This window comes from Canis lupus, chromosome 26, assembly GCF_011100685.1.
Source record: "Canis lupus familiaris isolate Mischka breed German Shepherd chromosome 26, alternate assembly UU_Cfam_GSD_1.0, whole genome shotgun sequence".
NCBI lineage: Eukaryota > Metazoa > Chordata > Mammalia > Carnivora > Canidae > Canis > Canis lupus.
This window is the reverse complement of record NC_049247.1, coordinates 29,542,052-29,593,414: the sequence shown is the minus strand read 5'-3', so window position 1 is coordinate 29,593,414 and position 51,363 is coordinate 29,542,052. Positions and strand designations below refer to the sequence as shown.

At 56.1% G+C, this 51,363-nt stretch overlaps 1 protein-coding gene across 1 annotated transcript; it reads right to left on the bottom strand.

Annotated features, from left to right (window-relative positions):
- Window positions 1–1,323: 1,323 nt before the first annotated feature.
- On the bottom strand, window positions 1,324–51,021 carry TXNRD2 (thioredoxin reductase 2). The gene is given in 19 exon segments (XM_038575886.1): window positions 1,324–1,580; window positions 2,684–2,900; window positions 4,537–4,634; window positions 4,808–4,879; window positions 6,412–6,504; window positions 6,787–6,882; window positions 10,036–10,172; window positions 20,319–20,493; window positions 22,599–22,690; window positions 23,494–23,513; window positions 31,920–31,990; window positions 36,680–36,742; window positions 37,246–37,324; window positions 39,019–39,093; window positions 39,660–39,804; window positions 40,155–40,211; window positions 47,740–47,805; window positions 50,932–50,946; window positions 50,949–51,021. Coding segments are annotated over 18 exon segments (1,551 nt in total). The 3' UTR covers window positions 1,324–1,580; window positions 2,684–2,776.
- Window positions 51,022–51,363: the final 342 nt, after the last annotated feature.

Here is a 51,363-nt window from a genome sequence, read left to right as displayed (position 1 = left end):
AGCCCACGGTTTACCAGGAAGGTGGGGGGGGGGGGCCTGGGCCTCCTGCACGGGGCTGTCCCTTGCCCTCCCCCAGGAGCTGTCCTGTCCCTGCCTGATGGACAGTGAGGCTGGCGGGGCCCAGGACCATGGACGCCTCTCCGCTAGGGGGGCACAGGCTGGGTGAACGGGCCAGACCCAGCGTGGGGGGCGCAGTGGTTACGGACTCCGCAGGTGCGCGGAGCAAGGCCCCTTCTGGGGAAAGGGTGTGGGAGAAAACCACGGGGGGGGGTGTTGTGGGGTCATAGAGACGGGGTTGGCGCTCGGCTGACCCGTGGGGTGGGCAGGCAGGTGGGGAGTCCCCGCCCCAGAGACCGCCTGGTGTGTGCTCAGGGCTCCCACTCGGGCTGTGTCCTTTCCACCGTCACACAAAGCCCCAGAGCCACTCCAAGGGTTCCGTTTGCCCCGCGGCAGGGGCCCGGCCCCCCCAGCGGCTCAGCTGCCTCGCCGCCCTCTGCAGACCTCACCCTTTGCCTCCAAGGCAGGGGAACACCTCACCCCCAGCACGGAGGGGGGCCCTCCCCGCACCTTCCGAGGCAGGGGCGCGCCGCCAACCGTGCGTTAAATGGGACACGGCTGACGTCTCGCTGCACTTGTCAGGAGGGCGCTGGCCCAGCCCTGCACTCGGCAGCTTAATTGGGCGTCTGAGAGCTCCTGCACGCGCTGCACGCCGGGCGAGCGGCGGAGGCTCCCGCAGGCCCATTAGGTGCAAAGACATTCCTTTGTTCGCTGACAAGCAGGGTCCCATCCAGGGCTCCCGGGCGGGCAGACTAAGTGCTGTTTTCTTAAGGAAGACACGAGATTAGCCGCCGCTAAAGCCCCAGCACAATGCGGGCCCTGCCCGTCACTGTCAGCCCGCTCTCCGCACTGAGTGACAGGCCGGCGGGCCCAGCGCCGCTCCCTCGGCCCATCAAGCCTCAATGCGCAGGATTAGCCCGAGCGCAGCAGACAACCGGCTGGGAGGGCGCAGTGGGAGCGGAACGAGGTGCCCGACGTCCAGGGGCAGAGCCCCCGCCACCCCTGCCAGCTCCCGTCACTGGGCCACAGCGCTGGCAGGTCCCAGCCCTCCGGAGCGCCGCCTGGCTCGGACCCGAGCCCCGCAGAGGGCCCTGGGGGAGAAGGGCTCGGGGGTCCCGAGGTGTGGCCGCCGGGGTGCCACCCTGCCCCCTGTGCAGCACAGCTTCAAGGCGGTTCCCGGACAAGGGTGAGGAGGCGGAGCGTGGGTGACAGGCTGGCGGCTGGGCCCCCCACCGGGCCCTCCCGGGGTGCTGGAGGCCGCACACGTCAGGAAAACACCCTCTTTATTTACATTCCAGAAACGCCAGGGGGCTCGGACGTGGGCAGCCCACAGGGGGGTTTCTGCACACGTCGTCATCTTCTGGCATCGGGGCCTGGCGGGGCTGGTCCAGGTGGGAGGGTGCGTGAGGGGCTGGGGCTCAGCACCCCAGAGCCATCCCTGCAGGGCACGCGGCAGTCCGTCCGGGGGCCACCCATGCCAACTACCTCGGGGCTCTCCAGGCAGGGGTGAGGCCTCCAGTGTCCTACAACAATGGGGGGGGCAGGGGGTCAGCATGGGGTAGTCACAGAGGCCCCGCATTTGCCTGGCCACATCTCCCGTGCCAAACACAAGGACCATCTGGGGACAGAAGAGGAACGGGCCCCAGGGAGAGCCCCCGCCCTCGCCACACTGACGCACCACAGCGAACCTCGTGCTAGGAAAAAAGATTTTGAAATGATAAAAATTTACGGCGGGCTCTGAACAAAACGGCTCTGTCAGGTATGATGTTCCGGGAAGAGCTTCCTCAGGCATCCTGAGGATGCCCCTCGCTTGTCTGCGTCGAGGGCAGCCCTGGCTGGGGCAGAGCAGGGGCCCGGGCTGCACCCAGAGAGGCCGCGGGCCTGGGCAGATCCATGGGACCCTCGACTGCTACTCAGCCCCTTAGGCCTGCTTGAGGGCATCTTGAGGCCCCCCCGTCCCTAGTCTACCTCAGCCCTCAGGACCCCCACCCCAGAGGGCAGACGGGGGGCCCCGCAGGCTGGGCTGCCAAGCCCGGGGAATGCTGCCACAGGGGCAGCCGAGTAGGCCTTGACCCCACGCAGCCTTCTGGCCGTGGTCAGGGAGGGACTCCCGATTTCCTCCTCCTCAGAAGAGGGCTGGGATGAACAGACCCCGGGGCTCCCGCCGGCCGCCCTCAGCCTCTGACAGAACCAGATGTGCGCGGCCGCCGTGCACAGGGCAGCGTCTCCACCTTCTGGGCGACACAGAAAGGAGCCGACGTGGCTATGCACGAAGCAAAGCTGGAGAGGGAGGGTGTTCCGGCCACCCAGCGGCCCAGGAGCTCAGCCAGGGGACGCCCTCCACACCCAGTGTCCCCCCACCCCCGACGATAGGCCGCTGTGTCGTGACCCAGCCCCAAGACACTTCCTGCATCTGGGAGCAGCCAGGCCAGGCCAGTGTCTGGGGGACTCTGGCGGGGCACACACGGCCTCCTTCCCCGCCCAGCTTCTTCAGCCCCCACAGCCTGAGCACAGGGCTGCCCTGTCTGAAGCAGCACGGCAGGTGTGGCCTCCCACGCACCCGGAGACAGCAGATCACAGTGGCACCCTGCCCCCCTTCCATTCCATCCTTCAACACAGAGCCTACCTCGTGTACCTGGATCTGAGCCTCCGAAGAACCTGGCGGTGGGGCTACCGGTGTGCCACGGGCCCTTGGCCTGGCAGGGATGGCTGCTTACCCTCAGCAGCCCGTCACAGTGGGGTCCAGGCCCGAGCGCTTGGTGATACGCAGCTTGGCCACCTCCTCAGCACAGGTGGGGTGGATGCCCACGGTCCGCATCACCTGCGCATAGGAGGCTCCACACCTGCACACGGGGATGGGGGATTCAGGTCACGAGTCAGTGCAGGGTGGCGTGCCCACATCCTCCCATCCCTTGGGAGATGACACACGGGGAAGGCCTTGGAAGGGCCCTTGGGAGGGCCATGGCCTCCTCACTGCTCCCTAGCCCTGGCCCCAACCCTCTCTTCCACCAACACCTATGCTGGACCTGCCCCACACTGTGCCCCAGCAAATGCCAAGCAGCCCCACCTCTGGCCCACCTCCCACCTACCCTCCCCCGCACCCCCAATCACTTGCTCCATCCTGGCTTCCTGCTGCTCCCACCCCACGAGGCACTGCCCCACCTTGGCCTGTGGCTGGTCCTTCTGTGAGCCCACTCCCTCTCCCCACCTGTCCCAGCAAGACCGAGCCCACGGCTTACTGCTGCAGCCTACACCTGCTCAGCCCCTGCCTGGTCCTGCTCACATGATTTTCTCACACGCGTGCCCCCCACCCCCGCAGCAGCGACCATCCCCGGGGCACCTCCTCGGAGACACAGTGAGCGTGGACTCCCCACAGGGTGCTCCCACCATCCACAGACCAGGCTGCAACAAACAGCCCTTCTTGCGTCTCCGTACACATGTCAGGGTATCTGGTGGGTGAGCTCCCAGCACGAACAAGTGTGTGCCTTGTGGACAGGAGGCCCCCAGTGGGAGGGGCCAGTTCACACCCTCCTCCTGCGTCTGAACACGGGTCTCCTCACTCCACTGATTTGCTCCAACCTTCTGCGTCTCCACCAGGCAGACGCTGGAAACCATCACCACTGGACTGGACAGTTTCAAACCTTTTAACCCTCCCTGGCCAAAATGGTTTCTCAGTGTTTTAATTACGTTAAACATTTCTACTATTAATTTTAATTTTCTTTTTCTGTGAATTGCTCACTCGTGTTTTCTATTGGCTCTGTCCTGTAATTATTATGGTTACCTGCCAGGAAGCCTGGGGTGCCCCTGGGGTATCTGGACTAGCCCCTCACGGCCCCCGTCAGTCTTCCCGGGTCCCTCCCTGTCCTCACACTTCCCACCTCCACCAACCTCTGAGGCTGGACCTTGGCCACAGCCACAGGCCCCCAGCGCCTATGGGGCTCCAGGTGGCCCTTGCAGCCCCTCTCTGCTCCTTTACTTCCACTTCACCTTCCACCCTCCTGCCTCTGACAACCACCCCCACACAGAGCCTCCATCAAGGCCCCACTAAGCACAGCCCGGGCCCAAGACCCAGCTGTGGAAAACACTTGCCAGCCGTGGGGCAGCTTTCCCAGACCTGCCGGGGTGCCTGGCCATGTGAAGGAGGGCCCCCACCCTGCTCATTCTAAGGAGAGAATACCCAAACTGTGACCCCCCCCACCCTGGCCACCATGGCCAGGGACAGAACCCCTCCCCTTGCCCTCCAGGTGGCCCAGCCACAGACCCATGTGGTATGGCTGGCTTAATAGCAACTGGCTGGAGAAGCAAGCTGCCTCTCCTGTGATGAGACCTGCCACGTCTGAGGAGATGCTCTGCTGAAAACACACAAGGCTACGTAAGGGCGACATCGATGCAGCAGACTCCCAATTACCATGCCCCGCTCCGCTTTCAGAGGGACGCCAGTCTGAGCATCGTTCAACGCTGATATTCCTCTGCACTTACTTGATCCCCAGAGCAAATCCTTGAGTGACTTCGCCTGCATTGGGACCGAGGAAGTGCAGGCCCAGGACCAGCTGCGGGGGCTTCCGCAGGCACACCATCTGCAAGCCACACTGTCAATGGTCAGCCCGGCTGGAGACGGGACCCCGGGCTGCATGGGTGGCCCTGGCCTGGGGTGCGGGTGGTTGCACGGGGCTTCCCCACCCTGGGTGCCAGCTCTTCCCCTGTCTCTCGCCGCCGGGCATGCCCAGCCCTGGACCACAAGGACACTCACCTTTACGTAACACTGGGACGCATCCCGTTCAGCCACTGTGAACTCCAGTGGTTTATAATACGCGTGATAAACCTAAGTGACAAGATACCGATGCTTGGACTCAGCAGCCTCTTGGTTTGCAGGGATGTGGTGGGGACCCAGAGCCACCCACGTGGCCTACAGGTTGTGGTCTGGGGTAAGGACCGCCTGAGCTGGCCATGAATAGCGCCCCTCTGTCTCCCACACAAAGACAGACTATGGCTGGAGCCACATCGTCTGCGGGACAGAACTTCTCCCACCCAGGCCCAATGCCCCCATGGACCATAGCCGCAGGGTGGGCACCAGACTGGCTGCATGCAGCCCTTGGGGTCTTGTTACAGAGCCCGAGGCTCAGCGCAGGGCACGGTGCCCCCAGGAGCACACGTCAGGTAGATGCTGCAGCGTGGACAGGGTGACTGCAGGCCGTGGAAGGGGGTGCCCGGCCCACCCGGCGGCTGTCTGGCCTCCCAGGGGTGCCCTGGTGCTGGCTGGGCCCTCACTTGAGCAAGGAGGGGGAGGTCGGCATGGGGAGGCCCCCGGCCCACACTGGAGCTGTCGGCCAAAGGCTTTCAGCACCCGAGAAGAGCTCGACAGCGTGTTCGGGGCTGCGGCCAAGTAAAAAATGAGCAGGGCCCTCACATGTGCTGCACAGCCATTATTAATTAATGGAACTTCAGAGAATATTGTTCTAACTAAGACAGAATTGAAAAGAAAACAAACAAAGGGTATTTGGCCATTCAACATCGTGAAACATAAAACAACATTATAGAATGCCACGAACATATGTCCCCATGTACTTGTGATGAATCAAACAAAAATAGCAAATAAAGTGCTGGGTGGAAGGCTGGCCTGTCAGGCCCAGCCCGTTGATGGAGGGGACCGGGGCACTGGGGCAAGAGGCAGGCCCTGCAACCCAGTGACTCATTCCCAAAGGGCACTAGGCCCGCGGTGGTGGCCACATGGGGTCTGGTTTCTCCTGGTCCGTCTGCAGGCTGCTGCAGTAGCAAGATGAGGCCAGCAAAGGCTCCCAGCACCCACAGCCTGGCAGGTTTCAAAGCCTCCCCCATCATGCCAGGCCACCTCGGGCACCCTCTGGGGCCACCCCAGGGCCACGGCCGGCTGGCTGAGCAGATTCCAGAAGCAGCCTTCCTCTGGGTGAGTAGCTAGTCAGGGCTGTTGGGGGCCTGTGAGGCCTAGCTGGCTCTCGGATAAGGAACAGAGGTGGGGGTGGCGGGGAGGCGGAGGTACCCGCGGGCAGGAGCAGGGCTGGAGCAGGGCTGGGGGCGGGGAGCAGAAGCCGACAGCAGACGGCTGGAGGGTAGGAGAAGCCTTCCCAGGTGGAGGGAGACACGTGGTCCTGTGAGGGGCCACACCCCAAGAGGACCCTCATCTTCCGGGCTGTCCTCCAGCGCTCCTGTCCCACACGTCCCTTCACGCCGTGTCTCTAGGGTCCCTGCCTGACCCTGCCAAACCACAGGTCCTGGGACGCAGGGGCGCCAGCACTCCTGCTTGCCCTCCAGGCCCCTGCTGGGGAGGGGCTGTCATTGGGGTGTGGGTGCCACACAGGCCTCGGGGTCCTGACTTACCTCCACGTGCTCCTCTCCGTGGCGAGTCACGGCCTCCTCCTCCGACAGCCCCACACAGCCGTACTCCAGTGGGGTGAAGACTGTGGTGGGGACCTGAAAAGCAGGTCCCAAGTGAGCTATGCCCCCTGGGACGCAGAGCTGAAGATCCCCACTCTGGGGCACAAAGAAAAACAAGCACAGGCCAGGTCCCCAGACGTGCTGGCTACAGCCTGCGGGGGATGGGGGGGGGCACCCACAAAGCGAACCTCACATGCGTGCACATGCACATGCGGCGGCACACGTGCAAGTGTTGGCACATATGTACGTGCGTGCACAGCCCACACCCTCTGGAAGAGCCGCGGCCGTCCCCAGGCCGGAGGGCAGGGGGGTACTCACGTTGTCATAATCCATCACGTCCGAGGCCTGACCACACAGCCGCTGGGCCAGGAGCCTTCCTGCCATTATAGCCGTGGGTGTCAGCTCGGGCCGCCCCTGAGGCAAGGAAGGAACCCGGGTCACTCTGGCACATCCGAGACTGTGCGGCACCCCTGCCACCCCTCGCGCCTTCCTGGTGAAGCTTCTCCCTTTCAGTTTGCCTCTGGGTGCCAGGGCCCTCAGCAGGTTTGCTCCTTCTCCTGCTTGCTTGCCTCCGTCCGGCTCTGGGGAGACCCCTGTGCTTACGACTCCCTTAGCCGGAAGAGCAGGTGAGCTGCCAATGAGCCCGGCCACGCCACCCACGCTCGCCGGTGGCTTCTCTCTGAACCCCTTCTTCATGTGGGTGATCTTGGAGAGCTGAAACCTCAACAAAGCTCGAAGGAGATCCTGCTACTATTCCCCTGTCCGCATTAACCGGGATTCACGCTAAAGCGGGCCCTGAAAGCATTTCTTGTGCTCCTGACAAGAAGCTTGGCTTGCACGTCACAGTCCATCACAAACCCCAAGTCAGAATGGCGTGCCGCTGGAGGGCCTTCTGTCCCTGGGTGTGTCCTGCTGGGGGACCGGGGCGGGGGGGCGGGGCACGGCCCCCAGTGTTCCTACACGCGTCAGCCTGGGACCGGCTGTCAATCACCTCTGCAGCAGCAGGAAATGCAGATGTTGTTTGACATTCCAGAAATGAATAGAGATCCACAGAGATAAACTCGTGAAAGCAGCCCGTGCATTCCACCGGGCCTGACTGCGGAAACGTCCATGCGCACAGCACACAATATGTCACTAGACAATGGCTGTCCCGCCAGCCTGCTGGACCCGTCCCCATCTCACCGGACCACTGGGGTGTGAACTCTTTTGACGGCCCAGAATGACCTTTCCCACTGAGTGGATTTAATATTTCAATAAATATAGCCTTTGCGTGTGCTATTTCCAGTCCTACAGTCTGGGACACTATGGTTTCCACTACGCTGGCAGCACCCTCAGCTCCTGGGCTGTGCAGAAAGCCCGGTATCATACGTGTGGCACTCTCTCCCAGGACTACCGGTGCTGCAGCACACAGGATGAACACAGAAGGTGCCCTCAGAGGATGACGTGTCCCCACTGGCAGAGATCACACAAGCAACAGCGATGCCCAGTCATGCCCAGTCAAGCAGGCACGTGAAGCCACTCACTTCCATCCACAGGAGCAGGCCAACTAGACGGTCAAAGATGACTTGGTGGGAGGAGTGGCTGCAGCTCTGACACCTGCTCCAGCAAGCTGTCCCTATGGTCCTGCCTCCATTTGGCGGTCTGCTCCCCACGTACCATTTCCTGAACCTGGGTTCACAGGCAACCTGAGAACTCAAGTGGCAGCCACTTGGCTCAATGTCAGCACTGACCACAGCCAGTGGGTGACCTCTCTGGTACACTGGGCATAGCAGGGGCCATGTTGTCCTGGCAGGAGGGGTCTGAATGGGGTCAAGTGTCTGCAGGACAGACCTGTGCGAGATGGGGAGGCTGCCCTCTCAGGAACAAAAGGGAGGCCCAGGCTTGCATGGCCTCCTGCCCTGGTCTGTCTCTACGAGTGTGCCGAGCTCTCTGGAAGACCCACCCATCACAAGCTGCAGCAGAGGCTGAGGGAGGGATGGTCCCACAGCACTGGGGAAAACTGCCACCTGTACTCCTCGGCTCTGGGATGCCCCACCCAGGGACTCATTCGCCACAGATACTGGCTCCCCCTACCCCCAGGCATTTCCCAAAGTGGGTTCTGGGGTATGGGTAGGTGAGGCAGTGCTTGCAGTCTCGGGTAGGCACAAGCATCCTTGCTGAGCTTGCCCGGGCCCTCTAGCTCACTCTGCTCCTCCCTCAGGTCTCCCTTGACTGCGTACTATGCATCCTCTGACATCCACCTGAAACAGTTCACTTACTTACTTGTCCTCTGTGACCCCGACCAGAATGCCACTATAAGGCCTAGGACTTTTATCTGTTCCTGCAGTAGCCACAGAAATCAGAAAAGTGGCTGGTGCCAGAGCACATCATGGTGGGTTTAACAGCATCCCCCCAAATTCATGTCTGCCTGGAACCTCAGAATGGGGCCTTGTTTGGAAATGAGGCTCTTTGCAAATGTAATGAAGGAAAGAATTGAATCATTTAGGGTTGGTCACTTAGGGTGGCCCTAAATGCAATGGGCTTCTCTCCTGAGAAAAAAAGAAACAAGGACGGTTGCACACATGCACACACGCGATCACGGGCAGAGAGCGCTGCAGCTCTGAGTCTGGACCACCTGCCGAATGAGGACACATCCTCCCCTAGAGGCTTAGAGGGAGCACAGCCCTGCCCATACCTTGACTGCAGACTTCTGGCCTCCAGCATGTGAGGGAATACATTTGTCTATCTAAGCTACCCTGTGGTGATTTGTAACGGCGGCCCCAGGAAGCTAACGTGTCAGGAACGCTGGCAGGACAATGGCAGGTCTGGCCACCAAGAGGTCCGCAGGGGTCTAGGGGGCCCGGTGTATCTCTCAGGCTCCTTTGCCAGGGTCCCTCCCGAGCCACCTTCCTTAGGCCATGCTGTGCATGTACAGGATTGGCCGATGGCTCCTGAGGCTTTGGGAATGTGAGGGTCCCACGGCTTGCCGGCCATAAAGAGGCCACAAAGAGGGGTGCGGTGCTGACCAGATGCCTCCCAGGCCAGGGTAAGGCTTCCACCAGGGACCCGCAGGGGAGGACCAGGCAGGCCTGGTGAGTGGGGCTGTGTCCACATGCCCTGTCCCCATCTGACAGCCCGGGCAGGGAGAGTACTGACCCGCCCACAAGTTAGAAGGTAAACCGAGGCCAGGAGGTCAGCTGGTGGTGCAGGGCCAGGATAGCCACAAGGCTGTGCCCAGCAGCAGCATTTCTAGGGCTCTGCACCTCCAGCCCGCCGTCGGGAAGTCGAGGCCCACGTCGTGTGCAAACAGATGTCCTTCCCTCAGAGCCACACGTGGGGAGATTTCGGAATAGCAATTTGCTGATGGCGCTTTGGGTTTTTAAGCCTGCCCCACTGCTCCAGACAGAAAGGAGGAACATTCGAGCAAGCAGAGGCTGGTGACCAATCCTTCCCAGAAGTTGAGTCCAACAGCACTTGGGGTTTGGCCCAGAGGCTCCGTGAGCCTTGTTAGGTGCACAAGGTTGGGGGGCAGGTGCAGGCTGGGATTGGGGGATGGGGTGCGAGACCATGGGCAGGTGCAGGCTGTACCTCTGCTACGTCTCCGATGGCATAAATGTGGGGGACGGAGGTGGCCTCCTGAGCATTGACCAGGATCTTCTGACTGTTGGGGTTGGTGTTTACTCCAGCCTTCTCCAAATTCAGACTTTTGGTTTCTGGAATTCGACCTGAAGAAATAAAGAGAAAGCTGAAAGACTTGTAGCAGGTCTGACAGAGATTCCTTGGTTTATTCAAAACACTTGCCAGCATGTGCACTTGGAATTGGGAAGACGTCAAGCACAACAGCGTCGAGGGGCTCCCAGCCTCTGTGGGCCTCACACGCATGCACATCCACCCCTACACCTTTATCTGCACAAAGGAGCAGGACCCGGAGGAACAGAAAGGAAGGAAAAGGGGTGGAGGATGCAGAGATGGGGATAGGCCTTCTCTGAATACATCCTGCAACACAATTTTGGTTTTTAAATCATATACATAGTTTCTATATCCAAACAACAACAACAAAAAATAAATCAAAAATGGGGGGGGGGGGGTATTTCCTGTACCTTGTAAAGAACCTGAAACAAATGGGCCTCATTGGATATGCAGCTGATAACTGAGTATATACAGAGATAATTTGCTCAGGAGACTATGGGAACCCATATTCCCACCATGTGTCCTAAGAGAATTATGTCCAAACAATAAATAAAGCTGCAGACAGACCTTATGTGCCATTCAAAGACAGTTAAAACAACATAAAGTCAAATTTGAATTGGAAATTCATTTTTTTTTTTTAATACAAAGTTCCTATGGCTTCTGACCACAGAAAAAGTCTAGAAGTAGTGACAACCCAAGAATGTGTGTGCCCCCTCCCTGGACAGTGATCTCAACCCTTCCCCACCGCGGGGCCGAGCTCTGGGGAGCCGGCCCACATCAGGCCTGGATGCACGGTGGACACAGCAGAGCGTGATCAGAGGTCACCACAGCCGTAGCTGCAGACACCACCAGGCCCTGAGGGGAGAGGCCATGGAATATACAGAACCCGGGCCTCTCACGGAAGCCGTGGCTCCTGTCCCGTGCACACTTTCCAGCGGCGCCGGGATGCACGTGTGTGTCTCAGTCTCTGTGGAGCACGTCTGGGGGACGGCCTCCTGAGTCTCCACGTGGCCCTTCCTGGGGTAAGGCGTCGTCCATCCCACTCCGCCCGTGACGCTGGGGCTCCCACCCTCCCACAGGGTGCTCTTCCTGTAGGCTCATACAGGATGGTGCTTCGTGGTGGATTAATGCATCTATCCTACCACCAGACGGTGTTTGCATGAATAGGCTAGGGCCTGCTGTCCCCAGAGTCGGGCAGCAGGACGTCCTCTGGAGGAGGCAGTGAAAATGCACAGACTTATGTCCTGCTCAGGGCCGGCCCCACAGACCCTCTCCGGCAGCCAGTGCAGGGCTGAGCACATGGGGCTAGAGTCAGGCCGTGGGCAGCTCCACACGAGGAGCCCTCAGCTCCTCCGCTCGGGTGCCTGTGGCACCTGCCCGGCCCACATCCCCAGCCTGGAGACCTCCAGAGCCGAGAATGGAGACGGGCAGAAAGGCAGAGCCCAAACCCAAGCACGGGGTGAGGTCACTTTGGCTAATACTGATGAGCACACCTTGGACGCAGAGGCCAACAGGGGCAGGAGATGGTGGCACCGGCCTCCCTGCCAGGCTTCATGTGCTTCCAGCCCTGGGCCTTGTCACAGGGGCTGTCACAGGGGCTGCCGGCACAGGCGCCTTGCTCCCAGCCTGAGACAATGCAGCCTCACTGAGCCGGGGGTGGCAAAGACGGCCCTTCCTGTGGGGCCCTGGGAGGGCAGTGGCAGCCCCTTGGGGCTCCCGGTATCCCCTGAAGGCAAAGACGAACGGTTTCAAAGGCCCGGTTCCCACAGCTCGTGGTGGCTCAGATACACCAGAGGTCGGGTGGCGGGTGGTGCCAATCTGAACATCTGGTAGACCTAGTCCTGTGAAAGGGAAACCTTAAGTCTCCAGCTGCTCTCCCAGAGTGGGAAGTCAAAACACAGAGGCTCAACTAAGCCGCGCTTCTCAAGTTCACGGGGAGCCGGCTCCGGCCTCTTCACTCGGCTTGGCCGCAGCAATCAGGTGCTGGGCGGGCCGACCCCCATCGCCCAGCATACCAGACACCGGCGGCGAGACAGGAGGCTCTGGAGGTCCCTGCCCTCTGACAGCACCGGGGCCAGCCCCCGTCCTGTGAATGGAGACGCACTGGTCAGCGTCCTCCCTGGACGAGGCAGCCTGGGAACCCTGAGTCTAGGAAGGGACTAGAATGTGCTGTGCCTCAAGCAAGGAAGGAGCTGGGCCCAGTGGGCAGGCCTGGTGGGGGTCTGCGGAGTGGGCCGAGGGTCCCTGCAGGTAGGGAGGACTCAGAGTTGGGCCCTCAGGCTCTCCCCAGACCCCCAGTTCTGGCAGGCAGGCATACAGCAGGCCCATGGCCCCCTGGCGATTGCTCCAGGCTGAGGCTGGAGTGTCCGAGGACAATGCTGGAGGCCCACAGACTATGGGCCGTGCTGCGCTCCTGCCTGACGGGTCAGTAGAGGCCAGGAACGTTTCCTCGTATATCAGCTGGTAACCACGGGAACCACACACCTCGTAGATGTCAGTCTAACCACATCCAAGGTCTCAAAGAATATCAGATGAATTTAAAATATCAAGATGCTGTTAAAAGTAACAGCGGTAGGGGTTGACAGAATGAATATGCCCAACTTGTGGAAGGCAGTCTACTGTTACTTCGGGAAAGAACACCGAAGGAAAAAAAAGAGGCTGCACCAAACAGAGATGGCCCTCAAAGGACAGCCATGGGCACATCAGGTTTTGGAAGCTGTGCTGGCAGGGCCTGGGGGGGCGAGAGGAGGCCTGGGCAGGGGTCTAGCTCCACCCAGGCACCCCATTCTGTGGGGCCATGCCCCCGAGCTGTAGTAGGCCCCCGCAAGCTCCATGTGGCCACAACCAGGATGTGGGCCTCACTGAGCAAACAACCTGGACGTGGTCATGGAGGAGGGAGAGACGTACCCCAGGACACTCCAAGTTCTGTTCCCTTGTGCTCAGATCAGGTTCATGTCTCCCCACAGGTGCAGGGCCCCCACTCAGCTCAGGCCTGGAGCTCCCAAGGAAGACAGAGAATGGGTGCTGGGATGGGGACCCAGTGGCTGGCCGTGCAAGCAGGGCAGCTCTGGCCCCACGGACAGCGCCCAGTCTGGGTCAGAAGCAAGACTCAGGCAACCCCCAAAGTCTTCTCCCTGACAATTTCCCTCTAATACAAAAATAAAGGTATCACTCCTCAGGCGATTTGGGAGAAGAGGGGAGTCCCCATGGCACCACCCCGTGCATCACCCTGTATGTCTCACATGGTGCTTCCCTACCCCAGCAGGCCATCCACCCCGTGCACTAAGGGATCTCTGCCCCCTGGGGCCTCAGCTCTTTGGCACCAGCTCTGGTCTGCCGAGTGGGCTGAATGGCTCTACCGGGATGGGGATGCAGGGATCGTGTTGGTTTAGTCCCTTGGGACGTGTCCTCAGAGGGAGGCTGGCCAGCAGGCAGGGCTTCCCTGGCACAGGGCCGAGAGCTGTGCCCATGCAGACAGCCCCTTTTTGGGCTTGCTCCTTCACTCCCGCTGCTGTTGTCATTTCCACTTTGATTGCCAGCACATTTACCAGTATAACCACGTACTTTGGGCCATGTATTAAGTAGCTGTGTTTTCTTCTGTGAACTTCCACTTTCTTGCCTTTTTTTCATTCATTTATATGTATCTCCATGACTTTATTGCCTTGTAAGAGCTTCTCACATGATACTCAAATGACACTCCATCATATTTACCGCAATGAGGGAGGGCGCTAAGATTCCAGATGCAAACTGTTCTCACTTTCTCCTCAGAGGCAATGTTCAGATAAACATGTGGATGGGCCCTTGGAGGTGCCCCCTTCATCAGGCTCAGCCCTGTCTGCTGACCTGAGCCCCCTAGGGGACCGTGTGACTCCTGGTGTCACAGAGGCAAGACAGTCCCTCCCTTCCTCCCCAGGCCCAGCAGCCAGGACACCCCGGGGCTCTGAAGCCGTGCAAGAGGCCGCATTCCTCCTGAGAGCTCTCAGTGCAGCTGGACCAGGCCGGCCCTCTCCTCGCTACCCTGGAGTTCCACAGCTGCTGCTACCGGCCCAGGGAGGCAGCCCAGCCACCACGCTCACTCAGCCAGCTGGAGGAGGCCGCAGAAGGCGGAAGGTCAGATACTCCCCAGACGGTGGCTGGCGGTCATGACTACCTCCTCAGCTGGACACAGGGATGCAGACGACTGGACACACGCAGTTTCCTCTGCCTCCTTCACCCTGTTACAGGAAGACGGGCATTCCCTCCAATTTCACGCCTGCCTGGAGCACACGTTCCGACGAGTGAAGGGCAATCCGTGTAATGAGGTAAGATTTAAGTGCCAGCAGGAGTATGACAGGGTGAATGAGGGGCTCTGATTAGACAGATGCAGTGAGTGTGTAAAAGCAGCAGCCTGAAGCCCAGTGCTGGGAGGATGGGGGTCCAGGAGGCTGGGCCAGCAGCCCCACGCAGGTTCACCGAGGGCCCACCCCGGGCACCCCTCCTGGGAGGCACATGCGTGGCTCCCCAGAGCCAGCTACTCCCCCCTCCCACGCTGGTCTGTGGGGCACTCTGGGCCAGACACAGAAGGTGGAACTCATGCTTTTGGCACCTCTAGTCAGAGTTCTTGAGGCCTTTTAAAAATTTAGGGATTCCTGGGTGGTGCAGCGGTTTAGCGCCTGCCTTTGGCCCAGGGCGCGATCCTGGAGCCCCGGGATCGAATCCCGCGTCGGGCTCCCAGTGCATGGAGCCTGCTTCTCCCTCTGCCTATGTCTCTGCCTCTCTCTCTCTCTCTCTCTCTCTCTGTGTGTGACTATCATAAATAAATAAAAATTTTTAAAAAATTTATTATATGTCTCTTGTCATCTTTGAGACTTTAGGGCAAAGGATAACAGCAAAGGGCTTTTATTCCCATGAATGGCCCCTTCTACGCAAGCCCCAGAGCCCCAGCCACAACCTCAAGCCCCCCAAGCAGGGTGGAGTACATGGGCTTGGGGCCCAGGCAGGGCTCAATGTTTGCTGAATGAATAAGTGATCTGAGGCTGGCGGCTTACTGTGATCCCCAGCACCAGCCACTGCTCCCTAGAGGGTCCTAAAGACCCCTCTCAGCACCTCCCCCACGGAAACACACAGGCCTTTCCGATTTAAGCCTTTGTGTACCACCGGCAACACATAAAACAGCTTGCGTGGACTCCTAACCCCACAGCCAGCCCTGGAACTTGGTGGGGCCTCTAGCTTGGCCCAGTTATAGCTTGGTCCACAGGAACCCCAGAGAGGAACATATTCCCTGGCAGGTGGTAATTATCACTATAATTACAAACATCAATATAACCTTCCTGCTGGTTGACTGCTCCCAGTAGTGCTTGCAAAATTTAAATAGTGCACATTAATGCATATAAACGGTGCCCATTTATCTCCAAAAGCATTTCACTAAGGCTCTCCTTCTCCTTCTCCTTCTCCTTCTTCTTCTGTTTTTTTAAAGCAACTAGCTTCCACCAAGTTCTAACCATAAATACTGAAGGTGGGACACCTGGGTGGCTCAGCGGTTGAGCATCTGCCTTCGGCTCAGGGCGTGATCCTGGAGTCCCCGGATCTAGTCCCACATCGGGCTCCCTGCATGGAGCCTGCTCTGCTCCTTCCTCTGCCTGCGTCTCTGCCTCTCTCTCTCTGTGTGTCTCTCATGAATAAATAAAATCTTTAATAAATAAATAAGTACATACATACATACATACTGAAGGTGACTTGGCAAAAAGACTGCGAGCGTGAAGGTAGGCCGGCCTGGGTCTGATGGCTGTGGAGGCGGAGGCGACCCTGGACACAGGCAGGAGCCAGCTCGCAGGCCCCTGGCCACGCAGGGCGTCCCACGCGGAGGGCAGAGGGCCAGTCTGGGAGCACAAGGTGCTGCTCTCCCGCTGCCCTTGCCTGGCCTCCATGATGGGTTAGCACCACCGTGAGCCAAAGCCAAAATGAATGACAGCCACGGACTCAATGGTGCTGGGCGCAATGGTGCACCATCAAGGCCACGTGGTGTGGTGGGGACGGCCGTGGATGGCCTCAGGCCCAGCCACTTCCCTCGGCCTGTGGGAGGTGCCTACAGGAAGAGCTCCATGAATGTCTTCTTCCCCTCCCAGACAACCACATACACAAGCAGATTTGAGTCTTTCACAAACCTGACCTCCGTGCTAAAAAAAAATAAAAAAAGGTGTTAGACTATGAGAGGCTCACGCACAGAACTTGGCCCCACACAGTTTCCTATGGCCATAGCTAGATACAGGCCCAAAGAAGAGGCCTGGTGGCCTTGGACTGGGCTTCTCTCAACACGGTGGCACCCATGCTCAGCCAGCTCCTCCCCAGCAGCCCAGAGCCAGCCATGGCTGTCCGGAGGCACCGGGGCCTGGACTGTTCCCTCCTCCTGGCCGGACTCAGAGCACTCCCACCCATAAATTCCCAACCTTGGGGGCTCCCTTCTGTTCAGTCTGTAGCCCCCAGAGCTGCAGCCCAGCACTCGGCACTCAGGGGGACCTGAAGGGGCATGTCTGAGGCACGGAGGAGACATCAGCTGAACGTAGCTGCGCCAGGCGCCTCCTATAAACTGAAGCAAGCAGTCCCCAGGGTAGAGGGGGGAGGCTCGGGCTGCAGCCCATCCTGGCAGACGCACTCCGCTCCTGGGCACCACGGGCCCCCTCACTGTCCCCACGGGTGCCACCAGCTTGCTGGTGTGGTCCATGGGCACACTCTGTGTAGGTGGGCTGAACATGGGGTGGGGTCCTCAGTGTGGTAGCTGGATTCAAAGTTGGAAAGCCGGGGTGGGGGTACTTGGGTGACTCAGTTGGCTGACTGTCTGACTCTTGATTTCAGCTCAGGTCGTGATCTCAGGGTCATGGGATTGAGCCCCATGTTGGGCTCTGTGCTCAGCGCAGAGTTGACTTGTCCCTCTCCCTCTGCTCTTCTCCCACTCATGTGTGCATGTTCTCTATCAAATACATAAATAAAATATTAAAAAAGAAAAACAAGTTCTAAAGCTGGGCCCCCTGTGCCTGCTGGCTCTCTTTATACTATTTTGTTTTTAAAGATTTATTTATTTATGTATTCATGAGACACAGAGAGAGAGGCAGAGACCCAGGCAGAGGGAGAAGCAGGTTCTCTACAGGGAGCCCGACGCGGAACTCGATCCCAGGACCCCAGGATCATGACCGGAGCTGAAGGCAAACGCTCAACCACTGAGCCATCCAGGCTCCCCCTCTTTATACCATTTTAGAGGCTCAGAGGTTACCTGTGGGTCTTCCACACAGGTAGGCAACACCAACTCCCCTAAGACAAAGTCCAAGGAAGAGGAAATGCCTGCTCCCTAACAGAGCAAGGGGACTGCTGAGCAGGCCAGGACAGCCGTCCCCGACACTCCAGGTGGGGACACGGTCTGGGCCTTTGGACCGTGGCAGGACTCCTGTGGCCCAGGGAGGGATGCCCCAGAGCCACCTCCCTGGCCTTGAAAGAGGGATGGGAAACCTTCCGAGAGGCTAGAGCTGCTGAGGGCCATGGAGTCCCAGCGGCCGGTTTTCCCTCCGAGAGCCTCCAAAACAAAGTCGAAGCTAAAGCTCAGCCGCACTCCGGCTCGGAAGGGTTTCCACCCGCGAGTGTCCGTCGGATGCCCGGATGCCCCGTCCTGCCCCTACCCCCCACCCCCGACGGCTGAGGATTCAGGCCACAACTGGTTAACTGCACGGGGTGAACTGGAGCCCGCGGCGGGTGCAGGCTGACTGTCTTCACTCAGCACCGTAATCGGCACATCTGCAGACAGGAAATCCTCCTCGCTGCGAGTTCCCAGTCTATTATCTGAGACACCTGGTGTGGGTGGGTGATTCAGAGACAAACAATGAGCCGGCCCCCTGCACAGCAATTAACTGCTTTAACTGCTAATGTGTTTAATCCACCACGTGGGGATCAAGGCTGGGCCGAGGAAGAGGCTCGAGTCCTCCTGGGCTTGCAGACTGCAGGCCCACGTCACCGTCCCCTCGCACACTGTCCTCACCCGCGGGGACCCAGGCGCCAGCTCAGCCTCAGGGAAGCTTCTTGCAGCCTTGGGTGTGTGTCCTCCCGACACGAGGGACATCCTTCTCTCTGGTTTTAAACACGCATCAAAGCCCAGCTTGCGTGCACACGGAACTCACCACTAGGGCAGGACCTATGGCCCGGGAGCTGTTGGCTGTGCCAGCCCTTCAGCCTTGGGTGTTTTATTTTAACCTCCTGGATCGGATCATCCTTTATTGCGAACAGAAATAATGCTCAGTTAAAGGCTTATTGGGGTAAACCAGCAGAAAACATTCCCAGTTGTTGAACTGGGAAGCGGCTCCTGATTGTTTACAAAACCTGGCCCGGGAGCGAGCAGCAAAGTCAGCACATGCCCGTACAGCCCCAGAAGGCGTGCCAGAAACCGCCGCCACCGCCAGCCACCGCAGCGCCGCCTCGGGAAGCAAGGTCAAAGGCCAAGGACTGTGAAAAGCTTCCACCCCCAGCATCAATCACGCCAGGCAGACTGTCTGGGGGATGCTCTTTTTGAAAATACAGAAAATGAAATGGACTCCTGCGGGGTGGGAGGGCGGGGAGGGCAGGCCTGAGCGCCAGGGGCTCTGCTTGTTGCCCACCAGGGACCTGTCTGGAAGCTGGGAGGACCTTGAGGCTTTCCGAGGGCACAGCCCCTTGCCCTCTGAGCCACTGCCATCAGCGTGGGCTTAGCTGATGGTATATAGGTATAGGCCCTTGCCTCTGTCCAATGGCAAGAGGACGGGTGTGGGTGGTGGGGACCCCGAAGTGATATCAGGGGGACAAAGGAAGAGGCTGGGGGTGCGGATGCGAGGGGACAAGCTCACCACCTTGCCTTTTAGAATGGAGTTTAAGATAAATGTTAATTTCGGCTTCTAGATCTGAGTAGTTACACAATCTGTCACAGTGTTCAAAATAAAGCTACTCAAATTTACTTTTACGATTTGAACAAGAATATTTCTTATGGTCCTTAACTAAATTTTGGGCAAGAGGCAGTAAATCAACTCCAAGGCATTTTCCTTGCTCCTTAAATCCTCTCCTGTTGACCCCACACAAGTGAAGAGCTCCAGCTCCTCTAGAATTTATTTCGTCGTCTGCTTTCCAAGCCCCCTGAGAACTCAGGAAGACCAGAGAGGCCTCTCAGAAGTACACTGCTCTGTAGATGCAGCTCCGTTCCTCCTGGGAGCCTCACTGCAGGTCCTGACAAACGCCAACATGACACCCCTCTGAGCACTCAGTAAACATTCGATTAATTGACCTGGAGGCAGATGATGATTCTCATAGCTACACAGGTTCTGAGCCCAGGTCCACAGGGAGAGGACACCTGACCAGGCTCAGCCAGAGAGACCCCAGGGAACTAGAAATGCTGAAAGGAAGACCTGGATTTCTCCTATTTCTAACATGCAAGCGGAGAGGGGGCTTAGGACGATGAGATTTCAACCCTAGAAGACAGGTATCGAGGTGGGCACAATGTCGGAGAAGGTGTGCTGCACCCAGCTCCACATGCCCCCACTAACAAGAACCTGTCAGCGGCCAGAGCCCACTCACAGTGCCACCATGCCCCGGCCACAAGCAGGCTCGCGATGGGCACGCATCTGAGCTCTCTCTGCTTTTCCTGCCTCGCTCCATCCCTTCCCTCAGACCAGTCCAGGGCAGGCTCCTAGCCCCCTGCATCCCCACTCTCCATCCTGCCCCTTGGGGTGCAGGGAGGAGCCAGCCTGGGAGGGGGGATTCCTGGCAAGGCCAGCAATGGGCTAATTGTGTCCAGCCATGTCTGCTTGGCTTTCACCCCCACAAAAAGCTGGACTCACACCTTGCAGAGAACAGGAGGATGAGAACGCAACCCCTGGTGGGCGAGCTGCCAGCCAGCCTATGTGCGGCTGAGAAAGGCCCAAGGCCTGTGCCCCGTCACTGAGCCATCTCTGGAAATCTGCAAAGTGTGGCGTCTACCAAGGCCAATAACACATCTACTCCTGCAGAGCTCAAACCAACCTGCCAGAGGTAATGGAAACAATCCCACGGGCTGTTATGACGGCCCAAGAGGTGTGCTGCGACAACTGGCCCACCTGAAAGCCAGCAGAACGAGGGGGGCCCTGGAGACAGCAGGAAGGGGAGGCGGCGCTGCGGGTCTCCGTGTGTGGTTCCCACGTGGCTCGGCGCACCCTTACCTATGGCCCACAGGACAGTGTCGAAGGTGCCCACGTCCTCCTTGCCGGAGGTGAGGTTCTCCCAGGTAACCTGGAGCTGGCCATCTGGGAGCCTCCGCACTCTTGAGGGGGTACAGCCTCTCAGGAACCGGGTGCCTTGAGAGGTCATGTATTCCGTGACCAAGGAAGACATTTGCTGCAAAGCACAAGAGAACATGCTGTGAGGCCCAGGCAGCAGTGAGAACGTCCACTCCTGAGGACTATGGGAAGAAAGGACGTGGCCTCCTTCCTGCCTGAAAAAGCCCTAGAGGAGCCCAAGAAAGGTCCCTCTGAGGAAGGCCCAGTGCTCCTCCTCCTCTACTACTCTGCCTCAGTCCATCCCTCCCTCTGGCTCCTCTCGTTCTCTGTGGAGCTGAGGGCTAGACCGGGACAGATCTGATGTCCCCCTTCCCCCAGCTCCTCATCTAAGGACCTGGGGCCTTTCCGTTAGGACACACTTCACCTTTGGGCTCTTCTCTAGACGCTGATGAATTAAGTCTTCACTAAGAGCAATGACAGAGAAGCACCCCTTTCTCCTGGGGGTCCTGGCCTGGCTGACCCAGATGGTACTTGCCCCACACCTGCCACCCCTCCACCCCTGCCGAATGCGGTCACCCCCTGGGGAGTTGGGACGGTAGGCAGGCCCCTCTGCTCCCCACCAAGATATGCAAGGTAGCACGTGTGGTCAGGGATGGGAGCGGCTGGGACACCTGCACAGAGGGCTCCCTCCTCCCAGCCTAGAGGCTCCGCACCCCCTGGCTCCTGGGCCACTGTGGGGACTCATGCACGCCAGCCCCAGTTGGCCACAGCTTTTTCTTTTAAGAGAAAACAAAAGCCACTGTTTCAACCCTCTGGTGTCTGCTCACTTAGATTTATTAATCTGTTCAGGATTGTCACACCGGTCATGGGAACAGAAGTGCAGGCTGCTGGTCCCTCTGGATGTCTGACAAGCCCGGAGTCTTTGTCACAGAATGAGGGGGGAACCGCTGGACCCAACTGAGCCACATGGCCAGACACTGGCCCCAGGTCTGCCACGGGGCTGCACATACTCCTCTGAGGGAGGGCCTGGGTCACCTGGCCTCACGACCATGCCCCGTGTCCAGGGCACCCCGTCTCGTCGGTCTCCAGCTTCTTCCTGGGCTGGAAGGCCAGGCCTCCGAGCAGCCCTCATTCCTACAGTCTCCTCTGCTCCACAGGCCTCATCCTTCTCTGCATCCCGCAGCAGAGCCTCCTGTGGCTGCTGTCTGCTGCCCGGCACACTCTACCCACAGCCCGAGGCACAGAGACCTCCTGGGGATGCTGCGGCACCGTTGCAGGCACTTAGTCCACAAGCAGAGGGCCAGGGATCCACCAGGTGGGCTGGGGCTGGGGGCCGGACGCAGAAGACCCACTGCTTCCCTCTGCAAGAGTTCACCAGCCCCGAGAGCCCAGACTGCAGATGGACGGGCTCTGTCCTCCTTCTCAGGCACGTGGGAGCACATTTTGACATCTTGATGGTGATAGTTCTAGACTTAGCTTTTAACAGGTGATTCTTCCTTGAAGAGTTTTTAGTTTGAAAAAACAACAAGCCAGGAGCTCCTGACATGGATGCCTCTGCTGTCAGCAGGGGTGTCTGGCCCAGATGGGGATCAGGACAACTGGCACCCTTCAGACCCTGCAAGGTGGCCCGGTACAGCGGGCAGGACGTGGGCCCTCAGGCAGGTGGGGCCTCAGAGGCTGTGCAGACACTGAGTGCTCAGGGAGGTGGAGGGGGGCGGCCAGCAGAGCCACCAAGTGCTCATCCTGCCTCACAAACTACAGCTTTTCCATGGACGGCAGGTGACAGGGAGTGTGGGCAGGGGCTGCCAATCTCCTGAGGTGGTCACCCAGGGCCTCCCTAGTCTAGCACCCACTTCCCAACCTGGCGCTACCCCTGGGGAGGTGGCACCCCATTAAGACACCAGAGGAGCTCAGCAAGAGAGAGAGGGGACAGCGTGTTCGCCGACGCACTAATGGAACGACTAGAAGAGCTGATGCAACCCTGTGGTCCGTGAGGCTGGCCTGATGTGCCCAGCAACATCCCCCTTTGGTCCAGTGGGAAGTTGCCATAGGTTCCATGTGCCAGCCTTCCTTCCACACTCTTGGCAGGTGTTTTATATTTTGGGAACGATCTTCTCATTCAACTGAAGGCCAGTTTCTAAAGACTGAGACCTCACTCCCAGCCCACACCTGCACCTGCCCGGGAGAGAGGACAGGGCGGGAGCTGGGCGCACGTGGCCATACCTGGTCAAAGCCCCGGAGGGGGATGCTTCTTATCATGATGGTGGTGTCCAGTCCGAGCCCCGTAAGGAAGCCAGCACACTCCAGGGCCACGTCTGCCGGAGGCTAAGGAATGCTAATGGACCATGACATCAAGAGCCAAGGGGCGAGACCCCCCAGTGCCCTGGCCAGCCACCCACTGCCCCACCAACCTCCAATCAGCCTGAGGGGGCTCCCAACACCAGCCACAGAGCCCCCTTCCCACACCTGCTTCTCATGAACACATGTCCACGGGGGGTGGAGGGGACTCCGGAAGCCACAGAATGTGGGCACCTAGGGCCCAGGCGGCTTCTGCCTCCATGGGGCATCTGTCCAGGCTCCCTGGAGTTTAATGTCAGTTTTAGGGGCCAGGCCCACCCCCAAGGGGTCTAAGTAGCAACAGAAGAATCTCCTTCATGAAAGACATGAAACAGCGGCCTTCCACCCATGTTCCCAGCTAGCCGACCCAGCTCTCATCTGCCCTCAGATAGCCCCTCCCCTGACCTCAGGTCCTCCCGTGGCTCCTCTCCTGACCCTCTCTGGAGTTACTGCTCCCTCTGAAGGAACGGGCCTGGATGGGGCTGCCCTCCAGGGAGCACCACCTGCCTCACGGCTGTGTTCAGTTGCCCCAATGGACTCAGCCGTCTCAGTGTGTGGCTCAGGAAACGCCTCCAGGAAGCCCTAGCCTCAAAGGTCAGCCTTAAATTGTCCCCTGAGTACAGGTCATCTGCCCTGAGTGGCCCTGTAAGTGGCTGGCTCCGGGCGGCAGCCTGCACTCCGTCCGGAAGGCAGAGCTGGGGGGAGGGGCCGTAGGAACCGAGCTGCCACTCCTGGGACCGCGAGCCCGACCGGCTGTCACCTGCATGCCAGCAAAGGATACAGCTGGCCCCGACCACCAACCTGTTGGGGGAACAGACACAGAGAGAGCGGTGAGCCCCCCATGTGGCCCACCGTGGCACGCGAGCAGCTGCCCTGACCAGGGCCTCCGCGGTGGGGACGGGGCCCTTCTGCTTCGTGCAAGGTGCCTGGTCAGCTGATGCGTCACTGCTGATGAGTCAGCTGAGGCTAACTGTTCAAACAGGTTGTCCCAACGTATAAAACCCACTTCCCAGGGGCTCCGACTGTGAAATACATGACAAACACGGTGTCGCTGAATCAGAAAATTGCCTGGTGGTGAAGGATGTGTGTGGTCAGTGACAAAACACACGTCTGTGAAAGGTCCTGGGAGGGGGATGGATATGGAGCCCATGGGCGTGTGAATACAAATCCCATTAGAAGAAGTGAAATGGTTCTCCTTCTGTCCTAATGTAAACTCTGCCCTGGGGTCCCCCCTCTGGGTCTTCGGCAGCCGGGACGGAAGCACACATGCTTTGCAGGATAGGGTGGGTAGGAGACAGTAGGGAGGCTTCTGGGAGAGCATTGGCTGTGACCGGGACATTCCTGGACCGTGGAAGGCCAGGCTGGAAGGCCCACATGTGCCTGTCTAGACCACCACCCACAGGCCAGGGCCAGGACAGCCCCCTGAGCAAGGAAGAGGGTACCTGGGGGCAGAGGGGGACCCAGGACCCAGAAGAGTCACTTAAAATACGTGCCCTGGTGGTATAAATCCTCTCCTGTTATTCAGTTCCACTCTGCATGCATGAACACACATGCACACAAGCACACATACACACATGTGCACAGAACCTAACACAGAAGAAAATTCCCAGCCCGGGTGGCAACGCGTGGGTGGGCTTGTCAGATCACCCCTTCAGCCTTTGAACGAGAGGAGGTGATGTAAGGATGGATAAGCCCAATGTCAGCACTAATCCTGGCAGGTACTAATGATATAATTCCATTTCAAAAAGCAGTATATCCCGTGGAATACTGCTGTAGGCGCCCTGCGGGAAGCAACTGGCACACGGCTTCCTCTCGGAGCTGGGGACAGAATGCTGCTGGAGTCGCATGTCGGGGTGAGTGAACAGAGCTCATCGTGCGAGAAAGTAGAGAGGGACACCGGGCCCCACAGCTGGCCAGGAGCATAGAGATGCCTTCAGGGCCCCATACGGGCCTGGCAATGCCTAAGAAATAGGCACGTGGGTGGACATGTGTGTCCATGTGTGTTCACAGCCACGCACACGTGGAGCATGTATGCCTCTGTGTAGGTACGTTTTCAAAATTACGTGACCTTCTTCTGTACTCAACGTTTATATGGTGCGAGGTATAAGCTTTTCTTTAAGATACAAAATGAGGAGTTACTTAAAATACAAGCAGGATTTGACTGCTTTGAACATCCCGCCTTTGATGCAAGAACGAGGTTGGCTAAAAGCATCCATGCCAAACACGCAGTGCCCCGTGCTCCCTGCTTCCAGGGGTGGCCACAGGGCAGGCCGACCACCTCCTAGACGGCCAACGGCCAGATCGCGCAGGTACTGAGGGAGTCCCTCTGTGGGACAAGGGGCTGTCCCTGCCTGTCTTGGGGGCTTCCTGCCTCTAAGTGGCCCCTTCAGCAGGAGCCAGCTGGCTGCCAGCTACAGCATCCAGGAGAGCTCCAGGCCCTCGTATCACATTGCTGAGGACGCAGAAAAGTGGTCTCCTGATTTTGGCAAACCACTTGATTTCTGCAGCCCCCAGGTACTTCCCAGGCCTCCTGCACCATGTGGGCGGGGAACCAGACAGGGAGGCAGGATAGGAGGCTCTGCAGGCGCTGAGCCCCCAGCTCCTCCCATGGAGCCACCTCAAGCGCTCTCAGCCACCCACTCCCACCTCAAAGTCATGGGTGCCCACCCCTCTCAGGCCAGCAGCTGAGTCACTGGCAGAGGGCACACCTGGGAGAAGGCCAGGGCCAGCTCAGCCACTCCGATGCAGGTGTCCTTGACTGCATAGGTCGCATGGGTAGAGCTGAAATCCCATAAACGAGCAAGCGTCCTGCTTTCTTGAAGGTAATTTGGGGTCTCTTCTTGTCCCTGCGATCAATAGTATTGGTTTTCACTCCCTCCCTGCCCCCAATTTATCAAATAATCATTATTCTTTGCAGAATGTGGGATCCAAGAACTCAGAGAACTCTCTTCAAATGAGCTAAAGGAGGAAAGTGCCAAAGCAAAACCAGATAGACACTGGTGCCTCCGGATTCCGAGGGGTAGGAAGGACCAGGGGTAGGAAGAGCCAGAAGACAGCAGTTCTGTTTTGTTTTTACTGGTAGCTCTGAAACTGCAGACAAGTTCCTCTGGCCTCCGAAGGGACCCCTGGCCAGGAAGGGGGCCTGGGAACAATGGGGCTGAGGCCAGCTGCCAAGGTGCAGGGACCAGTGCTGGCCCTGCCAGCCATAGGAGGGCAGGCTGCTGGCAGCAGCAGAAGTCAGGACCAGCTTGTAGGATCTGGAGAGAGGGCCTGAGGGAGCTCTGGGGGATGGACACACTGGCCTTGTCACTACATTAAGAGACCCGGACACAGGGGCACCAGCCACGCAGGAAGTCACCACCCTGTATCCCGGGAGCCCCAGGGTTCAATTTTACATGTGTTCTGGGCAACTCTGCTCTCTGTGCCCTTCGGTGTGCAAACATTTCATGCGAAGGTATAACTACTGTGGGATTAGCCTAATCACAGGGCAGGCTTTCTTGTTCAAAATCTGAATGGGGGAGGAAGCAGAAACAAAAGCCTTAATTCAGACCCATGAAGCCCCAGCTTAAAGAGCCCTCCACCTGCCTCTCGAGTTTGAAGGCCCCTGATCCGCTCCCCAAGGGGAACACCCACACAAAGTGAGGGCCTCACGGCAGGCACCTGGCTCCTTGGCAGCCCCACTGGTGCAGGAAATGCCAAATGGGCTGGGGGGGAGGGTAACAGGGAGGGGGGGCCAAGGCCTTCTCCCCAGTGGGGGGCTGGCTCTGGGCTTGCCTGGGATCCGCCAGCCGCATCCCACTAGTCAGGGTCCCACACTGGGCCCACCTCCAACCAGCCAGAGACTCTACGTTCTTGCCTCATGACAGATGCTACCCTGAGGACTTATCTTCCGAGCCTGGCATGTCTTAGCCATAGGAACCCACCAGGGAGGTGGTCAGCAGGGCTTTCCAGGCTCGTAGCCATGTCTCCAGCAGACACCCAGTCTCCCTTTTGCTGAACACAAGGCTGTCACACCACACGAAGGTGGACATTAAGCAGGAAATGAGAAAATTCGTAGCAATGAGTTTTCCTAATCAAATGGCTGTGGTTCTTCACAAGATAAAATTTATATCCTCCCCTTTGGCGCTTACAGAGAGAGAAAAATGATCACAATACCTAGTCGGCTTCCAGACTTAAAGTAAGGGTCAAAAAAAAAGCTGCTTCTAGGACCAGCTCTGACAGGCAGTGTTAAATCAGCTTGAGTTACAAAAACACCCTGCCTCACACAGCCCTGGGCCCCCAGGACAGAAGGCTGGGCTGTGCGCAGCTGCAGGAGAGTGGACGGTCCTGGGCCAGCGAGTGGGAAGAGCAGGGTCTGGGCTGTCACCTGGAAATGGCAACTCATTTGTGTATCAGGCCAACGTGGGAGAAGAGCTGCTCCCAGGCGCCTCTGCTCTCATCCAAGTCCTCTGCTGTCAGAGAAAGGTGATGGCACTGAAGTCACCATGAAGCTGTTAGCTTAGAGCCCCGCTGGTCCAGGAGTGCCGACCAGCTGGGCCGGGGAACCGAGGGGGTTTGGAGCACAGTGACCTTGACTCCCCCACCACTAGGGCACCCGAACACTTCCAGGGTGTGGGGACCTGAGGATCCTGGGCGGGGAAGGCTGGAAGGCAGGGTTCAAGTCCCAGCCAGGATGCCTGGGGCCAGAAGGCCTGGAAGAGGAGGTGGCCCTCCAGCTGAGTGAGCTAAGATCTCCAGGCTGTGGGATCAAAGGTGGAACCAGATACCCCAGTGCCTGCCTCCTCAAAGGCACCGTGGGGCGGTCTGCCTACCTTTCCCCTTTCCGCCCTCCCTCCTCCTGCCACGGAGTTGCTGGGCTGGACATCTGGACCAGGCGGGCTGCACGCCGTCTCCAAGCCTCCTCATACAAGGCAGTGCACCCCCTCTGTACCCCATTTCCTACACGGGTGATGGACAGTTTCTTGAGGCTCCTGCTACCCGCCCAGGGGACCCTGTTCTTCCCCCAGAATCCTCCTCACTTCTTCAGTCTGCCCTAGAGTTACACAGAAAAGCAAAGAAGCAAGAACAACAGAAATGCCAAATAAGTCACAGAGCTGGCACTCGGGTGGTCGAGGCTGAGTAGACCTACATGGTCCCACCTCAGGCGGAGGGTGTGGTTCTGAGGGTCTGGGCAGCCAGGGCTCCCCCCGGCCCCGGGCTGGCCTCAGAGGGCCATGCTCATGGACTTGGGAGCTCACACTGCATATGATGGCGCTTTCTGCACGTGATGTGACCACCGAGGTGCCAACCTGGGCAGCCAGCTGTGTGCTAAGGCTGTTTCACTCTTCTCTCTAACCAGGCTTGGGCTTCTTCATCCCCTCTCATGTCTCTAGCCCTGGGCTCCCACACCCGGACTCGAGCAAAGGAGGGCAGGCGAGGTCCTCACGTGTCTGTGAGGCCAAACGCCTCTGTGGCCACTGGGGTCCATGCTCGAGGGGGCAAAGGCGTGGAACAACCACGGGAGGTCGAAGAGCCGCAGGCCCTACTGAGGGCTACTGGGCGCTGTGCCCCACCCGGATGCTCCCTGAAAGCTCTCAATGTTGCCCAGGCCCCATCACGGAGAAGGACGGAAGGAGGAAGGCCCTGTGCGTGCTGCAGAACCCAGGAGGGATGCGGGGCCAGCCGTGCCCATCCGGAGCCCCCGACAGACAGGTCGTGGGGAGCTGGCCGCTGAGAGCTGCACCCGCTGCAGGCCGAGGCCCGGTCGCTGGGCACCCTCCACCCCGGCCGCGCCTCCCGGGGACCAAGCAGAAATGCCCCACTCGGCTATGGGAGGCACCACGGGGCCGGGGGCAGCCCTCGGGTCCATATTAATTTCAGCTCCATTTTAAAGGCGAGTTAAAATAAACACAGGGAATATTTATAAGGCAAATAAATCTGGCAGAAACAGCCCCTCCAAGTGTGAGCGGAGGCCTCCCCCTCAGCCCCAGCCCAAGCTGATAAAATACAGAAATGCTACTGTAGGCCCTCCGGGCTTATTTTGACTGCAGCAGAGGAATGCAGCATGTAAACACTGCCTCCCATATCACACTGTTACAACTTGCATTAACAGCACCGGACAAAAGCCGCATTTTCACAGAAGCATCGTACAGGGATATATCTCCAGCTTAATTTTTTAAAAAAACCATTTCCTCACATAAATCATGCTCAGAACGGAACGGGTGACTGATACATTGCAAACACTTTTTTTTCTTAAACAATAACATACCTAGATTCCTTTTAAACGAAAGAGCTTTTTAAAAAAAAAAAAAAAATCTCCTAAATGTTTTTTTTCTGAAGAAAATAAACACAGCACTTTCTTTCCCGATTGAAATATCTGGGGCAGTGTCTTCCCAGCTGAGCAGGCTGCTGCCCTGGCACACGGTCACAGAGGAGGGGCCCGGGTCCCCGGCCACCGCACTCACCACTGGTGCCCAGCCCGCCTGGGCCTCCCGCCGTGTCCAGCCCTGAGCGATGGCCTGGGCCAGCCTCTCCACACACCCGGCCTCCTGTGAGCGGTGGCTACAGGGACGATCGCTAGAAACTGACCCCTTCCTGGACACTGAGACACTGCTTTTAAAATATAATGGGAAGGGGAGCCTGGGTGGCTCCATCGATTGGTGGAGGTCACGATCCCAGGTCCTGAGATCAAGTCCCATGTGGGGCTCCCTGCTCAGCGGGGAATCTGTATCTTCCTCTGTCTCTGTTGCTCCCCCCACTCATGTTCTCTCTCTCTCTCTCTCTCTCTCAAATAAATAAAATCATCAAAAAATATGTAATGGGAAAATAGCAAACAGAGAACCGAATACATAGGTACTAATTTGACAAAAGACCAGGATTCAGAAAATGCTGGCCTTTGGTTACAGGCTGCAATGACCAAAGCGCACAGGTGACCTCAGACAGAACACGAGCACCATGCAGCAAGCTGGCCTCCAAGGCCGCTGCACATTCAGGGCTGCTGGAACTGCGGGGCCAGCAGACCACTATGGAGGGGCTGGCAAAGCCGGCCGACGTTCCACCTGCAAGAGTCAGGGCAAAAGAGAACTAAGAAGACCTGAAGCCAGTGCCAGGCACTTGTGGCAGTGATACAGGGAAGTCAGAGTCAGAAGCCAGAGCAGGACTGAACTCCACTCAGGGACTGAGCTTTCAGACTGGCTTGATGGGATGGCTGGTCAGCAACCCCGGACCCTGGTAGCCTGGCGTCCACCATGCCACACCGCACCGTGCCTCACCACTCCATACCATGCCGCAGGCCATGCCACTCCACACCGTGCCACACCCCACCCCACGCCACATGCCACGCCACACCACATCACATCAAAGATGAACTGCAAAGGCCCCAAGGATGCAAAGGAAAATCCGACCTGTGAAAGCCCTAAAGGAAAATACAGGGGCTCTTTTTCAAAAACAATCTTGGGGGTGGAGCAGGCCTTCCTGAACATGCAATAAATCTAAGAGCCATTAAGTGTAGAAAAAGATCTGAGGTAGGTTTAAAAAAAACAAAAAACAAAAAACCATTTGTACATCATGCAAGTGAAACAACATGACAAGCCAAGAAAATGTGCAATAGAAACGGCATGGAATCACAGCCCTAGTACTTGAACCAGCTAGAAGATAAGGAACAGATAAGAAAAAAGAAAAACCAGATAGAAAGTGGGCCATGGACCAAGCTGACAATACACACACACACACATTCTCTCTCTCTCTCTCTCTCTCTCTCTCTCTCATACACACACACACACATTCACAGACACACTAAGTTTTAAGTGACTAGTAAATATGTGAAACAATGACTAATAATAACAAGTGCAAATAGAATCAGGTCACATTTAACCCACTAGCTAGCTAAAGATAAAAGAAAAGATAACCCCAAAATTTCAGCATAAAGGAAAAAAGTGATCAACATAACAGTGTGAAAATTACAGACTTCTGTAGGAAATAATATTACCAAGTAAAAACACAAAGCACAGCCTGGGGAGCTCGCAGAAGATGAGAGGCAAAGGGTCCCCGGCCTGCGTGAGCCTGACCACAGTCACTGGGAGTGACCACACATTTGGACAGAAACACAACTGGCATTCACTGCCTCCACACCCCCGCCCCCGGGAGCAGCAGCAAAGGCTCCTTCCTGTTTTACAGCTCATGAGAAAGCCGATGGCCCGGTTAGGAGGAAGAGGGGAGTGAGCACAAGTGCATCTGTAACAGGGAGCAGCCCACCAGGAGGGAGCACCTGCTCGCAAGACGTGCGAAGCCCTGTACCTGGGTTCTCTGCGTGTAGGAAACCACTCTGACAGGTGGACAGAACACGTAAGAAACGTTATGACAGCAGATACGATGCACACGAAAGGTTTTCACTGCAGCGTTTCATAACGACGACAAAAAGAGCCAAGTGAGATGCTCGTGAATCGTGGAATGATAAACTACAGCACATCCATTCAGGGGAATGAAGCCCCGACCCCGACCACAGATGCCTCACTAAGTGGGAAACAGTGATGGGGAGAGCTCACGCGTGCCCGACCACACACACTCCCCCGCACGTACACTGGTGCACACACAGCCATCTGCCCTGGCACACTTTTCCACCTGTATTTTCTCAAACACAAGTCCCCAGGCTCCCTGAACACCTGCTGATGGCCAAGCCTCTGCTGCCCTCTGGTGGCCTTTCGGGCCCCTGCGAGCATGAAGTCCCCTGGACGCCACTCACAGGGCCTGGCTGGACCTGGAACCCCGCACCAGCCTGCTCTGTGGGCACAGGAAATGCATTCAGTGCATCATCACCTGCTCAGGGGGCGTAAAACCACTCACACACTGCACATCCCATTTCCTGGGGTCAGTTTCTGAGAGCTCTGGAGGCTTTGTGGCATTGCAGAGAAGCTCAAGGTTCAAACCAGAGGAAGAGGACGCTGAAACCAGACCTGCGGAGAGGCCAATGGCTTTCCCCGAGGACCTGGCCTTACTCTGTCATCCCAGGGCTCCGGTGGGTCCCATGTTTGAAAACCACTGCCCTTTTGTTAGACGTGTGGCACCACTTCCAAGACAGTCACAGGTTGCCTTGTGCCAACAGCTGCCCAAAGGGGTACAAGTCCCACTCCCTTCCCTTCCTTCAAGTAGGCAGGAAAGAATGCACTCGGGACAGAGGACCAATGTGTGTTGCCTGCAGTGGGGAATGTGAAGGCATACATCGGGTCTTACGTTTTTCCAGGAGATTCCTTCAGCCAGAAGATGTCATCACTTGTAATTCCATATTCCAAGGCGCCTTCGATCTATCCAGAAAAAAAAGGTCAATGTGAGAAGAGCATCACTTGGCCTGTCCCCAGAGACCCTCCTAAAGACATGACTCAACCAGAACTGCCCCCAACATGGGCATGCTTCCCTGCTCCACAGACTGTTCTTCAGGTCGTGGCTGCTAGGGACAGGTGGCCAGGCTACTGCCGACTTGGTGAGCTGTCTACCTCCTTCGCAAGGCGCCCAGCACTCCTCACCTGTGCAAGGTGGCTGGGGAGCGGGGCACGGCCAGTGGCTTTCTCCTCCTTGCCCTTCAGGGCCTTCCTCTTGACCCAGACCCTGGGCTGAGGGGAGGGTGGGAGGGGAGCAGAGAGAGGCAGGGTGTGGAGGTGCAGACTGGGCCCCAGGGCATGAGGCTGAAGGCCCTCCAGGGAGCCAAGGAATTGTAAGGACTCCCTGTGTCCCAGCAGAGCCTGAGCAGGTGGGGGAGACAGAAGGACCAGCGTCCTCTCAGTGGCCCATGAGAGCACGAAGAGTAAGATGTGCTGGTGGAGAGGAAGCGGACTGCAAACAGTTTATGATTCCAATTGGCAATAAAAATAAAGTCAGGAATTTCTCGGGTTTGTGTAAAGAAAACCGAAAGGTCTGGAAATCAAAAGGACTAAAACAAGCGAGTCTTGGCAGGCACCCAGGGAGGAGGTGGGGAGCGGGACAGCCGCTGGGCCTCCCCCTGGGCCAGACAGCTCCTGCTCCCTTCCTCTCTGGGCAGGTGGAGTCGTGACAGCCACCAAGCCCAAGTCCAGCAGAGTGGGGCCGGGCCTGTTACCTCTGCAGGGCACCCCAGCACCCACGCAGGCACATGTCTGCCCAAGATGACCACCCACCTCCTGGAAGCGGACTGTGGCATCCAGGGTTTTTATGCAGAACCGGTGCGGGGTTGGCTAACAGGGAGGGGTCACTAATGGTCACCCACCTTCCCTCTAGCACCTGCCACCCTACAGAGCCATGTAAACTGCCCGGGGCCACCTCTGTGCACAAGCCACCTGTCCCCTCTGGAGGCTGCTCTTGCGGGCCTGACAGCAGAAGGTAGGCATGGTGGTCCCCTGAGGCCTGGAGGTGTGCACTTCCTCCGTGCCCCCTCTGCTCCCCGTCTCCAAAGAAAGCACAGAACCGAAAGTGGACGCCTGGGGTTTAGGCATCAGAGGAGAGACAGAACCACTGCCCTGTTCTTCCTCCATCTGCTCCAGCGGTGCTCTGTCGGTCTAACTAGGAGGCAGAAGCAGGGGAGTCTGTGGGCCTCGTGCACTTTGCTGCAGCCCACCTGGAGGCTCAGGGCTTGTGCCACCTGGTTCCCAGAGCCCATGGGAGACCCACTAGGATGCAGCCTCAGCCGAGCCCCTTGCTCGGCTCCACCTGCCTCGTGGAAGTGAGGACAGAGAAGTGCCCTCACGGGAGACCGGGCCAGGAAGGGGTGCTGGCAAAAAACAGTAGAGTGAGCACCCCTCAGAGTTAAAACAGCCAGACAATTAGCAAAAACAGTCAGATTCAACTTTTTTTGAGAACTTTGGAAATTACCCAAAGGCTTGTGGCAACACAGGGAACATTTAGTCAAGAAAAATGGCTGAAACTTGATAAGAACAGGGAGTTTTCCAAAGAACTTATTAAACTCAACAGCAAAGAAACAAACAATCCAATCATGAAATGGGCAAAAGACATGAAGAGAAATCTCACAGAGGAAGACACAGACATGGCCAAGAAGCACATGAGAAAATGCTCTGCATCACTTGCCATCAGGGAAACACAAATCAAAACCACAATGAGATACCACCTCACACCAGTGAGAATGGGGAACATTAACAAGGCAGGAAACCACAAATGTTGGAGAGGATGCGGAGAAAAGGGAACCCTCTTACACCGTTGGTGGGAATGTGAACTGGTGCAGCCACTCTGGAAAACTGTGTGGAGGTTCCTCAAAGAGGTAAAAATAGACCTGCCCTACGACCCAGCAATTGTACTGCTGGGGATTTACCCCAAAGATACAGGTGCAGTGAAACACCGGGACACCTGCACCCCGATGTTTCTAGCAGCAATGTCCACAATAGCCAGACTGTGGAAGGAGCCTCGGTGTCCATCGAAAGATGAATGGATAAAGAAGATGTGGTCTATGTATACAATGGAATATTCCTCAGCCATTAGAAACGACAAATACCCACCATTTGCTTCGATGTGGAGGGACCTGGAGGATATTAAGCTGAATGAAATGGGTCAATTGGAAAAGGACAGGGGATCTCCGGGTAGCTCAGGGGTTTAGCACCTGCCTTCAGCCCAGGGCGTTATCCTGGAGTCCTGGGATCGAGTCCCACATCAGGCTCCCTGCATGGAGCCTGCTTCTCCCTCTGCCTGTGTCTCTGCCTCTCTCTCTCTGTCTCTGTGTCTCTCATGAATAAATAAATAAATAAATAATCTTTTAAAAAAATCAGAAAAGGACAAACATTATATGGTCTCATTCATTTGGGGAATATAAAAATTAGTGAAGGGGAATAAAGGGAGAGAAAATTAGTGAAAATATCAGTGAGGGTGACAAAACATGAGAGACTCCTAAATTTGGGAAATGAACAAGGGGTAGTGGAGGGGGAAGTGGGTGGGGGGTTGGGGTGACTGGGTGATGGGCACTGAGGGGGGCACTTGGCGGGATGAGCATTGGGTGTTATGCTATATGTTGGCAAATTGAACTAAATAAAAAATTTTAAAAAAAGAACAGGGAGTTTTGTGGAGTTTTTTTTTATTATCTACCTAATTTTTATTTTATTTAAAGATTTTATTAATTTACTCACGACAGACACACACACACACACACACACACACACACACACACAGAGCCCGACGTGGGACTCGATCCCAGGTCTCCAGGATCACACCCTGGGCCAAAGGCAGTGCTAAACTGCTGGGAACTGAGGCTGCCCAGTTTTGTGTCATTTTAATGGACTCCAGCCCCATCCCTCAGCCCAGCAGCGACCTCGAACAATGAGCAGTGACTTAAAATAACATACCGACAGAGCAGAGCTGGAGCCGGAGCCCAAGCCTTTGCAAAGCTCCTCCCCAAGAAACAGCTGGCGCTTTCTCAGAAGACCTCAATCAAAAAGGCTTGTCTTCAACCTTGCTTGATCTTGCCCAGGGCCAGAAGCCTCTCTCTGAGGAGGATCTGCCCAGTGAGTGACTGATGTCACGGCTGCCCGAGGCAACAGACAACAGCAGAAGCAAACAACAGGGTACCCGAGGGCTTAAAAGGAAAAGCCGAGGGATAACCGGTCCGCTGGGGCTTTGGGAAGCTCCCACATATTCTTGGGGACCTCAAAGACCAGGCGGAGGCACCAGGCTGTGCCACACACCCAGGAAAGGCCTGAGACAGCCTGAGCTCTCACCTCTGGCTGACCCTGAGGCCCAGCACCAGGTGAGGGCGAAGGCAGAGTTTCTTGTGTCTGGCTGAAAGCATGCCCCAAGTGCCTACAGAAGCCGTCCGCAAAGACTGGGCCATTTCTCCAGGTGTTTCAGGAAATCTCTGTCTAGTTACTAGCAGGCCGCTGTGCTAACTGAGCAGAGACTTCAGTGGCCTCCCATGACAAAGAACACAGACTTTGGAAAACCAGTTCAGAGAACCACCTCACACATGACAGCAATAAACAAAATCCTGCAGTGGAGAGAGATTCTGACTTCCAGAGTTAACACATTACTTTATTTGAAATATTCATTTCTCGACAACAGAAGAATTTATGAAACGTGAAGAACCAGGAAAGTATCTCATGACCTTCACACATTATTGGGCACGGGGGTTGGGGGGGGGGATGTACATAAAATGGCACAGCTGTTTTGGAAAACAGGCTGCTAGTTCTTCAAAAGGTTAAAAACCAAGTTGCCCTAAGACCTGTCAACTCTGTCCCTAGGTAAGGAGCCAAGAGAAGTGCAAACCAGAGGCCACAGAAAAACTTGTACATGGGCGTTCACAGCAGTGTCATTCACAACAGCTCAAAGTGGAAACAACTCGGATGTCCATCAAAGGACAAGTAGACAAACAAAATATGGTCTAGCCACACAATGGGTCATTATGTAGACATAAGAAGGATTGAAGCGCTGACTCAGGCTACCATGTGGATGAATCCTGACACCCTTCTGAGTGCAGGAAGCCACTGAGGTGAAGTGTCCAGAACAGGCAAATCCACAGAGATGGAAAGCAGACCAGTGGCCACCAGGGGCTGTGGAGTAGGGAACAGCAGTGACCATCAATGGCACAGGATGTCATTTTGGCACAAATTGTACTCTTTGAAAGGGCGCATTTTCTGGTATGAGAATTTTAAGTCAACTAAGAGCATGATTTGGGATGGGAGCAGAAAGAAGAGGCTTAAGTCCTTGACGTTCCAATACTTTGAGGCTGAGGAGAAAAGGAAGAGCCAGCAAAGAGAGATAAAAGAGACCAGGTGCCGGGTGTCCCAGAGCCACCTGAAGAGCAAGGGGACCATTGCTCTTAGGATTCAGCAACGTGGGGGTGCCTGCTGACCTGCTTCCATAGAGCGGAGTTGAGAGAGAATTAGCAAGTGACCGAAGTGAATACAGAAAACAACTTTTTCTTAAGAATAGAAAGAGTGGGGGTGCCACTAGTGTGGGAAGCTGGAGCTGGGAGACCGTGGCCATGCCTGGGGTGCAAGGGAAGGCTGGGTGCAGGGGACACTCACGTGGGTAGGGTACCTCGGCCGCCCTCCAGTAGCAATGACGATGTGCTCAGCCGAAAGCAGAGTCTGAGAATAAACCATGGAAGTCGTAGTCACCCAAATGCACTGTGGCCACCCATGCAGAGGGCCCCCAGCAGAGACCCAGGCTTTCGAATTATAGCTCCTGCCCTGCAGCCAGGACCTGTGGCCAGTGGTTCAGAGGTCCTTCGGGGCTGGGAGCCTGTCAAGGGGTCCTCGAACCAGGAGGAGACCCAGCAGAGGATGCAGGGAGACATTCTAACTGCAAGCACCCCTGCAGGTGTCTCATCTCCTTTTATCCCTGCAAAACTCCACAAGGGCATGATCACCCGTCGGACTGCCCGCTGCAGCAGGCAGCCTGGCACAACGTGTGTCTCAGTGATTCATTTCATTCTCCATAAAGAATTAGAAGCAGCCTCAGACCGACCTGCGGTCAGTTCCAGCAGTGCTTATTCCTGAGAACAGCACCGAGGCTGAACAAAGGCTGAACAAAGTCCTTGGAGGCGGCAGGACTACCCGAGAGGAGCCCCTCGGGGAAACTGGGCACTCACCTCTTTCCCGCCTTTAGCAACACCGCAAACTGTGTGCTCATTGACAAAGCTGGCCTTGACGTTAAAGTACGTGACTTTCCTGCAAAATAAAAATAAGTTGGTCAAATATTTCCTCTGTAGACCAAGTGTCACCTACAGAAACAAAGCAGCAGATCACTAAAAGGCAAGCTCGGGCCCACTGCCCCCTGCCCAGCACTCAGGTGGGGCAAGGGGTGCCAGAAAACGTGGAGGGGGAGGAGGGCCAAGGGTCCCCGGAGCCGCTGGGACAGAGCCAGCTTAGGATGGTCGTGGGAGCCCAAGCACAGCCCCAGTGTGTGAGGACAGAGTGGCTGGGCCTCCCCAGGGTGCATCTTTGTCACCTGGGCACATTCCAGCAGGGAGCAGAAGCCCCCACATGCACCCAGTTACCCCCACCACCCAAATGACCAACTTCCCGCTCATAGGAGAGGGCGCCCACCAGAGACACATAGCTCCTTGCCTCTAGGGGACAGCAAGGCTGGAAAACAGGTACGATGAGGATATAAGGATGATCGATCAGGAGCAGGGTGTGCAGAAACAACCCACACCTTCTAATAACGAAGGCCACTCTGCAGTGGTGGGTTCTTGGTGCCTTTGGTAAGGCTTCTCCACCTCCTCGACTTTACCTCTGCCCCGCAATCAAGCCCTGTGCCTCCAAATGCCGCCTGAGCCATAAGAAGTCCTCATTCATCCCCATAGCCCAGCAACAGCCAGAGGACACAGACACTAGTTCCCCACTGGCTTCCTTCTGTGGGCACCTCCAGAGCTCACTGGAGATCGGGTCTGCTGGGCACTTGGCTGGGAGCTGCCTGGGGCCAGCAGGGAGGACAGAGCCCTATGCTTCCAGCAGATTGAGCTGGGGACCACGGGGCCCCCACACAGAGGAAAAATAACAGGATGCAGCCTAGCTCCCTAAGTGGGGGAACCCTGGGGACACCCAGGATGGGCAGGTGGGCCAGCTTCCCCGGCTCAGCTGTGCTGGGTTTCACGGGCACAGAACAGCTGCCTACTGTACAGCCTAGGAAGACTCGTTGGAGCCAAGCAAATAGTGCTCAGATGAGAGCTTCTGTCCCCTCCATGACCTGCACGAGCAAAGGGCACAACCACAGGGCCAGGAGCAAAGCCTAGCTAGAGCCCCGTGCAGTTTGGGGCACCTTTCCTTCTGGTGGTGGCTCTTCATGGAGGCTCCTTTGGTGGGAAGACGTGTCGGCGTTTGGGCTGGGGGAACCCCAAAGGACGATGGGACCTGGCAGTGTCAGGCTGGAATGATCATGTTGGACACTTGCTTCAGCAGGCCAAACCAGGGGCCCAGAGAGCCAGGAGGTGGGTGGTGAGGTGGGGGAGCCTGGAGGTGAGAGGTGAGGTGTGGGCTTCCCAGGGCATCCACGGGGCTCACTGGGCTCCTTCCACTTAACTGTGGTTGACCCTGACAGGGGGTCAAAGAAGGTGCTGGCCCCGGGGATGGCCCTCTCCGTGCCCCCCACACTCCGGCCCCAGCCCCGAGCATGCCTCCTGCCTGGTGCAGACCCAGCTGTCCTGCCAACACGCCTCTCACTCCCTGCTACTCCAGGCTCTGCAGGTGCCAGCTGCGGGGCAGCCTTCCATTCCAGGCCCCATCTGCTCCTCGTGTGTACGCCCCACCCCACGGGCAGGGACTTCTCGTCTTATCACTGCTGAACCTCTGATGAGAAAGTGCCTGTCAAGAGAGGAAATGTCCCCAGAGAGGGCCAGGAGGGCCTGGCGAGGCCTCAGTACCTATCCTGCAGCTGGACCCGGTGCCCCCAGTTCAGGGACTTCACATGGTTCTGCACGGCTTCTGCCATCGTCCTCCTGTTAACACACAAGCAATGTTAAAAACCATAACAGAAGCATGAACTGTAGAGTCACACAGCAGACTAGCAGATACAAATAGCAAGTCAGTAGAAATACCAAGAAACAAGGTGGTTTTAAAGGTGAAAAAATGTGACATCTATCCCCACGGCCCCTGCCTCTGTCCCAGGTCTGGGGCCGAGGGCCTTTGGCTGTCAGAACACAGCAGCTGGCCCTGAGTCTGGGTCATCTGAGAACCATGAGGGGCCTGTGTGCAGCTCAAAGCAGACCAGGTGCCACCTGTGGAAGGTAAACCGGTTTCTCACCCGGACTAGTGGCCTTTGGGCCAGACCTTCCTTCTTGCAGGTGTCCTGTGTGTCTTAGGACCTTTAGCAGCATCCTAGTAGATGCAGCAGCCCTCCACCCTAACCAGTGGTGATAACCAAAAATGTCTCCAGACTTTAATCAATGTTGGGGAAGGGGTTGCCTCCGGGTGAGAGCTCCTGTCTGACAGCATGCTCCTGTGAACAGTCCCCAAGCACCCCATGAGGAGCCGGAAAGCGCTGGGAGTGGGCAGGGCTCCTCACCAGTCATGCAGGACCGGCTGGGCCACATCCCAGCCATAGTGGGGGGCGTCTCGAATCATGCTCCCCAGCAGCGCTGCCTGGTGCATCAGCTTCTTGGGGATGCAGCCAACGTTCACGCATGTGCCACCGAGGCCCCACTTAGTACCTGGCATGTTGGGAAAAGCAGGTTTAGATTTCTACTCAGGAGACTGGAAGGCTCTCCTATTCTTCTACAGTTGTGTAAGATTCCTTTAAGCTGTTGTTTGTAACTCCAAACACGCTCCGGATGAACCTGCCCTGTGAATTCACTCTCTATAACTGTCGTCAGAATTGTCTTTAAATAAGAATAAAGAACTTTATGGTAATGGCAGCTGACCCGAGAAGGAGGACACTCTCCAGAGACCCTGGCCAGCAGTGGGTGAGTGATTCTCGGTGCAACTGCACCCACCCCAGGTGAACCAGGCCCCCATCCTCCCACTTCCCCAGGACATATGGTTTCCATCCAGGGCTACCTACCTCGGGGTGAAGGCTCCACGTAGTCTACGACGGCCACCTTCTTTCCCAGCTGAGCAGCTGGAACGACAAGAGGAGTGGGCAGTGGGGAGCTGCTTTGGTCAAGAAGGGAGCTGCCCACCAGCTCTGCAGCCAGCTCTCCTCACCTGTCTGCTGCATACAGCTGTGCTGCCCACAGGTGGAAGCCTTCGGGCCTCTTTTGGACTGCAGCTTCATACCACCCACCACATAGCCAGGACCCCCACAGAGCGGGACGTCAACCACAGCAGCCCTGGTCCAGCCTTCCCTTGCCTCCTAACGCACGTGGTTCTAGCCCAGACATTCAGCATGAACCCAGTGCCCACCTGGAGCATACAAGGAGGCATCACAGGAGCACCCACTCCCTGGGAGAGGCTCCAGACTCGGAGCTTCCCCTGGCTCTCTCCCCAAGCCCTCCCTGTGGACTCACTTGCCTCCACTCTTCCCCACCGGACATCAGTGGGAGCTTCTACTCAAGGTCTGCTCTTGTGGGTATTTACTGCCTCATTCTCAGGGTGAGGAAACAGAAGTTCTGAAGTCAAATGGCAGGTCCAGGGTCAGCCAGCCCCCAAAGAGGCAGGGAGACCCGGGCTCCAAACTCATCCCCTGCCTGGAGTCTCCTGGCCTCCCCCACTGGCTGGCAGCAGGTTCCTCCCAGGGCCACGAGCCCCAGGTTCTGACCCCATCACCATTAGCGAGGGCTAATCATGGGGCTTCCCCTTGGCTTGCCTGGGGAACTGCACTGCCAACCTGGGCTCTGGACCTGATGGTCCCAGTGGGCATGCCCAACTTAAACATCATGACCTACAAGTGTCTGACATACTACAGAATGCACTCAGTTCATGGTATTGACCAAGAATAGAACAAAGTTTTAGAAGCCTTCATGTAAAAACCCATTTTGTTCAACTGACCAACGATGGGACTGCAGTGCTTGTTTTAAAAATTCCAGCCACAGAGACTCTTCAAACCTGCCAGCATCTGTCTCCCACAGCTGAGCATGATGGAGCAACAGGGACTGGATTTATCCTCACATTCGAGGCAACCAAAAATCCAGAGGAAATACATATAATAATGCTTTCAAGAAACCGAACATCAGAAGACCAAGGAGAGTGATTCTTGGAAGATAGGAAATAAACGAGGTGATCCGGCGAGAAGGCCTGGTGAGGAGGCCCAGGCAGAGATCACTGGACTCCCTGGCTGAGGAGAGAGCTGGGAGCCTGGGGAGACTGAAGCAGCCAGAGCTCCTGGGACAGAGGACCAGAGAGGAGAGAGCTGCACAGAACCCCAGACAACTGATCAATGAAGCCAGAAAAGAACCATCCAGAAAGACTAGAGGAGACAGTGCTCACACAGGGCTGAGAATAGTGCCTGTTTCCAGAACCCAGACTGGAGAAAACACATAATTCTGGGCTGCTGGGTGAGTATTAAAGTCAGAGCCCAGTCACTAGAATGATTGGGCCACTGAACAAATCTTAAGTGGAAGATGCAAAAGAATCAAATTCTCTTCCTTACATCCCAGAACATGCTCAAAAATGCACGTAAGAACCTAAAAATATCCAGAGACCGGCAAGGGAAAGTTCAAAGTGTTTAGAATTCAATAAAAAATGATCAAGCATGAAAAGGAACAGGGAAAGATAAGCCACAAGACAGAAATAATCAGCCAAAGAGAAACTGCCCAAGAACCGCCACAGAATTAGGAGGAAAAAAGTAAAATGAGTATTGTAGCTGTGTTCAAAGAGAACCAACATGGAGGATCAAAAAAGGACCCACGTTGAATCTGTGGAGATGAAATTACAATCCAAGAGATGAAAATTATATCGGGTGGGATGAATGGTAGATTAGACTTTGCAGTATCTTTTATTAGTGAGTTTCGAAACACAGGACTAGAAACTCTCCAAGATGAAGAGAACGCCCATGAGCTGACGGGCAACTCCGAGCAGCCTAATGTATGTGTGATAAAAGTCTCCAAAAGTGAAGAAGAGGAAAGACAGTAAAGAATAATGGTTGAAAATTCTCAGAACTTGATGAGAACAATAAACACACAGACCCAGGAAACTCAGCACACTCTAGCAGAAAATTAAGAACTACACCAAAGTGGGGACGCCTGGTTGGCTCAATGGTTGAGCATCTGCCTTCAGCTCAGGGCGTGATCCCAGGTCTGGGAATCGAGTCCCGCATAGGGCTCTCCCGGCAGGGAGCCTGCTTCTCCCTCTGCCTGTGTCTCTGCCTCTTTCTCTGTGTCTCTCATGAATAAATAAATAAAATCTTAAAAAAAAAAAAAAAAAAAAAAAAAAACTACACCAAAGCGTACCCTCATTAAATTGCTCAAAACCAATGAAAAGAGAAAATCCTGAAAACCACCAGAAACAAAAAGACACACGGCAAAGAGATAAAATGGCAACAGATGACATCAGAAACAATGCAGTGAGAAGCCAGGGCAGCAATATCTCTAAAATACTAAACAGAAAAACAAACAAACAAACAAACAAAAAAAAAGAAACACACAACTGCCTACCTTGAATTATCTACCAAGAGAAATCCTTTTTTTCTTTTTTTAAGATTTTATTTATCTATTTGAGAGAAAGAGAGCAAGAGTAGGGGGAGGAGCAGGGGCAGAAAGAGAGAGAGAGAGAGAGAGAGAGAGAGAAAATCCCAAGCTGACTCCGTGCTGAGTGCAGAGCCCCATGTGGGGTTTGATCCCATGACCCTGAGATCATGACCTGAGCCAAAATCAAGAGTTGGATGCTTAACCAACTGAGCCATCCAGGCGCCTCCCCACCCCAAGAAATTATCTTTAAAAAATAAAGGCAGGATAAAGATGTCTTCAGACATACAAAAGCTGAAAGAATTCATTACTCTTAGAGCCACATTGTAAGAAATGTTCACAAACATCCTTAGGGTAGAAGAAAAATGATGCCAGATGGAAACTCAGATCTATACAATAGAAAGAGCACTGGAAATAGTGACTACACAGGCAGATCCGAAAGATTATTTCTCATTAGTTTAATCTTTTTTGGAAGACAACTGTTTAGACAAAATATAACAATGTGCTATACGCCTTATAACATGTAAAAGTAAAAGGTATGGCCACATGGGAAAAAGGCTGGGAAGTTAGAAGTGGAAGCAGGCTACTGTAGCAAGGTTTTCCTACTCTGTGTGAAGTGGGGACAAGGTCAAGATGTCTTCTGCAAATCCCAAGGCAACTACCTTGCACCATATTTGTTACATGAACTCAAAATGGACCAAAGGCCTAAGTGTCAGGGCTGAAACTGTAAAAGTCTTAGGAGAAGACGTGGGCATACATCTTCTACATCTTCCTGAGTTTGGATCAGACAACTGTTTCTCAGACATGAAAAGCATAGCAACAAAAGAAACAATAGGTAAACTGGACTTGCATCAAAATCAAAAACATCTGTGCTGCAAAGAACATTATAAAGAAAGTGAAAAGATAATCCACAGAATGGAAGAAAATATTTGCAAATCATATATCTGATAAAGGTCTAGTATCCAGAATATATTTAAATAAGAATATATATATATACACATATACATACACACACATATATACATATATAGTGTTCATATATATATATATATATATATATATATATATATATATATATACACACACACATATATATGAACTCATGTAACCCAGTAATAAAAAGACAACTCAATCTAAAAATGGGCAAAGCTGGGGCACCTGGCTGGCTCCAATGGGGGAGTATGAGATTCTCGATTGCTGGGCTGTGAGTTCAAGCTCCACACTGGCGGCAGAGATCACTTAAAAGAATAGTCTTCAGGTGTGCCTAGGTGGCCCAGTTAGTTAAGCATCGTACTCTTGGTTTCAGCTCTGGTCATGATTTCAGGGTCCTGAGATCAAGCCCCACATCAGGCTCCACACTCAGACCCTCTCCTTCCTGCTCGCGCTCTCTCTCTCTCTCTCTCTCTCCTTCTCTAAAATGAATACTTTTTTTAAAAAAAAGAATAAAATCTTTTAAAAAAAATGGGCAAAGCTTCTGAATAAACATTTCTTCATCAATACGCAAATGGTCAATAAACACATGAAAAGATGCTCCATCTCATTAATCATTAGGAAAATAGGGATTCCTGGGTGGCTCAGCGGTTTAGTGTGCCTGCCTTTGGCCCAGGGCATGATCCTGGAGTTCTGGTCGAGTCCCACATGGGGCTCCCTGCAGGGAGCCTGTTTCTCCCTCTGCCTGTGTCTCTGCCTCTGTGTGTGTGTGTGTGTGTGTGTGTGTGTGTGTGTCTCTCATGAATAAATAAATAAAATCTTAAGAAAAAATCATTAGGAAAACATCAACCACAGGGAAATAGCACTTGACCCCTACTCAGAATGACTGTAGTAAAAAAAGGACAACAAATGCTGGCGAGGATGGGGAAAAATCTGAACCCTCCAACAGTGCTGGCAGGAATATAAAATGATGCAGCCACTTTGAAAGACAGTCTGGCAGTTCCCCAAAAGGTGAACCTGAACACTCAGCAATTCCACTCCTAGGTGGCTACCCGAGAGAAATGAAGACATGTCCACACAAATACTTGTGCACAATGTTCCCAGCAGCATTATGCACCACAGCCAAAAAGTGGAAACAACCAAATGTCCATCAATGGTCAAATGAATAACAAAACGTGGTCTGTCCATGCAATGGACATATTCAGGCACTAAAAGGAATAAAGTACTAGCGTATGCGTGGATGAACCCTGAAAATAGCACGCTAAGACAAAGGACCACATATTCGTATGAAATGTCCAGAACAGGCAAATCCATAGAAACAGAAAGCAGATTAGTGGTTGCCTGGGGCTGAGGGGTGGAGGAGCTGAGGAGTGGCTGCTAATGGGTCCAGAGTAGTTTTGGGGGGTGATGATTAGAATTTCTACGACTGATGTGGTGATGGTTGTACAACTCTGTGAGTATTTGAAAAACAACTGAGTCATGCACGCTACATGAATGAATAGTATGGTATACCACTTAATCCCAACGCCATTAGAAAACACTCAGGGATAAATCTGACAAAAGCTGTATGTTGAAAACTATAAGACTGTGGAAATAAATTTAAAAATGCACAAAAAAGAGCTATACCACAGGACCTAGCTGCTCCATGCTTAGGCATTTATGGAGGAAAACTGAAAACATACATCCACACAAAGATGCAAACACAAATGTTCACAGCAGCACCGTTCATAATAGCCCCAAACTGCAAACAACCCAAATGTCCACCTGCAGATGAATGGACAAACAAAATGTGGTGTAGACGTACAATAGAATACTGATCAGTAATCAAAGGGAATGAACTCTGGATATACACAGCATCATAGATGAATCTCAAAATAATTAGGCTACATGAAAAAAGCCACCAAATACATCTTGCATGATTCCATTTATACAAAATTTTAGAAAATGCAAACTAATCTGCAGTGAGAGAAAGCAGATCATGGCCATCTGGGGATGTGGCAGGGAAGGGGGGAGCAGGAAGGAGTTCCGAAGGTTTGAGGAAACTTTGGAGTTTGTTATGAGCAGAGTCATGCCCCTCCAAATTCATGCTGAAGCCCAAACCCTCAGAACTCTAGAATGTGACCTTATTTGAAGGCAGGGTCTTTATGGAGGTGATTAAATTAGAATGAGACCATGTAGGTCTGGCTGATTGGCTTCCAATCTGACTGGTGTGCATATAAAAAGATGAGATCAGGACACAGATACACAGAGGAAAGACCATGTGAAGACACTGGAAATGATGGCCATCTACAAACCAAGGACAGAGGACTCAGAAAAAAAACCCTGCTGGCACCTTAATCTCAGACTTGCAACCTCTAGAACCGTGAGGGAATTCTATTTAAGCCATGCAGTCTGTGGTTCTTTGGGATGGCAGCCCCAGCATGTGAACATTGGGGTGATGGATACATTTGCCAGCTTGACCGTGGTACTTGGTTTCACAGGTGTGTCAGTATGTCAAGCCGTATCAAGTTGTCCACTTTAAATACATATGGTTTGTTTTATGTCAATTATATCTCAATAATGCTGTAGAAAAGCACCATCACCCACAGGGAGGATGCCACCGTTACAAAAGGCAAAGACAGGTCTGGGAACTGTTGCAGGTTAACGGAGATGTGTCTCTAAGAGATAAGGTACTGGAGTAGACATGACATCCAGGGCTTTCTTCTGCTAGAATGGCCATTGCCCGGATGGCTGGCTTGTCCACATACCCTGTTTCTTGGGGTGGCTCTGTGGTCCAGTGGGATGAGGACTCGTGTCCCTCTATGGGCCCCCATATCAGCTGGGAGACTTCCTCCCTCCACCACAGGCCAGCAGCCTCCTCTGCCCCTCAGAACAAGAGGAGGCAAATTTGACGGCAAATTTCCTTAATGCCGACTGTGATTCTAAAACCCAGGATCTGGGGCGCCTGGGTGGCTCAATTGGTTAAGCTGCTGCCTTTGACTCAGGACATGATCTCAGGGTTTTGAGATTAAGCCCCACATCGCATCGGGCTCCCTGCTCAGTGGGGAGCCTGCTTCTCCCTCTCCCTGCTACTACCCCTACTTGTGCGCCCCCACCCAAATAAATAAATGAAAGAAACAGAAAAAAAAATTAAAAAACAAAACATAATCAGGATCTGTTGTCAGAGAGCCAGAATTCCATGGTCAGAGTGCCTAATCCCTCTTGTTTGGGGCCCCATTTCTCTCTTGTCTTCCCCCCTCCCTCACCCACATCTGCCTCCTTATCATTTAGATGGGCAAGCAGGCCGCCGCGCATTCCCACAGCAGAGTGCAGAGCTCCCAGTGATATGCTGGGTCTGTTCCCCACCCAGATCAGTGGCAAACTGCAACACGAGATCTCTGGATGCCTCTGGGGCCAGACCCTTTCATTGAACATATCTTTACGGAGCACCCCAGGGTGCCCAGGCCCATCTGGGTGCCAGGCTGAGGAGAGGGAGTAAGACACATACAGCAGAACAAACTGTGATCTCTGCGGGATGTGCCAGGGCTAAGAATGAGGAGAGTGGAGCTGGGGACAGGGACGAGGCATAGAGGAGGCTGCCATTCCAAGTAGGGTGATCTTGGCAGGGAAGGCCAAAGGAAGGTGAGTGAACCCTGGAGCTAACCAAGGAGGCAAAGAGGAAGCCAGGCTGAGCAGGCAGCCAGGGGGAGGAACAAGGCAGGAAAGATCTTTAGGAAGCATCTGCACAACAGCAAGGTGGCCAGGGCAGGGGCAAGGGCATGGGTGCAGGGAGACATGTCAGATCCCAGGAGGCCCGGGGCTGGGGCCCAGGAGGGCAGGCTAAGGCCTGGGGTATCATCCTGGCCACTGAGTGCTGCACAGACAACCGGGGAATAGCAGGGAGCAGGGCATACTGACAAGGCTCCTGGGGGGACCCTGGCAGGATGCAGGACCCTAGAGGCCAGCGGGCCAGCTACAGAGATAATACATGCTGTGCACAGCTACTCAGGGCAAATCTCCTCCACCCAGCTTCGAGAACAACACAGCCTTCTCCAGGGGCCCTGAAAACCTGGAGGTCCTGCCATGCTGGCAGGACGCAGGGCAGAGGACACATACCTTCCTTGGCACAGGCTAGGCCACCAGATCCCCCGCCAATCACCAGAAGATCATAGTTCTGCTGTCCTGCTGCGGAAAGGGGTGAGAGGAAGGGCCAGGTTAAAGCTGGGGCACGAATTCCGCAAGATGACATGATTTCCAAAGGGCAAGCAGCTCTGTCCCCCGTGATGGGATCAAAGCCCCCGCCCCGTGATGGTCCGGAGTGATAGAACATCGTACATCGGGGCAGAAGGCAAATCCCGAAATTAAGCAATTGCAGGGGAGGTTGGCCAAGGGTTCATAATCACCTTCGCAGCAACAGTTAGGTCAAGAAGAAGGTAATTGAACTGGCGAGACTACTCTGAACTTAAATTTCACTGAATGTTCTAAGCCAGACATGGGATTAAAACACTTTTCCTAAGTCTGTCTTTCCGTTTTTTTTTGTTTTTTTAATATTTTATTTATTCATGAGAGACACAGAGAGAGAGAGGCAGAGACATAGAGGGAGAAGCAGGCTCTCCGCACAGAGCCCGATGTGGGACTTGATCCAGCATCCCGGGATCACGCCCTGGGCCAAAGGCAAACACTCAACTGCTGAGCCATCCAGGTGTCCCTGTCTTTCCATTTGAACAGTTACCTTTTGTTCTTCTGCACAATGCTGCCAGGAAAGGCAAGCAAGGGACAGCCAGAAAGGGGGAGGGGGTGAGGAAGGGGGGGTAGGTGAGGGGCAGATGTGTCCTTAGGTGAGGCCAGCTGGTCAGAGCTCTGACCCGGGGCCCAGGCCCAAGATACCCAGCACAAAGCACTGGCCCACTCCCTGTAGGGAAAGGAAGAAATCCTAGAACACCATCAGTATGTAGGGAGGGAGAGCATGTGCGGACTGTGGCCAGTGTGCCTAGAGATGACCATTCTCCCGGGCAAAGCACCCAGGCCTGTGATCAAATCAGGGTCCGCCACCCAAGGCCAGAGAGCTGCCTCCACACCAGACAGGAGCCTGAGAAGTGAAAACAACTATATCTGCTTTTGTGCCCACCTGGACCTTCCTGGCGGCAAGGGTGTGTCCTAGGGACCTCAGCTCTGTAGGTGCCGTGCAGACCGGGGTCCAGAGCCTGTACCCCTGCCAGGACACAGGAACTCCAGCCTAGAGGAGGCCCTGGTTTGCAGGTGACGAGGCTAGGGGAGCCGCCCCAGGAGCTGCATCTGGGGCTCCTCTCCGGGGAGAGGCTCCACGGCGCCCACCCCAAGGCTGGGCCCACCCCAGCTTCTGCCCTGCAGGCAGCATCTGAGGACACCTGAGATGTGTGTACAGGCAAACACGGGATCCAAGGGAGCCACAGCTTGGTTCAAAGAGCCAGTCCAAAAAAAAAAAAAAAAAAAAAAAAAAAAAAAAAAAAAAAAAAAAAAAAAAAAAAAAAAAAAGAGCCAGTCCAAAGGGGACCCAATTCCAAATTCAACTCAGGGCTCTGAAGAGACCTCAGCTTTGTCAGTGATTCTGGTGGCTTTGACATGAGCCCAAAGAACCGAAGACAGACTTGGTTGGAGAGGAGCGGCCGCCGGGCCCCAGGAGCACAACCTGCCGGGAGCACAGTACCTCTCCCTTGCAGCTGCCCCGGGGTGGGGGAGCAGGGACGTGAAGAAGCTTTGCCCAGGCCAGTGCCCCTACCTTCCATTGCAGGTGCTGCTGCCGGTCCTTCGGCTGACCGAGCAGGGTCCCCGCTAGCTCCCGGTGTCCTCAGCTCCACACTGCGTCCCCTCCGCCTGCTATCAGGCAGGGCGAGCAACTGGCCAAGTGGACTGTGAGCTTATCTTTGTGGGTTTGTTTTCCCCGCCTGCGGCACATACCCAGCAGCGCGAACCATCCGGTAAACACGGGGAAGAGTACCCTGCCTCAAGCACCAGCAAGGCAGATGAGGTGGGCGCTGCTCTGCAGGGGTTACCTGGGCACACACCTGTGCACTCCAGTGCCCGGTGCAGCCCTCTGGCCTCTCCTTTCCCACCGCGCGTTCAGGGCTCAGTCCCGAAAGGGGCTGTCTTCTCTTCACTCTGAGCCCACTGTCCTTTAATTTTTGGGTCCCCTCTGAACTGGGGGCCTGGCATCCAGCAAGTGTGGTGGGGCTGAGTGAATGGTGCACTGCTCTGGGAGGGCAAGCAGAGGCTTTCCTGTGTGTCCAGGGGCACACTAGTCACCTCAGGGAGCCACCTTGGGAATCCCCTTGTCTGGTCCTCCCCACTGGGCATTCTTTCCTGGTAGCAGGTATTAGGGAACAGGGGACACCAGCAATAGTGTCATTCTGCTATACTACTGAGTAGGCCACCCCCAGGGCTGGGACGGGGCAGGTACCTTCCTGGAAAGCTGGGCTGGGATAGAAGAGCTCTGGGCCTCCTCGCGGGGGGTTGGCCCTGTGCCCCGGCCTGCCAGCCCCCCACCACGGCAGCTGAGTAAGCTCTCGTCTGGGGCTTCCTTCCCCTGGCTGCCGGAGGACTGTGGGGGCAGGATCTTTGGTATTGCCCAGCTGCACCCCAAGGCCGCTCTGCTCTGCCACAAGGCCCAGGTTATGTGGCCGGCAGCTCCCCTCTCTACATCTTTTCCTTGGGACAGGTGGGCTGAGGGCCCCACCGCACAGCTGCATTGATCCTCACCAACGGCCCCCCTGACTCCTGCAGCAAGAACGCTAAGACCGGGTGCCCCGGCCAAGGTCCCGGGGTCAGCAAAGCCCCCCTCGGGGCGCCTCTCTGCCCCCTTCCCGGGCTCCCCACGCCGGGGCAGCACTCGGCTGGGCCTTCGTGGCCTTCGTGTCCGCGGTCGGCTCCATCCACTGCGGGCCAGGCGCGGCCCTTCTCCCGCGGTCACCATCTCCGGGAAAAGGCCTCGTGCGTCCCGGCTCGGGGGCCTCAACACGTGCCCCCCGGGCGCGGGGTCCTTGTCCAGGGCCAAGGACCGGGGGCGAGAGCGCAGGGTGCCGGGGACCGCGCTACAGGCGGGCGCCCCCCAGGCTCGCGCTGGGGGCCCTGTTGCGGCGCCGGCACCTCCGCCGCGGGCTGCTGTCGCGGGGCCCGGCCCGGCCCGGTGGGTGCCCGTCGGGGGCTCCGGCAGGAACCCGCGGCACTGCCCGCCCCGGCGCCCGCGCGGCCCCGCCCCCCCGGGGACTGGCCGTGCGGACACGCGTGGAGCCCCCGCCGCGTGGCCCCCGCCGCGCCCTCCCGCCGCGGTACCTGCCGCGCCCCGGTCCCGCCGGCCGCCGCCCGAGGCCGCCACCGGAAGCGCCCGCCGGGCCCGCGCAGCGCAGCCGCCATCGCCGCCATCGCCGAGCCGGGCCTCGGGGCGTCCGGGGCTGCCCTCCGCGCTGCCTGCGCCGCCGCCGCCGCCGCCCGCCGCCCGGGGACGCCCTCCAGGCGAGGTGAGGTGAGGCGCGGCTGCGGCCGGGGCGGGGGACCCGGGGCGGGGGGCGCGGACCCGGAGTGGGGGGGACCCAGGGCGGGGGGCGCGGACCTAGGGCGGGTCTGACCCCGGGTCGCGGTGTCGGACCGGGCGGGCGTGTGCGGACCTGGAGTGGGGGGGACCCAGGGCGGGGGGCGCGGACCCGGAGTGGGGGTGACTCAGGGCGAGGGGGACCCGGGGCGGGGGGCGCGGGCCGGGGCGAGGGG